This window comes from Leopardus geoffroyi, chromosome D4, assembly GCF_018350155.1.
Source record: "Leopardus geoffroyi isolate Oge1 chromosome D4, O.geoffroyi_Oge1_pat1.0, whole genome shotgun sequence".
Classification (NCBI taxonomy): domain Eukaryota; kingdom Metazoa; phylum Chordata; class Mammalia; order Carnivora; family Felidae; genus Leopardus; species Leopardus geoffroyi.
In genome coordinates, this window is record NC_059342.1 from 92,170,787 (window position 1) to 92,238,887 (window position 68,101).

The 68,101-nt window shown below is 63.2% G+C and overlaps 1 protein-coding gene and 2 long non-coding RNA genes across 5 annotated transcripts; 2 read left to right on the forward strand and 1 right to left on the reverse strand.

Annotated features, from left to right (window-relative positions):
- Nucleotides 1-465: 465 nt before the first annotated feature.
- On the forward strand, nt 466-37,512 carry OLFM1 (olfactomedin 1). 3 transcript variants are annotated; one of them, XM_045467781.1, is made up of 6 exons: nt 466-862; nt 14,463-14,612; nt 19,317-19,472; nt 21,444-21,663; nt 28,822-28,928; nt 35,829-37,512. In XM_045467781.1, exons 1-6 carry the CDS (start codon nt 767-769, stop codon nt 36,501-36,503), a joined length of 1,404 nt encoding a protein of 467 aa, XP_045323737.1. In that variant the 5' UTR covers nt 466-766; the 3' UTR covers nt 36,504-37,512. The 3 variants fall into 3 exon arrangements, with proteins under 3 accessions (XP_045323737.1, XP_045323736.1, XP_045323739.1); XM_045467780.1 differs by lacking the exon at nt 466-862 and adding an exon at nt 12,272-12,547; XM_045467783.1 differs by lacking the exons at nt 466-862; nt 14,463-14,612 and adding an exon at nt 15,068-15,186.
- A 9,140-nt stretch (nt 37,513-46,652) lies between these two features.
- LOC123592971 lies at nt 46,653-53,863 on the reverse strand. The gene is made up of 2 exons (XR_006710028.1): nt 53,756-53,863; nt 46,653-49,089 (listed from the first exon to the last, which is right to left on the reverse strand). It is a non-coding gene; the product is annotated as an uncharacterized LOC123592971 (long non-coding RNA).
- An 897-nt stretch (nt 53,864-54,760) lies between these two features.
- LOC123592970 lies at nt 54,761-55,818 on the forward strand. Its single transcript, XR_006710027.1, has 3 exons — nt 54,761-54,869; nt 55,164-55,324; nt 55,470-55,818. It is a non-coding gene; the product is annotated as an uncharacterized LOC123592970 (long non-coding RNA).
- Nucleotides 55,819-68,101: the final 12,283 nt, after the last annotated feature.

Genomic DNA, 68,101 nt, shown 5'->3' on the forward strand with positions numbered 1-68,101 from the left:
GAACACAAGGACGTGTCCTCACCCCCACACCCAACGGGACAGGGGCCCCAGCACAGGTTCCTTTCCCTTGCACCCCCACACTGATCACCCCGGGGCCGACAGGCCTGAGCCCCGGTTGCCCTGCTTGCAGGCTCTGTCCCCAACCCACACTCCCACCCCCGGGACATCCTTCCTGGGTCTGAGCGTTGCTCTGTCTCATTAAAAGGTGACCCCCAAGGGCATGTTCAGCTGCCATCTCTGTCCCTCCCAGAGATGTGAAGCCCGCCTGCAGATCCTCCCCCAGCGGCCAGGCCCCCCACCCCCACTCTGCCTTTCCCCATCCCAACCCCAGGGGGTCCGGGTCCTCCCGCAGCTGCCGCCAGCCAGGATGGACTCTTCGGTCCCAGTTAAATTTCCCCCGCCTTTTTGATGTCACATCCTGTCCCAGCCTGCTTCCCCGCCGCCGCCGCCCTCCCCACTCCCGCGCGCGAGCGTGGCGCGCGGGTCCCTCTGCGCCACCCGGCCGCCTTCCTCGCAAACTTTTGGCACCCCCCGCCCAGGCGCGCCCGTGCGGGGGGGGGGGGGGGAGGAGGGTGGGGGGAGCGCGGGAGGAGGGGCCGCGGAGGGCCGCGCCCCGCCCGCCCGGGGACAGCGGGGACAGCGCGCAGGACGCGCTCGCCATGCAGAGCGGAGGCTCCGGGTGCTGAAGGCGCGGGGCCAGCAGAGCCGGGAGCGCGTCCGCGTCCGCGTCCACGCAGCGCCGGCGCCAGCACCGGGGCTCCTGCATATGCCAGGACGGCGGCGGTGGCAGCCAGACATGCAACCGGCCCGGAAGCTCCTCAGCCTCCTCTTCCTCGTCCTGATGGGCACCGAACTCACTCAAGTACGTGCGTCCAACGCCATTTTCCTCCTTGCGAGCGAGGGAGCGCGGCGTCCGCCCAGCGCGGGGCCGGCCAAGTCAGGGAGCGGCTCGCAGCTCCGCGCCCTGGGTGGGGAGGGGGCCGGAGCGCCGCGCACCCGGCTGGGAGGGAGGGGTGCAGGCCGACGGAGACCGCCGCCGTGCGCCCCCACCCCCGGAACCCCCAGCGCCGGCCCAGCGCCGCGGGGGGAGGGGGTGCCCCTCTCTCCTAGGACCCCCAGCCTCCCACCGCCCCCAGAAGTTCAGAGGGCGGCATGGTGGCACCCGGGGCGGGGGAGACAGAGCAGGGTGTCCGAGCTCCTGGCATTTCCAGCCGAAGCTCTGAGTCCCACCCCCCCCCACCCCCCTACTCTGGAGCCTCCTGTGTCTCTGCCTTTGGTTGTAATGCTGCCCTTGGGGCTCCCTGGAGCAGAGGGTGGCAATTGTGCCTCCGAGGCCAGACCGGGAAGGACAGGCGGCGGGAGCAGGGCTGGGCGCATTGTGCACTCAGTGTGGAGGCTTGGGGGGTTGTGGCCACATGCGCGGCATGAAGCGTGAGTGCCAAGCGAGGGCCGTGTGCGCGTGTGGGGACCGCTGGGCGTTTGAAGCGGGCTCGCTTGCCCCCCCCCCCCCGAGCAACGTATCAATAGAAAGCCCGTCTCTGGCTGGTATTCTCCATCTTAAAAATCCGTTTCGGAGCTGGCAGGTCTGGGAGGAGGAGAGGGCTGTCTGGGAGCGCTGGAATGGGGGTGTCTCCTTGGCAGCGGGGTGCTGGGAAGACGCTGCCAGCTTCAGGAGCCGGGCTGCTCGGGGGTGACATTAAAATGCCCTTTCGATGGTGCCGCCGTGCCACGCTCGGAGCTGGAGACACTGGCCCTTTGGAGCTGCGGGTCCAGGGGGTGGACGGGGCTGCCAGCACCTTGCCGCCAGCCCCCAGCGGCCCCTGACCCTCCCTCCCTCCCTCCACCTCCCTCCATCTCAGGAGAAAAGAGGAAACAAAGAGAGAAGAGAGGGCAAGAGGAGGATCACGGAAGAGAAGGCTCTGGAACAGTCTTCCCTTGTTCTGCCTTGAAGCCCTTGCCGGCTCCCTGGCTCTGCCCGGGAGACGCAGCCCCCACCCCGGCGTCGCGAGGGTCCTGTCCCAGCCGCCCTCAGAGACCCCTGCCCCGGTGCCATCGGGCGGTCGGGTCCCCTAGAGAGGTGCCGCGTGGTCTCCGGGAGAGAAGTTTCCTGGGCGGTGGGGAGAGCCTGGCCGAGGCCGGGCTGGTGTAGCGTGGAGGGACAGTTGCACACGCGCACGCACGTGCACACTCACACATTCACACTCCACAGACGGGAGCACACGTGGGCAGCAAGGAGCCAGGCAGGTAGTGAGTAGCGTGTGCCTTATTTAGACGTTTTGGGAGAGAGAATGCTGGTTGTCCGTGGCCCTGGACGTGGCCGCCCCCAGCGCCCTCCGAGCCTTAACGGCCTCCTCACTTCCAGGCACCCCGAGTCTCCATTCCCAGACCACGCAGGCTTTTTCCTCGAGAGGTCTCCTCCTCACGTCTGTGTAAAGATCCCCTGTTCTTGGAAGAAACTTTCGGTCCGACTTCAGCTGCAAGCTCTGTCTCGGTGGCGAAGGCGTCTGCCCGGCTACGCTGCCGGTTCCGGCCCCCGGGGGGTGTCAGCCAAGCCCTGTGCACGCACACGTGCCTCCTCCTCCTCCTGCTTCCGGGTCCTCTTCAGGACCCAGGTCAGCGCCCCACGACCGCGCCCTCCCCTGGGCCAGCCGGAAGGGGGGGGGGCTGATGTTTTCTGAGGCTGAGCTGTGGGATGTCTCAGGGGACTGTGTCCCTCGGTGCAGCCAGGAGGCCCGGCCCCTCCCTCCCTGGGAGGTTAGAGAGTCCTCTGTGGGAGGCCGATCGTCCCGTATCCCAGTGGGATCTTAGAACAAAGGCTCAACCAGGTAAGCTCGCTCCCGGCTGTTCCCAGCCTGTGAAGGGTCAGAGAGTGGCCACCAGTAACCTGTGAGGTGGGGAGTGGAGTGGGGAGCAGGTGTGGGCCAGGGCTGGGCCGAGGTCAGTCTGAGAGCTACTGGCACAACCACGCTCCGAAGTCTTGCTCTCTTGATCCCAAAGTAATCCAGCCCCAGGCAGCCAGGTGTCATGAGCAAAGCCAAGTGCACTCGTCAGTGGCTGAGATAAGCAAACAGAGGGCGGGCCGAGCACCGGCGGCTGAGCCGCGAGGTGTCTGTCTCCCCCCACACCCCCCTCCGTTTCTCTCCCACTTTCTGTAAGTGGCCCCCACGGCCACACACACCCCCCTTCGAGGCCTTTCCAGGGACGTGCCCACAGGGCTCCAGGGCCGCTGCGTTCGCAGGTTAGCCCGCGTTGCAGCGGGAGCGAGTCAGGAACGTGGGGCTGGTACCCACGCTGCTTGAAGGGTGCTCGCGGCCGGGCGGGGGAGAGGAGCGCGTGGCCGAGCCACCTGTTTTCCCGACAGCTCGCGGATGATGAGCCGCGCCGCCGAATGCCAACCAGTGACAGACGGCCTACTATGTGCCAGGCCGGTGGGTCCAGCTGAAGCTTGTCCTCAGACAGACAGGCCTTTCCTGGCCTTATTCCGTGATTTCCAAAGAAAGGCTGGTGCTTCGTGCTTCCTGGGAAGGATTTTGGGAGTGTCCCAGCGGGGCACGGGGGAGCCGCCCCCTCCCTCTTGGGGGAGTCAGGCTGTGGGGCCTCCTGGGCCCCAGGCCTACCTGGTCCACCGATAGAAGCATGCTGCCTGCATATGAAGGTGTGAAATGAGCGGGGGCTCTGTAGCAACGACCTTGACCCCAGCTGCCCGCGCTCGTACCCCAATCCCACCAGGCACCATCGAGGTGACCTTGAGGGAAGCTCTTAACCTCTCAGCCTGCACGTCCGCCTTTTCGTAACCGGATGACTCTGGAAGAGGTGGCCTCACACAGACCCTGTCCTGCTCGGCCGCTAACTCGCCTTCCCCGTCTCGTGCTGTTCTCGGACGCCAGCTGGTCGGGTTTAGCGCAGTCAGACCTGGGCTCAGGGTGCGGACGCGTCCGAGCCCTGTGGTCTGGCGTCTGGGCCGACAGGCTTTGTGGGACCCGAGGCTTTGCAAGGGGCAGGAGACCGTGTGGGCCCAGGGCTCTGGGGTCGGAGCGGGGCTGAGCATCGGGGAAGGTGGCGGCCTCGGTCCTGAGGCTGCTCGAGCGTCCGGCCGTGAGCCGGCGGGGAGGGGGGCGGAGGGGCTACACGGAGGCCGGCCGAGGCAGGAGGGAGGGTGTGTGGAGGAATGGGATTTGTTGCAACAGAGACGCAGAGCTTCTGTTGTTACCGCGAGCCCCAGGCCGGGCTTGGCCTTTCTTAAGGACGTGAGCCCCCCACGCGCACACCCGTGACGGCCTTCCGGCCGTGAACAATGAGCAGAGTGCCCTTGTGGCCTGCTGTCGCTGTGGCTGGCACGGCCGGGCCGGGAGCCGGAGCCCAGATGAGAGCAAACCCCGACCCCCTTTGGGGAGGGGTGGGAGTGCTGTGGACGGACAGGGCGGGTGTCACAGAGCAGCTGGCGTGGGGGTTAGCCCCCAGAATCCCACCGGGACCCATCACTTCAAATCCGTCCTCTCCTCCTGAGATCCTGCCGGTCCCGCGGTGGAAAACCCAGCCCGCTCCCTGAGCTAACGTAACTAGACTGCAACAGCCCCGTTGTGTGGCCTGCTCTAGACTAACCTTGGGCCGATGACCCCACGGGTGCCCTGGACGCTGGAGTGCGAGTGGAGGCAGGGTGGGGGTTCAGGAGCACCGGGGTCTCGTCCCAAACCGGTCAGTTCACGACACACGGCATGTAAGGCGGCCGGCGGGTTGGTAGGCCACCGGGGAGGAGTCCTCTGGATTCCCAAGCGGCCGCCTTCCGGGCAGGAGGGCGCCGTGACACCCGGGGCAGGGGGGGGGGGTGGGCATCAAGCTGTAGATCGTCCTCGCTGATGGCTGCTTCAAGTCCGAAAGCAATGTGCTCCTCCCCGCGCTGACTTCAGCCTTCCCTGATAAAAAGAAAGGTAATTTTCTGCCTTGGGTTGTATTTATTACTAAAGTTATCAGGCCCTGTAATCAGTATTAACATCACCGTGTAAAGTGATACAAAACTAATTACAAGCTAAACTGAATTAGACGCATATGGCAACCGTGAGCCGGGCTGACAGGGACAGGAACCGATTTTCGGCGGTGGAGAAAAGCACCGAGGACGCCCTGCGTGCCCCGAAACCGGCAGCCTGAGGGTCCTTGCCCCGGCAGGGCCACTTCCGCTGGCCAGTGCGGCTCCCACTGGGGCTGAGGGAGGGGGCAGCAGGTGGGACCCGAAAACACCCGTCCCTTCACCTCTCGGGCGACCCCCCCCCACACACACACGAGGAACAGGGGCTGACACCAGCAAGGGGGGTTCCTGCGCCACGCTGCCCGCCAGGAGCGTCGCCTGGAGCAGGAGGCGGCGAGGCCAGCAGCCCCGTGCCGTATCCCCACCCTCAGAGTTAGGGAACCGAGGCTGGGGGAGATGACGCAGCCCGTCTGGCGGCCCAGCGTGTAAGTGACAGACCCCTCGGTGTGCTCCCAGGTCCGTCTGACGCCTGAGACACCTGAGCTCGTGTTTCTGTTAAGACGGAGTGAACGCATGAGCCGTGGAGGGGAGGCTCGGTGCCACTGAGCAGCCAGCAGGGACGCGCCAGACCCCCGAGCTTCGCGGAGCGCCCCGGGGCAGCCCGTCGGCGGTGTCTCCCGTGTCTCCCGCGGCGGGGCCCCGTGCGCTGCCTGCTTCCACCTGCCAGCTCGGCTTTTAGAAGGGGGGGCAGCAGGGCACGGGAGCGTCTGGCATGACCCTGACCTTGCGGAGCCCGTCCCACCGCGAAGGGCGGGTGGCCTCGAACAAGTCCCCGTGTCCACCCGCCGGGCGTTGGAGAGTGCACGCTCTCAGGGACAAAATGGGGGTCCGGGAGGGAGCTCTATGTCTGCTTGACGGCTGAGCCCAGGAAGCGGGCAGGGACACACACACACACACACACACACACACACACACTCAGCTCCGTGCGGCTCTGGGCGTGATTCAGACAGTGCTGGGGAGGAGGGACCAGGCCCCGCTCGGGGTCTTCTGGCAAACGCAGCTCCCCCTTCCTCTGTGCCCAGGTTCCATCCTGGGACACCTGCCAAGTGACTGGGGTGAAGCTGCCGTCTTAGCTCTCGGGCAGTGTTGGAAGACGCGAGCTTTCCAACCCGCTTGCTCTGATCCTGGCCACAGGGGTTTGGCCTGTGTGCTCCTTGTGCGCGGTTTAACGACATCTACAATCTGGCGGCCAGGAGGAGAGTGGGTGGCCGCACCGAGGCGCATCTCCTGGCTCCGTCCCCATTCAGATGCGCGGGGCGTGGCGCTCACAGAGACCGTCTCGCTCCGGTCCTGCGGGTTTAGGGGGCGGGCGCGATGCCCTCCGGGAGCTTGGACTTCACGGCAGTGACTCCTCCGGTGTGCAAAATGGCTCTCATGGGTGGTTCCGGAAGGACACGAAGTTACTCCCTCTGGCTCTCAGTGATGGTTTGGGTGTCTGAGGGTCGGAGAGGAAGCCAAGGTATATTTATAAATATTATCAGTAGCGGACTCAGCACCCCAGGGTGTCGGTGCTAAATCTGACGGCGAACCAGGTCCCGGAGAAGAAACAGAGGCAGGCTTTCAGAAACAATCCGCGGCTCTCAGACGTGAGTCCCCGAGCGCCGGCCCCGCCGGGTGCAGGAAAGTTCCGGTTCCCTGCCTAGGGGCAGAGTCGGACGCGAGCGAGCGGGGACGTGGCACCCAGGTACTCGATTTCTCCAGACACGACGCCTCCCTTTGGTAGAGCTGGCTGGGAAGGTTTCTGAGGCGGAGTCCCCCCCATCAGGCAGAGTCCTAATTTGCTGGAGGCGGGGCTGGGGGCGGAGTGTGTGCTCTGGGAGGGAGGGGCATCGGGCAGCACCCTGGTCCTGCAGACCTGGCCTTCTGAGCCCTGTTGGAATCCGTGAACCCGTGTCCGGATCAATGACTTAAATTCAGCAGAAACCAGACCACTCTCCTCAGTCGGTTATGGTGACTTCCCTTAACGAGCGACAGGAAGCAGTAATGTCTGGGGGGCCCCCAAAACCCACGAGCTCAGCTCAGAGGGCGACCTGCCTGCAGGGCCGTCCCGTCCGGGGCCTCCAAAGCGCCGCTCCCAGAAGCGGACCCCATTTCCGCTGGGCAACTGAGAGGACACACGGCCGTGGCCTCGCGGTCTGGATGCAAGTCCGTCTGAGGCAACGTGTATGAAAACAGCATGGAACTTTCCAGAGGAGGAGCAGAGGGTGTGGGGGGCCGCGGGGAGGGGCCACGGGCGGTCAGCTCTCTGAAGGACAAAGAATGGGGACTGAGGGCGAGAAGGGGGCGTCGTGGCTGAGGGAAGAAGCGGCCCTGGTGACAGCTGCGGGTCACAGAGCACTGTCCCATGGGGAAGTGGCTGCTCTTTCCCGGGGGGTTGGAATAGACACCGTGAGTCCCAGCTCCGCAGGACCTCGAGCCCGCATGCATGGACGGCGGAAGGAAGGGACCCGGGAGGAGGCTTCGCAGCAGGATGGGTCAGCTCTCCGCTCTGCAGCCGGGCTAACAAACGTCCCAAGGTGCCCGGCTCCAGACCAGACCCTCCGCTGTTGCAGAAATGCTCTTCCCCCGCAGGAGAGTGATGGAAAGGGCACACACAGGGTGAGGGAGCAGAGGAGCCCCACCTGGCCCCCCTAACCCTCTCCCATTTCCGTCTGCCCTCCCTCTCTCCTCCACCCCGGCTATGTGCGGATAGCTTCAGAAAAATATGCATGCCTCTTCAAAAGACTTTATCTCCTGGGGCGCCTGGGGGGCTCAGTCGGTTGAGCGTCCGACTTCGGCTCAGGTCATGATCTCACGGTCGGTGAGTTCGAGCCCCGCGTCGGGCTCTGTGCCGACAGCTCCCAGCCCGGAGCCCGCTTCAGATTTGGCGTCTCCCTCTCTCTCTGCCCCTCCCCCGCTCACGCTCTGTCTCTGTTTCTCGAGAAACAGAGGAGGCGCACGCTGGGGAAGGGCAGAGAGAGAGAGAGACAGAGGGAAAGAGAATCCCAAGCAGGCTCCTCGCTGTGCAGAGCCCGACACGGGGGCTCGGTCCCACGAACCTGAGCCAAAACCAGGAGTCCACCACTTAACTGAGCCACGCAGGCGCCCTGGGAAAATGTGCATGCTTTTCCACAGCAAAAGGGCATCCAAACTTTGCTCTTTGGGGCTGTCCCTTTGCCAAGGCCCAGACCTGAGCGAGTCCCTACTCTGGGGACCTGTGCTCTGTCTGTAGAACGGAGATGCTCCGACGTCGTGCCTCCTCGCAGGCCACAAGCCGGGAGGCAGGACCTCCCAGGGCTGGACCACACCAGTGCCTTTGCTCTCGGACTTCCAGCCCCACAACCACGAGCGGCAAATGCCTGCCGTCATAAGCTGCCAGTCGGCAGTGTTTTGTCATAGCGGCCGGAGCAGACAGACCCCGTGACGTCTGACTGACAGGCAGAGGTGTGCCACGTTTTTGAGCTTGGTCCTGGGAACGGCCGGCTCCCCACATGACCTTGAAGGTCTTGCCGTCTTCCCGAGCCTGATGCAGCAAGAGCATCGCCCATGGGCGGCCGTGAGGATCAAGGGACACAATGCCGCTGGCGTGAGGGCGTCTGGGGCACAGCACCTGCTCAGTTAGTGTTACGGTGGCTATTGAGAGTGGTGAGCGTAAGTGAGCCCTTGCTTCAGGGAAGCCGTGTGGAAATTGGGATTTAAATTCCTCCTCAGGAACCTTTGGGGTTGGCCGACGCCAAGGATCCTTTAATCCAAATGCCTCACTCTTCAACAATGCACAGTTTGCTTTCGGAAATACTGTGTGGCCTCCTAAATCAAATTACACTTGCTCAAGGCTTCTCGGATGACCCTTTCAAATGCATTAAAAGCAAGAGTCTCTCCTACTGACTCATGGATTCCAGTCCCCGGAGAGGACTTTGGTTTGGGATTAGAGGAGTCAGAAGTGACTTACCTCCAACCTCCAGCTTGTCAGAGCAGCGGTGCAGGGAAGGGCATAGGGGTGCAGGGCAGGGCGGCAGGGGTGCAGGGCAGGGTGGAAGGGGTGCAGGGCAGGGCATGGGGTGCAGGGCAGGGCAGAGCAGCAGGGGTGCAGGGCAGGGAGGCAGGGGTGCAGGGCAGGGAGGCAGGGGTGCAGGGCAGGGAGGCAGGGGTGCAGGGCAGGGAGGCAGGGGCGCAGGGTAGGGCATAGGGGTGCAGGGAAACAGGGGTGTAGGGCAGGGCGTGGGGTGTAGGGCAGGGCAGGGCAGGGCCTCAATGGTGCAGGACAGGGCAGCAGGGGCGCAGGCTCACTGTGGGTCAGGAGCAGGGCTATACCCACCACACACCCCTTTTCTGTCTACACACGCCCTCTGGGAGGGAGGGATGTGAATGGTGCCTCTGTTTGCTCCTTTATAAACACAGAAAGGGATGCAGAGGTGGTGAGGAGGGACTGACAGGCGTCAGGCTGGGTGCGAGCCAGCTGTCGCCCCAAGTCCCGCTCAAATTCTCTGACCTCCAGGGTCGGCTCGGCTCCCAGGCGGCTGTAGCCCTTCCGAGGCACCGTCCACAGTTGGCAAACCCCGTGGGAGTCACCCAGAGCCCGATGTTTACAAAGACGGCCTCCCAGCCACACCTCAGGGGACGCCACAGACGCTCCCAGCCCCCCAGCATGGCTGCAGGGCTCACGTCCCCAGGCCGGCCCCCAGTGCCCGTGCGCGAGGGTCGAGGAGGGTCGAGGGTCGAGGGTCGGAGGGGGTCCCGGGCGGGTGGAGCCGAAGCAGCTCGTGGGTCCCGGGGTCCTCCCGCCTCCCGAGTTCCCCAGAGCAGCGTCGGCCCTGTCGTCGCAAACTACCTGGTCTTGGGTTTCTCAGTTGAGGAGCCTGACGGACGTGGTGCCCTTCAAACTTCCTTTGTTTCCTTTTTTTAATTCTCTCTATCTGCCCATCTGGACCCTCATCCTCCTCGAATGGGGCTCTGGTCGGGGGGGGATTACTTTCGTGTCCAGCGATATCTTCTGAGCACTTGTGCGTCCGTATCAACAGCAGCAGCTGTCACGAGGGGCGGCAGGGGTCCCCCGGGGCACGAGTCCCAGCCCTGCCATGCACTTGAGCCCTGGTCATTCAGCGGAGGGGCCTCGCGAGTGCGTGCTGTCTCCTGCCAAGCGGGGTGACCGGGAAAGGCACCGTTACCGGGCGCCAAACCCGCTCCCGCACTAACGCGCTCTGTCTTCACGGTACCCCGGAGAGAGAGGTTACTGTTACTGTTAGCGAGCCCGTTTCCCAGATGGGCAAACTGAGGCACAGCAGGCCCAGCCCCTCGGCCGGGGTCTCACAGCCCCCGGTGGCAGAGCCAGGGCTCAAACCCAGGCCGCCTGCCCTGAGTCTGCGTTCTCCGTGCTGAGCGGCTCGTCCGAGACGCCTCTCTCTGGCAGCGGCGTGTTGGCCACTAATAAGAGAGTTTTCATTCACGCTCGGTGCCCGGCCGTGGCGAGTGTCCAGGAATCGGCTCCCGCGTTGGCGTCGCTCCTGTCCCGGGCTGCACGGCAGGCTGTATCCAAGCCCTTGCCGCTTTCCAGATGCACGGCCCGAGAGTTCTGCAGACTGGGTTGGGCTCGACCGGAGATTCTTTCCGCCAAGGAAGCGGCCACTGCCTGCAGTGGGATTTGAGCGTGAGTGATCTGGGCCAGCGTGGCTTGCGGCCCTGAATCTGCTGGTCACGCGCTGGCAGGGGAAGGAGGCTGAGCTCCGGTAGTCGCGTGAATGCTGCCTCTCGCACCGGCCTGCGCGTGTGGCCTGGTGTGACCTGCACGGGCGGGCTGGCCGCGGAGCCTGCAGTACCGGCTCACACTGGGAGGTGGCGCCCTTCCCCAACGGTTGGAACCGGCCACCTGCACTCCCTTGTGCCCCTGGGGAAAACGAATCAGGAAACCCTTCCGCGGGGTCTCACACAGGACCATCCTGGCTGTCATCGTCCCCTCTCCCGAAGGGGATGGAACAGACACAGACGCCCTGGGAAGGTGGTGTCCATCTTCGGGGGCCCCTGGGAAGGCCGGATCCTTCCAATCCCCGTTCAGGAAGGGAGATTTATTTTCACCCAGGCAGAAAAGAGTGTCGTGAGTGATCTGGGGAATGGTTCCCAAACTTCCGGGGGCGCTTAGTGGGAGGGACTGAGGACGGACAGACCCTTCATCCCCTAAAGGCTCCTGCAAATGCTAAAGCCGCGCTCAGGTGTTCGACCCAGTCAGCCCCGTGCCTCGGAGACGTGCGCGGGTCCTGCCGTGATGCCGCGGAGGGCTGGGGACTTAGGCCAGGCTGCCCTGACCCTCCACTTGGGCCCCAGGATTCGGGCTCCTCTCTTGCCCCCAACCACACACCCCAAGGCCCGGCCCAGCTCCACACTCCTCATGGGCCGGGCACCTTCGGCTCTCCTGCCCAGATGCCTGAGCCCAAACCTAAACGCAGCTCCTGCCCTGCCCTCGGACCCCTCCCACCCCAACCCAGGGGCCCACACTGGTGGGTGCTGCACCTGCCAGGAGGCTCCTTTCCTCCCAGAGGCCTTAGAGCACCTGCCCCACCCCCCACCCCCCACCCCCCACCCCCGGGGATTCCAGAAAGCCTTCCGCTTTCCACCTTTTTCCAGCCCCTCCCCTCCCCTCCCGGCGCTGGGGCTGGAGACCCCTTCCCGGCTGGGCTCCAGTGCGGGGGAGGCAGGGTTGGCGGGGAGCGTGGAGCCTCCACCCCCCAAGTTGGTCCAGGACAGCGAGGGCGAGGGCTGAGCGCCCGATGGGGTGGCCAGCGGGGGTCCCAAAGGGGTGCCCAGGCCTCGCTCAGTCCTTCCGGCCGCCGGGAGGGAGCAGCGGCGACACGAGTCTGGACGCTAAGGCCGCCGAGATTTTAGGACTTGGGGGCGGTGGGCGGCTCTCCTCCCTGAACACCCATCTCAATCCCTTGGCGACTGGGGTTTGCAGGCCTCGCTGCCAGCAGCCAGGGGGCGGCGGGGAGCCGGAGCGGAGAGGAAAAATCCACCCATTTCCTGGGCAGATTGCGTCGGCCGCCGCCCGGCCGTGTCCCCGCCTCCCGGCCGCGGCCCCCGCGCGCAGCCCGCGCGGCGCTCAGAGCCCGAGCCGGAGCCGGAGCCCGAGCCGGCGGCGAGGCGCGGAGCGCGGAGGGGCGGCGGCACCGCGGACACCGGGCAGCGGGCAGCGGGCAGCGGCCACCGTCCCCGGCGCCCGGGGCGGCGCAGCCATGGCCGGGGCGCGCGGGGCGGCGGCGGCGGCGGGCGGGCGGCGGCGGCGGGCCGAAGGGGCGCGGGGACTCGGCCGGGCGCCCCTGCCCGCCGCGGTGCCCGCCGCCTGAAGGCTGCCCGGGGGCGCGGAGCCGGCGCCGGCGCGCGCGGGCGCAGGAGGCGACTCGAGGCGCGATGTCGGTGCCGCTGCTCAAGATCGGGGTTGTGCTGAGCACCATGGCCATGATCACCAACTGGATGTCCCAGACGCTGCCCTCGCTGGTGGGCCTCAACACCACCAAGCTCTCGGCGGCCAGCGGCGGGACGCTCGACCGCAGCACCGGCGTAAGTCCCCGCCGCCACCCCGCGGGCCCTCCCGCCCGCTCCCTCCGACCCCGACCCCTGGCTGGGCGGCGCCGAGCGGGGGCGCGGGGCCAAGGGCACGGGTCCCCGGCGGCGGCTCCCCCCCCACGCTACCGCCGGCAGGGGTGACCGTGCCCCCCCGCGCTTGCCCCGCCGGCCGGCACCCCGCCCCGGTCCCCCAGGGGCGCGCCTCCTTCCTTTGCCGGGGTTTCCTCTCGGGGCAGGGGGCCTCAGGGACTCGGAGGCCTGGAGTCCGCATCAACTAATATTAAGTTCTTTGCGGACAAGGTCAGGAAACTGAGGCAGGGGACTTGGGGACTTGTCCAAGGTCACTTAGCAAGTAAGGGGTGGGGACGCCGTGCTCCACCCTGTCAGGGCTGGTCCAGCCAGGGCTCGAGCGGAGCCCGCCCTACTTTGTCAAAGCCAGACGGACTGCCACTGCCGGAGTGGGCCAGCGGCCGTTGGGGGAGCTGGCCGCTGCGAGTCCCCAAGCCAGGTCCCTGACGGTCCCGGCCGTGGTGGCCAGGGAGGGTGCAGTGGCCCTGGGGGGCACTGCCTGTGGAGCTGGCCCCTCCTGTCCCCTCTGCCCCTCTGCCTTGCCTCCCAGGTGGCTTTTCCTCCCTCATCAAGGCCTTGGGGGGGGGGGGGGGAGGGGGCGGGTGGCCAGTGGCCGGGGCGCCTGTGGGCAGGCCTGAGTCGGATGTTGGCTGGAGCCACTGGGAGGCAGGCCGAGCGGGAAGCAGCCCTGAGGGGAGGGGAGGGGAAGGGAGGAAGGAAGGACCCCAGGCCGGTCCCTCCTGGTGGGGAATGAAGGGGGGCGGGCAGGAGGCTCCTCTCCCACCTGGTTTTTGCTGCCCTGGGCACAGGTCTCCGTGTGAGCCCCTCCTGAGACCCTTGTCACGTTCACCTGCCGTTTCAAGTGCTTCCTTCCAGTGCTCTCACAATGACTTTGCTCCCGGGTCTGGGTCCTAAGCCTCTGGGGTTGGCAATGAATGAAACAAATGTATCGACTACTATAGGTTCTCCTCCGGGCCGGGCTAAAAATAGCAGGGAGGTGACCTGAGGCGCCGGGCAGGCCGGGGAGGGTCTGTGCTCAGGGAGTGTTTTCCCACAGCAGCGTCCACCCTGTGTCCCTGGCGCTCGGGACCCGAGCCGGGCGGCAAGGTGACACCGGCCACACACGGCTCCGGTTCCTTGGGTCCTTGGGCATACCCCGGGACCGAGGCTGGGTGTGAACGCCATGCCGCCAGAAACTTGGTGACATCCACCGAAGGACCGCGCGTGGCAGCCGGGTCGGAAGCCTGGCGCTTCCTCCGGCGGCTTCTGCCGGGGTGCCGGGGACGGTCGGGGCTCAGGGCGTTGCGGCTCTGGGCTGACGGGCGGCTGGATCCCGGGTTCTGCCGCGGGTGCCACATCCCTTCGCGTCAGGGACGGCGGAGCGAGGCTGCGCCAGCCACCCCTGCGTGCCTTGTGGGGAGGAGATCTTCTTTCTGAATTACGTGCTGCGAGTGAACCAGCCACTTGCTTTCCTCCCTGGCTCCTCGCCGGCTTGCGGCCTCTTCCCTCCCGTCCTCCTAACCTATCAATTTGGTCAGATGCCAGAACTCCAAACATCCCTGGAATTTAAAAATCCCCGGGATTTGAAAAAAAGAATTAAAAGAGTCGTGTCGGTTTCACTTCCTTCTGGCCCGGGGGACCCTGATAGGAGATCGCCCCTTTGTTCTCGGGGGCCCCTTTCCCTCCCCGTGGTCAGAACCAACGCGTCTTTGGACCGATTCTGCCCTTTTTTCCCGGAGGCTGGACTCTGACAGTCCTCCCCGGGTGTCTTTCCTGCTGCACTGCCTTACGGTCTGACCTCTCTCTCCCTCTCGCTCCCTCACCACCCCCCCACCTCCAGGTGTTGCCCACCAACCCCGAGGAGAGCTGGCAGGTTTATAGTTCTGCCCAAGACAGCGAGGGCAGGTGTATCTGCACAGTGGTCGCCCCCCAGCAGACCATGTGTTCACGGGACGCCCGCACGAAACAGCTCAGGCAGCTGCTGGAGAAGGTGAGTCCGTGTGGGGCGTGTGTGTGTGTGTGTGTGTGTGTGTGTGTGCGTGCCCACACCAGCACCAAGGCTCGGCCAGCCTGCAGGGTCTGTCCTGCTTCAAGACCTCCCTCTTTCGTGGCACGTCCACACTCAGAATGTTTGTGAACGAGTGACTGAGTGAATGGATGGGTGCAGAACCCCCAAGGATGGCCCAGGAGGAGACGAGTAGACCCCGCTGGTCGCTGCAGGCTCCCCTGAGGAGCCACGTGGGAGCGGGGTGCGGGGACGCGGGGTGCTTTCTTTCGCTGCCACCATCTCTCCGTCCCTCCTGGCGATGCCCTAAACCCGCAGTCCAGGGGGCTGGGGGCTGTCTCGGAGCAGCTCCGCGGGGGGGGGGGGGCGTCCTTGCAGCCCTTTGGATTTTGCCCCTGGGGCTCTCCCCCTGCCCCCCCCCCCCACCACAGCAGGCCTTCGGGAGCAAAATCACACTGGGTCCTCACCTTTGCACCCACTGCGAACGGCACCGTGTGGCTCAAATACACACTCAGAAGCCATCGTTGCAAATAATCTCCACGAGGATCATGTAAACTTGGTGAGATTTTTCACCCCGTTTCAAGAGTGGAAGTCAGAGGGTGGACCACCTGTCCCGAGCCAAGCAGCTGGCTCTGGGGGGGAGGGGGGGCCGGCACTCAAACCGCCGAGCGGTGCCCCGCCTGGCGTCCTCCGCCCCCCTCCCAGAGCTGTGCACGCACACACACCACCCACGGACACACATGGACACAACACGCACAGGCACACGCACACGCCATGCACAGGGCCACCTACACACCCCCCCACACACCACACATACCCTGTGGACATCCCACGTACACATCCCACACGCCAGTAAAACTGTACGTTGGCCGTTGTTGAGGACACGAGGGGAGGCGCCGGCCGGCCGAGCCGAGCCGTCAGGGCGCTGGCAGGGGGACCGCCTTGTTGGTGCTAGGTCAGGACCTTTTCGTTTGGGCCCCGCCCAACCACCACCCCTCACAGGACCGCAGGCCGGGCAGGTCCCAGTTTTTGGCCTCCGTTTCCCGAAGTGTGGAGGGAAGGGGGCGGTGAGCGATTCGGGCGGGGGGTGGGGGCGCTCCCAGCTCTGCTCGTGGGGAGGAAGAAGGGAGGCGAGGCTCTGGGCAGCCCCGGGCTGTGGCTCCCGCTCCCCTTTGAGGACAGTGTGGTCTCTGTTCTCATCTCTAGCCCACCCAGTACATCACTTGCAGAGAATTAATGTGAAACGCATTTAGCAGATTCCACAAACGTTCATTAACACCAAACTAGACCAAAGCCTAATTGGGCCTTTAATTATTCAGAATTGCAGAGGCAGGAGGTGGAGCTTGAAGGGGCCTCTGGGACAGCTGAGGCCTGGCTGGGGGGCGGGGATGGGGGCGGGGCCAAGATGGGCCGAGGGGGGCGGGGCAGGGGGGGGTCGGGCGGAGGGCTGGGCTGGGGTGGGGGGGCCCTGTCTGGGGGCAGGGCTGGGGGGGCCGGGCTTGGGGGCCTGTCTGGCGTCGGGGCTGGGGGGTCCGGGCTGAGGGGCGGGGCTGGGGGGGCGGTGCTCGGGCTGGGGGGCGGGGCTGGGGGCCCGTGAGGAAGAACTCCCAGCTCTTGGGGGAGGTGCTTTCTGGATTCCAGAAAGCTCTCAGAGCCGGTGGAGCGCCGGCCTGGGAGCCCTCTTTTCTGCCTACAGACGCCACCGCGCCACGGCTTAACGATTTAAGGCCCTATTTTATACCCCGGTGGGCACCGTGTTTTCAGAGGGCAGCAGCTTTTGTTGTAAACGAGGGGGCTTCAGCGTTCTCGTCGTGGGGCCTCCCTCCGGTCGCCGCCCCCCCTTCTCTTGCCGTGGGGAGCGTGCACCGAGCTGTGCAGGTCTGATCGTGCGTGCCGTCGGTGGGGCCGGGGTCCCAGCCGGCCACCTCGCGTCTAGTTCTGTGTCTCCCCGGCCTGGCTTCACGTGAACCCACCCGGGGGGCTTCCCGCGGTGGAGTCGTGGGCCGCACGCCCGGGGCTCTGACTGTCACTGGCCCGGAGCCCTTGGGAGGGGCCCTGGCGGCAGCCCGGTTCTGACGCGGGGCCGGGGCCGGGGGCGGGGGGGGGGGGGGTGGTGAGGGCCCCTGGAAACCCACAGAGTGGAAAAGGCCTGCGGGGGGGCCAGGGGCTCTGTTTCTGTTCCCCTCGAGGAAGCCACCTGCCCTGAATTTGGCAGCGTGGGTTTTGGAGTCGGCCCAGGCCTTGAATCGTGGCTGGCCGCCGTTTGGCGGCAGTCAGTCTGCTCGACCTCTCTGAGCCTGGCTCTCCTTATGCAGAAAGTGGAACCGGAAATGGTGTTCGCCAACCGGGGTTTCATCGAGCTTGAACGGAGTAGTGACGTGATGGGCTTAGCCCACTGCCTGGAACACTGAAGACATTCAGTAAATAATTAGCGGTTCGCTAATCCCTGGAGGCCGGGTGTGTCTGTTGCTTGTCGCTGCCCCTCCCCCGCTTTCCCAGCTCCTGCTCCCACGCTGGGCAGAGCGTGGGGGAGGGGGGGGGTCGGTGTCATTTAGCAGCTGCGTGACCTTGAGCTCGTAGGTCTGCTTCTCAGGGGCACATCCAGCGGCAGAGAGGGCGGGTGGCCCCGGGCCGGGTCTTCTGGCTCACCTGGGAGTGGTTGTGCCCTCCTGCTTTGTGACCCGCCCGAGAGGAGGGTCCACCCTCCCTCGAGGTGGGAGAGGCAGAGGGAGAGTCGCGTTTTCTGTTAAGGCAGCTGGGTAGCTTGGCATCCTTAAATTTTGTTTTCTAAATCTTAAATTTGCTCTTATTTAAAACTGGTTACAAGCCTTCCTTCCCTGGCAAATGAAAAGCCCATTGTGCAGCGTGTGGCCCCCCTGTTGGCGGTTGGAGACTGGAGCCGGCGGACCCAGTGGCTTCTGCTCTGCCCACGGAGGCCCTTGCTCCTGGGGAATCGGATGTCCCAGGAGAGGAGGGGAGAGGGGTCTGGACCGGAGGCGCCATTTGCGTTCCTGCTCCCAGCATTGTGGCTGCTGGGGGGACACTCCCCATGTTATGATGTGTGGGCCTCATGCTGTGGTTACAGGAGTGAGTGAGGCCCAGCCCCCTCCCACCCATCTGTTGAAGCAGATGAGTGGGTTGCTGCCCTGCAGGCATGGTGCCAACAAGGTAGTGCTGTTTCCAAGCAGTGTGCAGCCACTCCTGGCTTGGCGCATCCTGGAAGCCTCCCCGGAGGAGGTGGTGTTCGGGCTGGGCTTTAAGGTAACCAAAACTCACGACTCTTCTCAAAGGGAGTGCTGTAGTTATTCGGTGTGAGGAGGGCAGGGAGAGAGAAGGTGAGAGAGCAAATATATTCCGGGTCCCCGTGAAACGTCTAAAGAGAAAGGATCAGAGAGAGTCAGAGTCACCCACGTATTGTATTTTACAAACGTGAATTTTTAAACTGAGTTTGTGTGTTACTGTTAAATAACTAACCGTAAAATTCCAGGCGTTTCAAAGTGCTGCAATGAGTAATATCAGTTTTTCTCCCACTGAGAAGTCTTTTAGATGTGCTATTTTATTTTACTTTATTTTATTTTATTTTATTTGTGGGGGTGGAGGATATGCACAGGAGGCACAGAAACCGAACCACTATCAGCTTTTCACTGGCCAAGTCCGGCCACGTGCCATACCCCAATGATTCTGTTTCTAAAAGGGAGAGCGTTTTCAAAGGCAGCGGAATGTCAGAGCTGAAAGTTCGCGGTTGTAAAGGTGTCGTCCTCCCTCGTAATTGGATTGGACTCTGGGGAAAATGACCCAAACACCGCTGCAGCAACCCTGAGCTCCGTTCTGCCTCCCCACCGCCCCAAATGCCTGTGCCCAGGAGCACGAGCCACTTTCCCGAAAATAAAACGCTCTGGCAGGTGGCTGCCCTGAAACTGTTTTCTTTTAAGCTCCCTGGAATCCTGTTGAATATTAAAGTTCCATCTTGAGGCTAGACTCAATTCTGATCTGCCTGCAAAGATGTAAAACAGTGATTATTCATTTGCTGGGTGATCGATTCCTGACTCTATGTTCGGAATGTACATGTTTGCAGAGCAGTCATCTACCTGTGATATCGCGGGGCGTGATGGATGGTGTGCAGGATGGGGAAAGGGGTTGATAGAGAGTCAGGGAGAACAGTTCTCTTGTTCCTTGGTTCCACGCTCCTGCCATCAGCCTTGGCAACAGGACGGCTGGGAGATTTAGGAGGAGAGAGAGGCTCTCCCTGGGGTGGGGGCAGCCCAAAGGCACTATTCGTCTTTCTTGGTATGCGTGCCTGCCTAACTGGTTTCATCCTGCAGAGTAGAGAGACTTAAACACGATCCCTGACACAGGGAAGAAAAAGAGCCACCCAGAGCCATGTGCCTGGAGCCATGACCAGGGAGGACCTGACGCTCCTGAACCCCTGATTGGCAGCCCCGGCTGCAAGGAGAAGCATTCCGGAACGTGGCAGGCGAAATGTTTACCAAAGCAATTTGCTCTGTTTGGGGAGTCCTTGGTCATAACACTCCCCGGTGTTGGTGATTAACTAGTAAATGATGTGTGGGCCGCTTCTGGTTCCCTGTGTGTTGGCCGTGTGGAAAAGGTCGCGGTCGTGTATTAGAAGGCAAACACGATGGGCGGGCGCCTGCTACGGCTCCTTCCTTGAACCTGTTGCCTTTTTGACAGGTGCAGAACATGTCTCAGTCCATAGAGGTCCTGGACAGGCGGACTCAGAGAGACTTACAGTACGTGGAAAAGATGGAGAACCAGATGAAGGGGCTGGAGTCCAAATTCAGACAGGTGGAGGAGAGCCACAGGCAGCACCTGGCCAGGCAGTTCAAGGTAAGTGTGTCCCTCCTCCTCCGAGACCGGGCTTGGTTTCCCTTCAGGCTTCGCCCCTTCCCTCTGGAAATAGAAACCGGGGGCCCGGGGAGGAGCCCAGCGAGAATCGCCCTTTGCAAGGGGGCCGCTGTCCTTAGAAATAGACAGGCAGCCTGTCCCCGCCCTGGTTTGGCGAATGACACCCTGAAAGGGGCGGGTTGAGGAATGGCTTTCAGACCCCCGTGAGCTTCCGAGGCGGGGGGGGGGGGTGGTGCGGGGGGATCCCCAGACCTGGCTTCTCGAGCCAGGTCACAGATTAGCCGGGAAGGGACATGATTGGTCGTTGTCATTCTCAAGCTGCTGCAGGTAAATCACATTAGCCGAGGATTAGCTTCATTGATTAGAGCCGTTTCTGAGCAGGGATCACTCAGGGCAATTTTTCACATCTGACCTAATTTAGCTATGACAAGGCACACTGTAGATTTGCAGGGAAGAAGGAGAGAGACACCAACATCTTTCTCACTTCCTGGTAAGTGTTTCTCCCCCCCCTCCACCCCCCCCCCCGGGTAACTCTGGACATTAAAGCCAGAGTTGGCCCTAAAATTATATATACATATGTAGAAATATGTATATATATACATTTCTACTTTAGTCAGCTTCACAATGTTCAAATTGAAAAATGATCCGCACCTCAATTAAGGTATACATGCATGTTAATTAGCAATCTAGCCCAGATATAAACGAACAGGTCAAATTACACAACCCTGCTTGACTAGAAATTGCTGATGCTCTGTCTTCCTGTCCTTTTTATGCTAATGTTTTCCTTTGATGTGCTCCCTGCATGAAGCAAGAACTAATCCGCTTTTAAGAGCGATACATTATATAGGCAAAATGGCAGGCTAACGAAGTCATAAATCTATATTGTAAATAAAACGATAGCAGGCCTGAGCCTGTTGAGGAGAAATGAAGCGATTGCTCACGTCGGAGGCAGGTGAACACGTTGTCCTTGCTCCTGACACGTCACTGCGAATTACCTCAGAGAGAGATTTTGACCTGCTTGACCAAAAAGAGTTTGTGTCTCTCCCTGAAAGGGCAGCATTCATTCCCATCTCCGTGGTAGACTCAGATTCCCCTAAAGACAAGGGTGCCTTTAGCCGCCGAGGGCTAGCCGCACGGTGCTGGTACTGTGCACGCAGGCATCCCCCTCCCGGTTCCAAAACTGGGGGCAGTGTGGCCCCGGGGGAGGAGAAGCAGCCCCTTGCCTTTGACCATGCTTTAATTGCACTGAGAATTTCAACAGGAATTGCGAGGGAAGCTCTGTAACTGTGAAAGCAGTTGGTTTGGACGGAATCTAGCATTGCAGTGTGATTTTTTTTTTTTTTTAAGTGACCATGAAAATATTTGTCTATTAATGGCTGTCTGTTTAAGGCAAGCTAGTGAGGCAGCTCTTCAACAGTATTTCATTTTCTTGCTTGCAGGGCTAACTTAAAAGCGTTTTTTCAATGCTGCACTGACTGAAGAGGCAGTCCACTCCCATGTAACCATGAAAGAGGGTCAGAGAGCTTGGGCAACCATGCATTTTTGCTATTATTTTCCAATACTTAGCACCATATCACTAAGGAACCTTGAATACAACCAGGATCCTCTTTTGCATGTGACTGTAGATGCATTTCATGGATAGTTTGAACCCTTGTCAATGCATTTTTTGAAAAAGAAAAAAAAAAAAAAAAGAAACTCTGTGTGTGTGACTAAAAGCATGTAACCTTAAGATGTTGCATTCTAAACTGACAATAAAGACTTTCCCAAATATGTTGGTGTTCCGGAGACTGTTTAATATGCTTTTCTACCCCGTTTGGACCAGAATACATAAACCTATAAAGAAAGCAGGAAGGTGCACACCCTCCCTCACCCAGGGAGAGAAGCCAGGCCAAGGCAGGGTGTGGCAAGTTTTTGCACGCAGAGCACTGAACCCAGCTTATTTTAACCTTGCAGGCGATAAAAGCGAAAATGGATGAACTTAGGCCTTTGATACCTGTGTTGGAGGAGTACAAGGCCGATGCCAAATTGGTATTGCAGTTTAAAGAGGAGGTCCAGAACCTGACGTCAGTGCTTAACGAGCTGCAAGAGGAGATTGGCGCCTATGACTACGATGAACTGCAGAGCAGAGTGTCCAATCTTGAAGAAAGGCTCCGTGCATGCATGCAAAAACTAGGTAGGACCAGAACCCTGCGGGGGCGCGGCTCTGCTCCGCCCACCTCCGCTCCCACACAGGCTTAGGGAGTGGTGCTGAAGCGGACAGCGCCCGCCTGGCTGCAGAGAGGCCCCGGGCAGGGCTCCCGCCTAGGCTCCCCGGTAGGCGGCACTCAGGCTAGGGCACTGTCCCACCCTGTGCAGAGAAGGCCAGCTCACAGACCCCGTGGAGTCGCACATCTGGAGAAGGCATCAGATGCCACACACCATCTGAAGGATGTGTATGAGCGTGTGCGTGTGTGTGTGTGCGCGCGCGTGTGTCCCGGGTGAGTTTAGGACACAAGTTCCATAGGGCTGGAAACGTACATCTCAGATTCTCTCCGGGTTGGGGACAGGGGCTGAGGAAACTCCCAAGAGAACGCATCAGGCGTAGTTTGAATAAAAGAGAAGAGAAACTCCAGTCACACCGCGGTAGAGGACTTGCCGTTGACGGGGAGTAAAGGCACGAGTCCCTCCTAACAGCCTGGATAGAGCAGCTCCTCTGAGCCCACCGGCCCCTCCACCCCGTTGTCCTATTCCGGGAAGGACCCCCGCCGCTGGGGGAACCCCTTCAGGTTCTTGGGATCGAATACCCGCTCGCCTTGTCAACTCTCCCGTGGATTGCTTCCACAAGTCGTGGCTCGTTAGCGTCTGGGTCCGCTCGTCTAGCACGTTTCAGTTTTTCCAATTAATTCTTGGGTTTTCTTACCGAGACTCGCTGGCCCTTCTCACCTACTGTTTTTTGACACCAAGGTGGTTCGTGTCCCTGCCGTGTACTTCTTAGCGTGATGGAGGGTCATTTTGATTTATGAAGAAGCTTCCCTTAGGTTTTTATCTGATATTCTAACTTGATTCCCTTTTTGTTCCCTCTCCCCCCACACACAAAAACACACCCCAAATGCCTCTTTATAAACTTACAACGTCCCAAAGGTCACAAATACTTTTTAAAGTCCCTAGTGCTGTGAGGTGAAAGGGAATGTCCAGAGAGCGAGGAAGGAGTCGGCAGGGCCCCCTCCCCCCCCCCCCCCGCACCCGTTTGAGCCGGTCCGAACATCCAGATTATCTCAAATGCCGTTCTAGGCACCTCAGCAAAGGCAGACGCTTGTTACATACCTCAGCCCCGGAGGGGACAGCGAGAGGCGTCGGGAGTTTAATCTGGTTTACCGTGGGCACTTACGCCATGTCATATGAGGGATCGTCTGCTGCATTTTTCCAGTGACGTGGTTCACCGCACCCCAGTGTCGGGGGCTGGGGGACCCGGGACCTGTTCTGACATTGCAGGGGTCCGTGTGGATGTTCGAATGTTCACAGTGATGGGGCTGTGTTTAAGACGATGGGCTGTGTGGTTCTTACCATTGGGCACAGGTTTGGGTTTCTAGCCACAATTACCCCACGCTGACCATCGCCTCTCTCTGGCCACACCCTGCCAACACCCCCACCGAGAGGTCTGTCCCAGCCTCTGAGGACTCTGGGGGTGGGGGAAGGCTCATTCACTATGTTTTCCCCTCGCTGGGATATAGACTGTGTATACAGTGAGAAATGGCGATGAAACCTCCATGCTTTCCGAGTCAGGGGTCAGGGAGCAAAACGGAAATTCAGAGTGGAAAGTTACCAAGGCAGAGAAGCCGCAGGCCTCTCCGAGGGGGATGCCACCCCCTAAAAACACTTGGCCTATTTTTAGAAGCTGCGTGAATTTTCCTTGCAACTGTGAACCTTGGGGCTTTCACGTGGTTCCCCTGGGGCTGCCAAAATGGTTGATTTGGGAGCGAAGAGAGAGGACCAGTCCCGGGGACCGCATTCTCTACGTGTCGGGAGCGCAGCCGTGTGGTCTCGCCTCTGCGTTTCTTTGTTCAGAAACACCTTGACTTGTAGATAGACCCACTGAATCGGAGTCTGCAGGTGGGGCCCCGGGATCTGCATTTAACCAGCACCCGGGCGATTCAGGTAAACCACGCCAAAGCGGGAGAACCCCCCGGTCTGGGGCCGGCAGTGCGGTAAAGTAGTTAAGTGCTGCTCTGTGGCCGTGTGACTCTCCCAAGGCACTGCCACCTGCGTTATGTGTACGGTGAGGGTGTAGGAGTCCCCGCGCCCCGGGGTCGCGGTGGAAGTCCAGGGACACCGTTCCCATCATGGCTGCACACCGCATGGGGCAGAGTAGGGGGTGACAGGTAGGCAAGCAGGCAGGGAGGCGGGGAGGGAGGTCGTAGGTGATAGGTAGGCAGCCAGTTAGGAAGTAGGCGATAACTAGGTAGACAGGCAGCTAGCAGAGGGTAGGTAAGCAGGTAGGGAGGTAGGCGGGCAGACAGACAGTCAGTCGATAGATGAACGGACAGGTGGGTGAGCAGGTGTGGGGGTAGATAAACAGTGGACGGTACAGTGAGCAGTAGCTGTCCCGTCTCCCTGGGCTGTCACTTAGGCTCAGTAACGTAAGGACCACACTCCCGTCCTGCGGCTGCTGATTTGGTCTTTATTTCCGCCTTGCAAATGGGCCCCATCTTAGCGGCCCGTTTGCTTGCTTGGACGTTCCGGCCAGCACGAAGCACAGAGCCCGCCTCCCGCTCCGTGGGGGCTGGTGGCTCCGTGGGGGTTGGTGGCTGGGGCTCCCGCAGCTCCCCGGCCGCCCCCCCCCCCCCCCGCCCTGCCCTGCCCGGCGCCTTGGTGCCTTGGTCTCCAGTCTGTCTCTTGGTCCTTGGCTTGCCAAACGGCACCTCCTTACCTTCCCGGTGTAACGGTGCAGCGCCTCTAATCAGGGTTCTCCTTGTGGCCGCCTTCTCTTTAAGTCCACGATGCTGGTGATCCCTGACCCCAAAACATACACAGGGAAGAACAAACAAACAAGGTTCCATTTGTTTTGTTTCTGTTGGTAAAGATTTCTCTCTCAAGGGGATTGTATGTTTTTCCCGATGGCCCAGCCAGAAAAAAAAACGACTCTGAAACTCCTTTTCTAAAACTGGAGGGGGGCTCAGCGTCTCTGGGCATTCCTCTGCGGGGGCGGGGGGGGGGGCACTTCCGGCCACACCCCTGCAGCTCCCCTCGTTCCCAGATAAGCGAGCACCACGGTGGCCCAGTGGCCCTGTCCCCCGAGCTGGGGCGTGAAACTTCACTGCCTCCCTGGGGGGAGCCTGCGGAGTCAGGTGACCCAGCAGCTACACCAGCCGAGCCAGAGACTCGGGATCCAGTGCAAAATGTTGTTCGTACATCAACACATCCTGAGCGTGTCGTGTGCCTGCTAGCTTCAGGCCTCAGTTTTCCTGTCTTTAAGAATGGGGGGAGGGATAGCAGATTTTAGGGCTTCCCGCATTATACCATCCTGGGTGGGAAAGGAGTGCCCAGACCCCCAGGGCACTACAGTCTGGGGTGGCGGGGTGGGGGGGATTTTCTTGTCCCGTGGAGAACACATCTGAGTGAAGCCCCGGGGCATCACCGACCCCACCAGCCCAGCGTGCACGTTGCTAGCCATCAGACTGTAGACGTTTTTGCCAGTTTTGGGTGTCGGGCACGGCGCTTTGCCTCGGCACTGTTTCCTGGGCTCGCTCTCCTGGAGGAGGCAAGCCTGAAGCCTCCCTCCTGTGCTCTGGCCCTGGAGGTGTGGCGGGTTCAGGGAGGCAGAGGGGTCGGCCTGACCTGCTCCCTGGGGCCTGCAGAGGCCGGTGAGCAAGCTGCTGGCCCAAGGGTGCTGTGTCCCGTCGACGCTTGAGAGCTGAGTGTGGGTGCCTCTGCCTGCAGGAGACCCCGAGGGGGTGGTGGGGAGGAAGCAGACCCACATCCGAGGCCCTCCTCACGTCTTGGCCTGGGTGGGATCCTGGCAGGGCTGGTGTCACCTTCTGGAGTCCTCCCAGGAAGCGCTCAGGATTATGCCTGGTGAGAGGTCTCCTGACGCCTGCCCTGCCCTGCCCTGCCCTGCCCCGCCCGTGAGCGGAGGCTGGGTGAGCGGCCCTCTCCGGGTGCCCCTCCCAGGCTCCAGGGCTGTGTGCCGCCTGAGCTCTGTCCTCAGGCTGCTCTCCCTGCAAGGACACGGGTCTGCCCAAGCTCCCCGCTTTGCGCACTGTTCCCAGTCCTTGAGGGATGAAAGCCGGGAGCAAGGGAGACCAAAAGCCTGGGGGGCCCGGCCTGCCTGCCGCGGGGCCATCGACCCCACGGTCTGGTCTCTGGCCTGGTTCTTTGGCGGGCGTGTCGCCCGGGACCCGCTCAAGGCTCCTCGTGGAGACCGTCCAGGCTGTTGTCAGAAGCGAGTTCCTTCTAGGAATGTGGCAAGAGGCAAATGACTTCGTCTGCAGGACACTGCCTCGTCCGGGCTCCCGGCTCTGCGGGCATCCTCCCTCCTGAGACCCATCCTGGGCTCTCGAGGGCGGCCGTGCGGGCCCAGCAACTCCGCCCCCTCCAAGCTGCACCTGCGCAGGGGCGCTTCCCGAGCCTCCTCCCCGCCTTACGCACATCCTGAGCCCTCGTGACAGAAAGGGACACCTTCCTGAACTGAATGTGCCAAGACTCTTCCGTGAGGCCCTGCCACGGGGCTCTCTGAGATCATGTCAGCTCCCGAGGTCATGGCAGAACCCGTCTGGACACAGAACCAAAAATAACTCCCTGACTCAAGCAGGGCTGGCAGCCTCCAGCCCCGTAGGCCCTGCTCCCCTGCTCCGCAGCCCAGGCCAGGAGGCTCACGGTGGGCAGCCGTGACCCCGACTCTGCTGGGGACGAACCCCGTCTTCTCCACAGCCGTAGTCTGAGTTCACAGCCATGATCGTGGCTGCTGCCCCCACTGAGCACTGATTCACATCAGCTGCCCCCCTGGACTCTCCCCCCTGGTCAACCCCTTCAGTCTCCACTGCTCCCCTCTGAGTTCGCGGAAAAGGAAGAAGGTCTGTGCCTCACTCGGGGGAGGGTGACCCTCGCTCCCTTGCTGTCCCCTGTGCTGGGCACAGAGCAAAGCAGTAGACTCCTGAGGATTTTCCGAGAGGAGTAATTTCACCTCTAAGTACCTGAGCGATCACTCACTCACCCACTCGTTCACGGACAGCTCCCCGGGCTGGGCCTTGAGGAAATAGCGTGAGTGCAACGGGCTTATTGCCTGGGGCGGTAAGACCAGGCCGCTTGGGTCCACGGCCCCAGGAAATTGTGTGGTCGTGAGCATGAGTCAGTGGGGACAAAGTGGGCAGAGTTCAGAAGGCAGAGGTCTCGGGAAGAGGCGAGGGTTTGGGCCAAGCCACAGAGGACTGGTGGGAGGGCGGGGGGAGCCGGGGTGGGGGGGTGCATTCCAGGTGGAGGGAACAGCCCCAGCAAAGGTGTGGAGGCAGGAAGGGCCCGGCATCTGGGCCGAGCTGCGGCGTTGGCCCACTCTTTGCCTTCTGAGTATGGTGTGGGGGACAGACATCTGTTCTCCTTCGGGCAGTCATTGTCCAGCACGGCGGGGGGGGGGGGGGGGGGGGGGGGGTATGGCTGCACAGACTTGGCCGGAACCTCGGTGTGCGATTGGATAGAAACCCGCAGGCCCGCTGGGTTCCCCAAGCCATGACATCCTTGGGGGTGATGGCCCCTTTGGACTCCTCCTTCCAGGCAGGACCGCTGTCCCCTGGTTCAGCGGTGGGGAGGCTGGAGGGGTCCCTGGTCAGCATCTCCAGATTCCCACCCAGTTCAGAGAAGCTGCTGTCTCCTGGCAGCCCAGAGCCCCCAGGTCACAGGAACCCTACCGGGCAGGGGGACACCAGCCTTGGGTCCTGCTTCTCCCACGTTCCCCCTCCTCCAGACCAAACACTTAGGGAACCCCACCCCGAATCCTCAAGAGGCGCGTCAGGTGAAAAGTTGGTACGGGCTCTCCTGAGATTTCCGAGAACCCACCCACTTTTTCTTACTTCTAGTCCCTGTAGACGCTGGCTAACCTTGGACGGCCGTCCGGTCCCCTCGTCCACCCTCTCTCCTCCCACAGAGGGGGGACAGGGCCTGGCAAGCTTGCTGTGATTCTCGGAGACGTGGCCCGCCTGCAGCCTGCGAGCCATGACTGCTGCCCAGAAGCTCGGTCTGTGAGGGGACAGTACTTACGTGGGAGAGCACACGATTGCTCCTGAAGGCGGAACAGACAGGAAATCTGGAGACGGGGAAGGGATAGGCGGGTAAAAATAGGTGTGGACTCAAGGCAGCAGCCGGGAGCAGGGCGGCACCACCGATAGGAATTCGGAGGCGAAGTCAGCCCCGCTCCTGCCCGCTGGTGGCTCTCCCCTACGCCGCCACGGCCTCCGTGCTCCCGCCAGGCGCTGGGCCGCGATGTCAGGGGTCTGTCTCGGCAGTCTTGTGCGATGATGCTAATGTATATACTCACCCCGCTTTAAGTTTGTAGCGAGAGCCTCGTCTCTCAGGCCTGGCCTGCCGTCCGCTTTGCCGGATTATCCTGGCTAAACTGTGTCCCCGGGTTAAGTCACTGACAATCTTCCGAAAACTCCCCGATCTTCTTGGGACCTTGCGGACCGCATGGCCGCGTGCTGATAGGCTCCTATGGGTCAGGAGCGCCCTGTGGCCAGGATTCTGGAAGGCCTGAGTGGCTGTGCACACAGGCTGGTGTTCGCCCGAGAGTAGAGTCTTTGCTGGGCTGACAGGTGCAGCCCGGGAGGCCCATGGGACTGTGGGAAGGGTGCTGGGTCCCAGCCTCAGCGGTGCCGAGTGGCTGTGTGGCCCTGAGTCCGTCCCGGCCCTCAGGCCACATCCGAGGGCCCCTCTGTCCCTCTGCCCTGCCCCATCAATGCCTCCCGGGTCCCTGCTCTCAGGCTGCAGGGCTCCCCCCAGGCAGAAGGGAGCTTCTCCCTCTGCGGGAGAGGCTCGCAGGCTGTCCGGCAGAGGAGGAGCTGGCCACTCCCCTAGTCTGGTTCTGACTGACGGAGGGGCACAGAGCAGCGGGCTCCTCCCAGAGAGGCACCTCGGGGCCCAGGCGGCACCTGGCAGGGAGCCCTGGGGTGACCCCGCAGCACGGGGCCTTCGGATGCACCCTGCCATCTCTCTGGCCGCATTATGGGCTGGAGCTGTGGCTGAGCCCATTGCCCAGGAAAACAAGGGCAGCCGTTAGACCGAGGGGGGCGGAGGGGACCCGCGTCCTCCTGCGGTGGGAGGCTGGGGTCGGGCCGGGGGACTCACCCTTCTGCACTGTGTCTTCCAGCTTGTGGGAAGCTGACGGGCATCAGTGACCCCGTGACTGTCAAGACCTCTGGCTCGAGGTTCGGGTCCTGGATGACAGACCCTCTGGCCCCAGAAGGGGATAACAGGGTAAGTGCCCCCCCCCCCCCCGCCATCGGGCCTGGGTGTGAGGTTGTTTGGACGAGAGTGCCCTCGTGGGCCAGGCAAGCCTGTCTCCGTCCCCCATGTGTCTGGCCCTCGCTCCGATGCCTGGGTGCCCACCTACCCAGAAAACCACTCCAGCGGTTGTGGCTTGAGCACAGCTTGGGGCCCCTGGGGGTGTGTTCCCGGGCCCAGGCGGCTTTGCAGAGGGGCCAGGTCCCTCGCTGAGGTCCCTGTGCTAACCCAGAGCCCCAGACCACAGGGATGGGTCACCGTATGAGACCCTGAGATGGATTGCGGTGACCGTCAGAGCGGGTGGATCCGTGCATAGCCTCCGAGGCTCGACTCTGTCTCTCTGGCTGGGGAGGGGGGTGATGGGCAGGGAGGAAGGGGCAGAGGAAGGGGACGGGGGAGGGGCGGGGCAGGAGAGGGAGGGGGCAGGGGTGCTTGGAGTCCTTCTCTATGGCTGCAGCCGCCCCAGACATTTCCAGCCCCATCTCTGCTCCAGGAGAAGTGTTTGGCCTTCCTTACTTTAATGACATCTCATTTGTATTTCATTTGTTATTCCTTTCAAGGCTGATGGAAACTCGTGTTCCTTTTTGATTTAGGGAAGAGGCTGTGTTCTTTTTTTCCTAGACTTTTCCCCTGGGTAAAAACGCAGAAAAGGAGAGAAACGCAGGGCCTAGGTTGTGGTGTTTGAGCCCCTTGGGGTGTGGGTGCGAGGGCTGGCTGGCTGAGCGCAGGGACGCCCGCACAGAGCGGTGACGGTGGCACTTAGAGCCTCCACCGGGGGAAGACTCGCCCGGGGTTCCCAGGGGAAGAAGGACAGAGGCCACGCTGTCGCTGTCCCGCGGCCATGCGCCCCGGCCCCGCGTGAACAGACCAGACTCTGGGGCGGTTCCTGCCCTCCCTCCCCCTTGTTTTCAGGGCGTTGCGGGACATTTGGAAACTGATCGCTTTCGTAAAAAGTCTCACCTCCTCCTTCAGGCAGGATTGGGGGGGGGGCAGGGGGGTTAGAAATCCGAGACCTTCTAAGGGCCTTGTCTGGGCGACTCTAATGGGAAGGGGTGGGTGGCTTTCTCTCCCCGAGATTCCTGACCCCCTCAGCTCCCCTCCCCCACTCGCACGCCTGCCGGGAAGCATGAGGCGTCATCTCTTGTATTTGGGACAAGGGGTGGCTCTATGCTTCTGGCACACTTCCTCCTGGGGAAGGTGGGTGGGGGACAGTGACTGTGGGCTCTCTGGGAGCCTGAGACTTGTCTGCCCACCCTCCCGCCCCCGCCTGGGGCGCCTTCCTGCCTTCCTGGCGTTCTCCAGCCCCTGCTGCGGAGGACTCTGGGGGGGCCGGCCAGGGACTGACTGCACACCCGGGATATGCGTGCAGACGGGTCTGTGGGGCGTTTCCGTTCTGTTTCCAGAGTCTGGACGGTCAGCTGGCGTTGGCAAGTTTTCTGACGGTTTGATTGGCTAGTTGTTATCCGGATCGGTTTTCTGGTCCTCATCCCTCGTGGCGAACCCCAGCTCTGCTCTGGGGCGGCACTCGGGAAACAAAAGCGAGGCGCACAGGCAGGGCCCCGAGGGAGCACCGCTCTCCGTGCCGGCACCGCTCACGCACTCAGGTGTGCGCGCAGGTCCGTCAACACAAGGGAAGGTAGCGGCTGGGCCTCGACATGCGTGCCTGCCCCGGTCGGGCCTCCTGCGACCCTCCAGCCACCCGCCAGTGTGGAGACCACCCTTACGTCTGCCGTTTGATGAGAAAACCGGGTCCAGTCTCTTGCCTAAGGTCTCAGGAAAGGCCGGTCCGTGGGTTTATTAACGAAAATGTGCAGCAGGCTGAGTCTCCCCAGACCACGCTCTCCCCACCTCCTGCCTGCAGCCCGCCTCCCCGCCCCCTACACACACACACACACACCCAGACAGGCCCTTGGGGAGCCTGGAGCCAGAACCAGTGACCTCGGTCGCTGCGGAGAATGAACCTGAGTCGGGGGCACTGAGCCCGCGTCTGACGCTGCAGACGTGCCTCTGGCCCCCGTTTTGACGTCGCTTTTCTTTGTTGTAAACAGCGCCGGGCAGAGGATCTCTCTTCCCAGAGATACCATGTGTCGGGGCTCCTGGAGGCCCAGCTGTTTGCCCGCCCCGAACAGGGAGGATGGAGGTGTGCGGGGCTGTTGAGGGCTGATGCATGCTCTTGATAATTAGACATCTATTTTCTGCTCAATGACTCAATCGCCCTCCAGGAGAGGAGGCCCTGGTGACGGACAGAGCGTGCCAGAGAGGGACGGCGGGAGGAGGCTTCGCGGGGAGCCGCCAGCAAGGGGAAGGGAGGAGCCGGGGCTGGCTGGTGGGGGCCGCTGGGCGCCGGGCATTCAGCAGCTCAGAGCCCGGCCCCCGTGTGGTTGGGGCTGTTCGGAGCCGCACGCTTAGCACGGCCACCGCCAGCTCCCAGCCGGCTGCGCGACGCGTCCCCGGGCCCTGCCGTTGATGTGGAAGAGTGCTGTTTCGTGTGATCTGTTTCGTGTTCCCGTCCGGGGTGTCCCACGCACACGGGAGACCAGTAACCTGCTCCAAAGGGAAACAGGAATCCGTGTCAGTGTCGGGGGCAGGCGCAGCGAGAGGCGCGCGGCCAGAGGCCGGGGGCGGGGAAGTTGCGCGGGGGTCCTTGGCGGTGGTGGGGGGGACCCACGGGGGGGCCGCAGAGTAGAAGCCACAGCTTGCTGCTTCCCGATGCCCTTGCGCTGAGCTGTTAGAACAAGGTTAGCTCAGGGCGCCTTTGTGTCCTTCCTTGACTCCTTTATTAAGCACCAGCTGTGTGCCAGGCGCTATGCTGGCCTCTGGTGTCCTTCCACTGTGTCCAGACGCTGCCTTCTCTCGGCCGTGACGGGCCCACACACTAGTGGTGGCACCGGGACTCCAGAAGCTCTTAACCCTGATGCCGGGCTGTGTCCCCTCCACCCCCCCCCCAGGAGACCCCTTGCCCTGATTCTGAGACCTGTTGCCCACTCTGTGGACCAACCTTCTAGAGTCCAGAACACCTTCCTTCCTGTTGGCTGGCTTCTGCCGTGGATGTCCCAGGCGTCAGTCCCTCTGTGTCTACGTCTCTTTTCTTAGGACAGCAGTCATGGGACTTAGGGCCCACCCTAACCCAGAGGCCCTCACCTGGAGATCCTTAACGATGTCTGCAAAACTCTCTTTTCCAAATAAGGTCACATTTAGAGGTTCCTGAATGTGGACATATCTTTGGGGGGGCCACCATTCACCCCACTACAAAATTGAGAGCTCCCTGCCCCGGGGGGTTCCGGGGGAGCGTAGGAAACGGCCTCTGGGTGGTGAGCTTGATCAGTGGGGGGGGAGGGCATCGCGGTGGGAGCATCTCTCAGTCCCCGGGAGCCAGGGACTTGGCCTGGCAGGTGCAGAGGCAGCCGGAAGCTGGGGAGAGTGATGGTCTAGGGGTTCACTCGGCATCAGGCCCCGGAGCCAGCAGGGAGCTGATGGCATAACTGAGGGCACGGGGCACAGGCCACTGGTTCCATCGTGAGGTGCGCTCTGAAGCAGCCTGCTGTGGCCACGGCCGCCTCTGAGCCTCTGACGTAGGAGGCCAGTGGAGAGCACTCGGGGTCACGTCATCCGTGCCGCGTTCTGTGAAGGGGAAACTGAGGCCAGGCAGAGACCGAGGGTCCGCGCCTGTATCTGCGACGATCTCTCCAGGAGGACTGGTCATCCACAGGGCCCTTCCTCAAGATCACTGGCGCCTACGAAGGTCAAGGTGGGTGTGTTTCTGAATCCGGCCTCGCCCGGGGAAAGACGTGTCTGCTCGGGCTCCTAAGCGGGAACAAAAGAAACCTCGGGCCTGGGTGTCGCTCACACCCGCTTGCCATGCACCACACAGGTGTGCGGCCCTCTTCCTAGGAGGGGAAGGGAGGGTTTCGGTGGTCTTCAGCCAGGGGCATTTCCGGGCTCCAGGGCAAGACCTTGCGCCCTGCGGGCATAATGCCCAGTTCCGGGCCGGGCCAGCACCCCCGTGGGTCGTCGGCCCCGCCGGCTGATGCTGGGGACAGCATCACTCTGTACGGAGGAGGGTGGTCCACGGCCCCCTGGCCTCTACCCCCTGGATGTCAGGGGCACCCCCATCCCCGGGGCAGAGCCCCTCCTGGCTGGGAGCCCGGGGCCTGGCCGCTTGGTGTGGGCATAGCTTCTGCCCACTGGCAGACCCACCAGACCCCTCTGGCCTCAGCTTTCTGTCTGAATGGGGGTAACAGCCCTCTCGGCACTCGGGTGGGCGTGAGAACCAGAAGCGGCAGGGGGCCAGTCCCGTGTGTGTGAAGACAGACCTGTGCCCAGCTTCTAGACACGGCGGTGCTGACCTGGGCCTTTACCTGGGTGGCCGACCTTGGGTCTCAGACGGAAGAGGAGTCCTTCCGGGAAGCACGAGTGCCCAGAGATGAAAAAGGTCTCCCGCCCCCACCCGGCTGTGAATGCCAAGTGCCCAAACATCTGGTAGGGTCTGGCCTCCAGCCGGGAGCTGGGGCCTGGGCCACCCTTTCGCGGCCGCCCCACACGTTCCAGAAGCTCAGCCTTGTGGGAGCCTTGGCCTTGGACCTGGGCTGGGAGCAGTAACTCGAACAGTCGGTTTGTCAAGGGGACCCCCCCTGCTTATCTGCTCTGGGCCGGGCCCTGGGCTGCCCGGGAGGGGACACGGGGTGACGGTCTGGCCCCACACTCGCCCTGTGTAGCTGGGGTAATGGTTTTCCACTTGGTTTGTCTAATCCAGAGATGGGTCTTAAAAATCTTGGTGCTGGGACCACGGCAGAAACCAGTCACGTGGGAGTGGTGGGGCCGGGAGGCGAGGAGCCCAGGCTGAGAGTCCCGGGAGGAGCCAGGCAGGGTCAGGTCCACGGCAAAGCAGCGGGGGCTCCAAGCCGGAGGGTCCCACCTCACCCGGAAGCTTTAAGCAACACGCGTGCCTGGCTGCATCCCTGGAGTCCGGTGTGATCTTTCTGGGGAGTGGGCGTGCCCCGGGGCTCAGAGGGCAGCCGGGTTCCAGGCTCTAGGGGCTCAGCTGTGGGGGTTCAGGACGAGGCCGGAGAGTCAGGATTCCGTGTGAGCCTGGGGACGTGGAAAGGAGGGAAAAGGCATTCCGGTCGGGAGAGGAGAATGAGGAGAGGTGCCCTCTGTGAAGGCAGGGACCCCTCCTCTCGGGGCCCGTGGGGCTGTGATCATGTGCCTCTTTCTGCATAGAGTGTCTTGTCTCTTTGTGGTTAAACATTTAGCCCCTTGTGCTGATGTTCCCTCCCAGCCTAAATTGCATTTTCCAAAAGCATGGTGCCCTGCATCCAATTTGCTAATTTCCGGAAAGAAAAGGCAGTTTACAAATCCTGAGCAATTCAATGCCGTTTCACCATCTCTGCCCACGGCAAGGAGGCACCGGACCCTGGGGGTCTCTAGGGTCACAGGCCCACTCGTGGGGGAGGAGATGTCTGTGCTCATTCAGAGAGGGAGAGAGGCAGTTCCTGCAGGCACGGGTCAGGAGAGGGTTTGGGGGGGTGTCATTGGAGCCTGACCTTGGAATCAGTAGTGAGCTCCCCGTCTCAGGAGAGAGCCAGGCGGAGGCAGGAGGGCCACCCCTCGGCCGCGCGGTCACGGCCTCCGAAACCCCTTGATTCACGGCACTTGCCCGTTCTGATCCCAGACCCACATCACCGTGGGCTGGCCTGGGGGGGGGGGGGGGGGCTAAGGGTAATAAAAGCCTCCAGACGAGACCCGGGTGTTTCAGTGTGTGTGTGTGTGCGTGTGTGTGTGTGTGTTTTATCTCATTAAAAACAGAAAGCACACCTGCCTCTAAGCATCCGAATGGATGCCTCAGGAGCGAGGTTATGATTTTTTGTAAATTTTTTAACGCGTGTAATGCCGTGTCTGAAAGCCCCACACCCTTAATCTCTCCTGTAGCCGGCAGAGCCCTTGATGGATAAAGCAGCTGTCTCATTGCCAGACAGATGCACTGGGGACGGCGTTAGCCCGCCAGATTTTCCTCTGACTGCACTGCTTTCTAATTTGCTCCCGTGTTGGTGGAGAATGACTAAAGCATTTTGTACGAAGTCTAGACCGGTTTCGAGTCAACTGGCATTTAAGCGATAATCGGAAATCTCTTCCCCTGTGGCCCCAAGTGGGGGCCACGACTGGGTTTGTTATCGTGGTGGCTTGTGACACCGGGGGCCCTGCGCGAAGCCCACATTCTTCCTGGAGAAAAATCCCCCGCATCGGGTGTGACAGAGAGATCCCACGCGCGGCGCCCCAAACGCCAAATCGGCGCCTTCCTGCCCGGCAGGCAGGGCAGCCGCGACGGCCTGGAGGGGCGAGAGGTCCGGTGTTCGGCGGCCCCTGGCTCGCGGGGGCTGGCCCTCCCTGGCGCCCGTGGCGATGGGCCCCCACGCCACAGGAGCCGCTGGCGGCTGCGGGCGTTCTCATCCAGCACCGTCTCGCTGGCTCGGGGGTTGGTACCCTGATGGAGTCCCTTCCTTCCCCCCAGGAGTGTGAGCACCTGCTGTGTACCCGGCTGGGGAGGGAGCAGTGGACACAGCCCGAGCAGAGGGCTCCGTTTCGGGGCCGGCGGCCCCCAAGCCCCCTCTGCAGGGTGTGCTCCCCCAGCCCTTCTCTGAAGCGGACCCTTGTCTCCAGGCGGGGAGCAGCCCTGGGCCCTTGGACACGCGCCCTGCGGGCTCGGAGGGGGGACCTGACGGGACCCCGTGTGGCCTCCCTGGTTCTCTCGGTGCCGGCCCGATGCCCGGGAGATTGAGCCCGGAGTCTGGGGGGGCGGGGGGGAGGGGGTTGGCCCGAGGGAGGAGCCCTCCCCCGCCCCACCGCCAGCGGCTGACGGGTGTGCCCTCTCCGCAGGTTTGGTACATGGACGGCTACCACAACAACCGCTTCGTCCGCGAGTACAAGTCCATGGCCGACTTCATGACCACGGACAATTTCACGTCGCACCGCCTCCCGCACCCCTGGTCCGGCACGGGGCAGGTGGTCTACAACGGCTCCATCTACTTCAACAAGTTCCAAAGCCACATCGTCATCAGGTTCGACCTGAAGACAGAGGCCATCCTCAAGACGCGCAGCCTGGACTACGCCGGGTACAACAACATGTACCACTACGCCTGGGGCGGCCACTCGGACATCGACCTCATGGTGGACGAGAACGGGCTGTGGGCCGTCTACGCCACCAACCAGAACGCCGGCAACATCGTGATCAGCAAGCTGGACCCCGTGTCCCTGCAGGTGCTGCAGACCTGGAACACGAGCTACCCCAAGCGCAGCGCCGGCGAGGCCTTCATCATCTGCGGGACCCTCTACGTCACCAACGGCTACTCGGGGGGCACCAAGGTCCACTACGCGTACCAGACCAACGCCTCCACCTACGAGTACATCGACATCCCCTTCCAGAACAAGTACTCCCACATCTCCATGTTGGATTACAACCCCAAGGACCGCGCCCTGTACGCCTGGAACAACGGCCACCAGATCCTCTACAACGTCACCCTGTTCCACGTCATCCGGTCCGATGAGTTGTAGTCGCGCCCGCCCGGAGGCCGAGGGCCCGCGTCCTCACCCGCGTGGAAGTCTCCGCGAAGCAGCTGCCAAGATAAGCTCACGATGCTAATAATACACTGACTTCGAAACCATCAGCAGCAGCGTTCTCTCCGTGCACTTCTGGTCCGAGCAAGAGGGCGACACCCTTGGGAAGAGACCCCCCGTCTTTGCAGCTGGAACTGCAGTCCAGGGCTCCCTGACCCCCTCCCCCCGCCCCACCCCCAAGCGCCGCCCCCACCCGGCCCCCTTTCCGGTCAAACAATCTCATACAGAAGCAAGGCAATGACTGTTGGCCGGCTCTCGGCCGAGAACAACCACTGTCAGGTCGCATGGATACCCCCCCCTAGATCGTGCCCGGCTCCGGTGGACGTGACCGCCGTGTCCCGACCAGGGCCCCCCCCCCACCCCCGCCCCGGGCCGCGCTGGGCGTCCGCAGGGGCCGACGTAGGCCAGTGTAACTCATCCGTGACGGCTGCCGTCTCTCCACCGAGTGTCCTGTCTTAGCTGAGCTGAGGCTCGGCGTCCCCACGGACCCGCGTGGAGCGGATGGCCGCAGCGCCCACTTGTTTGAGCTCGTGTCCCCCGTAGATATATCGTGCCGCGTCCGTCTGTCCTTTCCTTGAGGCGGTAGCTCTGTGTGTTCAGTTGATGCTGTGAACGTTGTAAATGCCGTGCCGTAGTTTGGGTTAATAAGTGGATGGTTTTTGTTTCCAAAAAGAAAAAAAAAAAAAAAATACTCAGTGTTCACCCTTAGAAAGAGGTAATCAAGTTCATGTTGATAGTAATCGAAGGAATTCTACTCCTCTTGTTAAATTATCTCAGTAATGTAACCATGGGTGGCAAGGGCTTGTCTGGGGAAACTCCGTTTCCAGTGGGAAAGGAACGTTCCTGAGGGTAACAGAACGCGGGACGTACAGGTTTTAAGTAGAAATGAGGGGAACTTTGTACTGTCCAGTTATCTAAGGAACAATAAAGATAGTAGGAGATATTGTTCCCTTTGTCATTCCTGAGGCTTTGGAAGGGACGGAGACTCCGGCCCCTTGTGACGTATTCCAGAGTCTGGGCGGTCCTCTCCCCGGAGGACACACGCTCTCCACGGGTCTCTAACCCCCATCCCCCCCCCCACCGCCACCGAAAGCCTGAGAGCCAGCCTGGGGCTCCACGCCCCCTGGGGTGAATCTGAATGCGGGGCTGCACCACGGGACCCCACCTCACCCCGCCCTGGGGTCTCCTCCAGGGGGACATCTCTGGACGCAGTGAGGGACAGAGAGCCTTGCGCATCCGAGGAGCCCAGGCCAACTCACAGGTGCCTGTCGATGCGGAGGGGGGCCCGGCCACACCCCCCACCCCAAATCCTTTCCTGCTTTCTTGTTGCTGCCGGAACCCCAGCGTCCTTCTGCCAGGGAGCTCAGAGAGGCCCTGGCCGGTGACATCAGGAGAGGAGGGGCGGGCAGAGGGATGCCAGCTCCTTAATTAGATCCTCGTCCCCATGAGCAAGACAGCTGTCACACCACTGCAGGACGCAGGACGAGCTTGCAGGGAAGGCTGGTCAAAGGGGGAGGCAGGGTCACACTTTCACGTTTTCACAGGTCTTCTGGGAGTGAGGCATCCAAACTCGTCCCCGTGACGGGTGGGAGCCGGTCATTCACGTAAGAGCCCCAAGTTGCGGTCAAGCGGTAACTCAGCCTCCAAGGCCCCTGCCCGTTCCTGGTGTGACAGGAGCCCGTCCAAGCCCATCGGGCAGGGGCTGTTCCGTAATTACAGCTGTAATTATGGGCCAGCTTCTTGGGACTGTCCCCTAATGACAGAGGGGACAGCAAGTGTACAAATACCTGTTCTGAGTTCCAGGAACAAAATAATGACCCAAGAGGTCCAGAATGGATTTGCTGTCTCCGACTGAGTATTTGCTAGGGAAAATATTCCTCCAGGATACTAAATACGCAAGAAAAATGGTTCCATCCAGAGAGCAAATAAAACAACCGGCCAGCCACTAAATCTCCCAGATTCCAATAACTGAATATATTGGCTGATGGCAGGACATCTGTGGATGAATTTTCTTTATTAAAAGTCTGGCATGGAATCAAAACCCACGGCTCTTTGGGGGAACTCGAGGCCACGGCACGAGACACCCAGCTCTGAGTGCGGCTGGGCCCGGGGCTTTCCCATTTCCGAAGTCCGTGACGGTTGACCCCACGCGCCTGTCCGTGGAATCTTCTGTGGCTCCCGTAGACCCACGGGGTCCTGTAGACCAGGTGGGGGGAGGACGCCCACTCTCTCGCAAGCCAGCTGGAAGGGGGTCGCGGCTGCGGGGGCGGAGGTCATCTCTGGCTCTTGGGAAGCAGGGGGGCGCCATGCAGACGCCGGGTCACATCCGTGAGCAGGGTCAGAAATGAAGGGCAGTGGTGATTGCAGATCACTGAGCACACGAGACGGGGGTGGATGGTGGTCCTTTACTGGAACGTTCAACCGCGTTCTGTTTGGAGGTTCCAAGGGGAACTCGAGCACAGACCACATTGGAAGCTGATGTTGGCACCCGCCCCGCCCCCATGTGCCCCTCTGACCTCACACGCACCCTGGAGATGAGGTGACGCTCCCTGTCTCCAGATCGGGGGCCTCGGGCTCCAAGAGGCCCAGTCGTCTCTCGGGGCAGCTGACCTTCCAACCACGATGGTGAGGACCTACACGAAGGGAGGCATCTGAATGTTCCAGACTCTTAGAGGTCCCTGGAGAGGCTGAGTGGACGCTGGGGCGGGGCTGAGCCGAGGTTTGGACGCCGAGCGGTTCCTCGGGGCGAAGTGAACCCCCCCCCCCAGAGGCCGGAGGGGGATTTGGGTCGGATCCTTGCTCAGCCCCCTAGCTGGCGTGGCTCCGAGAGACGTGGCAACTTTCACTGAAAGAATCAAGGCCGGGAGGAAGTGGCCGTGGGAACTTGGGCGCCACAGGGCGGGAGGCTGGATTCCCCGGGTGCATCGGAGGGGGCTCTCCGGGGCCTGAGGAGCCGGGAGCCCGACGGTCCATCGGATGCTGAGCGCGTTGGGCCTGGCGGAGCAGAGCTTTGTCAGTGTGAAAGGGCCACGGCAGATCCGCTCACCATCGGGTAAGGTGTCCCTCCCCTGGTGGCCCAGACCGGCGGTACTGAGGAGACCGTCTGGAGAGAACAATCTCCATTTCCTGAATAAATTGTTTCCAGAAGGGTCTCCTGTAATTTCATTTTAATAAATCTACTGTTAGAGATTGTTTTCACAGGCTGTGAGGACAGGGAGTCCTTCGGAGCCAATAACAAGGAGAGGCCTCACCCACACCCACTCTTCTTATACGAAAGGCGCCCCGCCTCTACACTCCCCTGCCCCCTTGCTGTCCTCGTGTAGCAACTTCTCCTTGAAGGCGACATTGGGAGCACGGAACCGTGCCCTGCTGCTTTGCACGCCGCGTGGCGTCCCATCGCGCAGAGGTGACACAAAGTGCTTAAGTGCAGACATTTTGCCACGACTCTAAGAGCGCGGCGAGGTCCTGCCTTCTGAGGGATCCTCGGGAACCCCCCGTCCCGCGTGGTGCCGCGCCACGTGCGTTTTGCAGACGCCGACCCCGGAGGGCAAGGAGCGGCCGGAACCCGCTGCCGAGTGGCAGGCTGGCCCTGAACCCGGGGCCGCCGGGCCCTGCGCGCCACGCTCCCCGCCCTCGGCTTGCCCGTTGGCACGCACAGCATGTGTGAGTCACCGGAAGCTTGTTCATCACCCAGCAGGCGGCGGAAGGTGCCAGAACGGTGTGCCTGGTCCTCCGGCCCGGGGGCTGTTGAGTCACTTTGCTGCAGGGTGGCAGCGGGAGGGAAGGGACAGGGGTCTGTCGGGGGGGGAGGGGGGCGGCCGGCAAGTAGGGGAGCAGGACCTCCCTCTGGGTGCCCGTCGTCCTGCCGCCCCAGCACACGCGCCTCGACACACGTGTGCACGTATGGGTGTGCAAAGCACGCGTATGCACACACACGCACACACGCGCGCGCGCACTGGTTAATTCCAAGCCCCTGCAGGCTAGCGCCCGGGACCGTCTCCGCCATGACGAAACGGGGGTGGTCACTCGCCCGGCCCCCTTCCAAGGGAGACTCCGCCCAAAGGACTTCGCCCACCGGCCCCGCCTTCCCAGCCTCCCGGCCCGCCCCAGCCCTGCGCCATCGCATCCACGCATCCACGGAGGGCCTCCACCTTGCCCCCACCACCCTTCGGGGCCTGGGCTCCGTGGCCTGACGCGGGCCGCGTGGGAGGGGTGCTGGAGAGCGCCCCACGTGACGCTGGCACCCGGTCCCCGTTCTCAGGAGGCGGCCACGGCCCCACGGTACCCCTGCCCAGCTGGCCGGGGCACCAGGCGTCGGCAACGACTTCAGGGCGCGATCCCTCGCTCTCCGCTTCCCGGGAGGGGGTGCGCTGCAGCCAGGCCCCAGGTGACCTCCAGGCCAGGGGCCCTCCGGCCCTCCGGCCTCCCTTTCCTGCTCTGGGAAGCTTGTGTCCTGGCAGGGGATCCCTTGCCTCGCCTCCAAGGCACCGCTGTCCTCACGAAGCAGGTGAAGACAGTGAGCCCCGGAGAGCCCAGCTGACGCCTGAACCTGTCAGCACCGCTGGTCGAGGCTGACCCGGGATGCGCCTCTGCTGAAGGCACAGCCGTGCCTGGAGACGTTGGTGCCGTGTCATATAGCCGTCCCCTAACGGCCAGAGTTTCGGCTGCCGGTGCCCCGATCCCGGCCCCGACCCCGGGGCCACCTTCCTCCCCCAGTCAGGCCTGGCAGGGGGCTGACGCCGTGAAAAAAAAAAACCCCAGTAGTTTCCTGATTGATCTGCCCCCGCTACCGGCTTGAAACTCAGGTCTCCGAGAGCGATGTCGCTCCCCCACACTCTCATTGTTTCATTTCTGCTTATCGGATTCTGTGTCGTCCCGGGGGGACGTCCCCTCTGCCTCCCTCCAACAGCTTCTGCTACAAGGACATCGCTGGCCCTCGGCACGGGCGAGGAGGAGGTGCCCCTGCCCTCCCCCCCCCCACCCCCCACCCCCAGCGCTCCCAGGCCCGGCCCTGCCGCCTCCTTTAATTAGCGGGACAGTCTCGGCTGTCAGCTCCCGGCTGCCTGTCTGGCTTAGGCCGGCGCCCGTTGTCCTGTTAAATCGGTTGTGGCAGGCCATAATAAAGAAGAAAAACAGCGGCTGCACCAGGTGAGCGGAGGGGCCGATGCTTGCCCAGGAAGGGCCCAGAAAGGAGACATTCAATTAAAGTTTTACTCCGGCTCCAGGCCCGGCCCTCGCAACCAGGGGCTTCAGACATGACTGAGGATGGGGGCGCCTGGGGGGCTCAGTCAGTTACGCGTCCGACTTCGGCTCAGGTCATGATCTCGTGGTTTGTGAGTTCGAGCCCCACGTCGGGCTCTGTGCGGACGGCTCGGAGCCTGGAGCCTGCTTCGGATTCTGTGTCTCCCTCTCTCTCTGCCCCTCCCCCGTTCATGCTCTGTCTCTGTCTCTCAAAAATAAATAAACATATTTTAAAAGTTTTTAAAAAGAGGAAAGAGAGAAATGACTGAGGACGGACAGGATGTGCTTCCTTGAGTCCGGCCTCCGGAAGGCTGTCTGTGCACGCGTGACCCCCGGGTGCCGAGGGGCTCTCCTCCTGGCCAAGGAGATGAGACAGTTCCAGAAGGCGTTCGCCAGCCCCCGGTTCTCTGTTGCAAAACCAGCAGCTAATTTTGCCCGTAGAAGGGCAATGAAGTAACAGAAAAATTCAGGCAGCCTCTTCGAGCCAGGCATGATTCCGTAGGTACAGGCTTAATGTAATCTGAGAGATTTTCTGGTAAGAAACACCCTGTTCTGAGACCCTCGCCTTCTCTGGCCCCCAGCACGGGCTGTCAGGGCGTTTTGCAAAGGAAGCCACAGGGACACGTAGGCACCTAGCACTGGGAGGGGTTGCTGCCCGCTGGAAGCCAGCGTCACCTGGTCAGACCCCTGCTCCAGGGCTGGCCGGCGGGGCCCTCAACTGACCCTCCAGGGCTGTGGCTTCCAAAGGCACCGCGGTGAGGACCCCCCGAGCCCACCCTTGCACAGCATGGAGGCTGGGCCTTCGGGATGGCGATGCTGGGGCCCGGCTAGTGGTCGGTCGGTGCCCCTGACTCCGGAGCACAGCGTGCTGGGTGCCAGGAGAGCCCCTCGAGTTCATCCCTCATTTCGTCTGGGCGGCCATCCCATCGCAGGGGCCGGGAAGCCCAGGCCGGAGCAGTCGGTGACCTCCAGCGGCCTTGGGGACGGGTTGGCCCTGCCCACCACCTTGCTGCACTCAGGGAGCAGCCTCTCCGACCACGGACGGATCGCCCCAGTGACAAGCCCCCTCTTGGAGCCACGGGGCCACATGGTCTCGGGGAGACCGCAAACGTCGGGTCTGCTCGTCTCCGGCATGGCATGGCAGGACCTTTGTGCCCTCTGCCCGGCACGTTTGCCCCAGAGGCTCACAGAGCAGACTTTCTCTCCACCTGAAGGTGAACCCCACCTGCAGGGGCACGTCCATCACCTGCGTGCGAGTCTCTGGGTGTCCCCAGGGCCCAGCTCTGCCCCTGCATGACGTGGACACATAGTCCCACCAGAGCATCGAGGAGGAAGGCTGGTTCAAGCTGGGCACGGGCCTTCGAAAGGCAAAGGAAACTCCAGCCGCGGTCAGTTCTCCGTTCCAGTGGAGCAAACCTTTCCAGACGTCCTCGGAGGCGCCCGCTGTGCGCGGAGACGAGGTTGTTCGCGCCCTCCGGCACGCCGTCCCCAGGGGGCACAGGACCTGGCCTGGCTCTGGTTCTTGTCCCCCCCCCCCCCCGCCCCGTTCTGGCCTCTGCACACTTCCTCCCTGCTGCTCAAACCCGAGTCGGGTGCGACGCAAGAAGGACGAGAAGGGCCCGAGAGCCCCAGTGCCTTTGGGGCCGTGGAGGTCACACCGACGGTGCCCCTGCTGTAGCTCGAAATCGCCCAGGCCCCACATCAGGGGAGGCTGCCCGCCTGACAGCGCAGCCTCCCCCTCCGATGTCTCGGCGGAAGGAGCTAGAAGCAGTTTGCTGTGTGTGAATTATTCAGAGCAGCCGAAATGAAATGAGGAAATGAGGCGACGGGTACAGATACAGAGAGTCAGAAAATAGATCCTACCCCAAAGAATGCGTAAGGTTGACGGTGAAAACCAATTAGCTCTGAGTTACAGAAACATTATTTGGTGAGGGGCAGCCCGTCGTTTCGAGAACGGTGCCCGTAAATCGCGTTTCTGCAGACAGGCTCACTCGCGCTGTTCCGCGGCCTCTTCCGTGATGTTTGCCGCACGGGCCTGCGGCAGATTTCCAGGGAAGGGCAATCTGTCGCGTCTCCATCTCGTGGACTCGTCTCCACGTGCGCCCCTCGCACGCGTCCCACCCTGGCCCCAGACAGCGTCCCTGAGCCGCGGCCTCCACCCACCTGGACTGGCCCCAACCACGGGTGTCACGGACGTGCCTCAAGGCGATCGCTCAAGCCAGCGGGACAGACGCCTCCGCGGAGCCGTGCGATCCCCCTCATGGTGAAATTATCCCAATCTGGGCTCCGCTGGCTCTGGGTCTGGGGCTCGCTCAGACCATCTCCAAACACGCTGCTCGTTTAAGCTTCTCTGTGAGACTCGTTTGGCCCGAGACGGGGCATCCCCTGTGGGAAAGTGGGAGCAGAGCTGCTGTGTGGACGTTAAGACCATCGGATAACAAATAAACCAGGCAAAAGCTTCAGGGCTCTAGAATTTTCCCTGACGGCGGGACATGGCCCTGGGGCTACTTGGTCTGGTCTAGAATTTTCCCTGACAGCAGGGGCACTGGGGCCGGCAGCCCTGGGGACATGGACCATGACCTTGCTCGTCAAGGTCACCTGTGACATCGTGCCCAGGAGCCTCTCTCCGGGATTCCTGGTGGACGCACAGCATGAGAAGCGAGAGGCAGGTGTGTCCCCGGTGCTGCAGCCACGGGTCAGGCTGGCCTGCCGGGCTGGCTGGGCGAGGCCATGGCTCTCCCTACTCACCTCCCCCTCTGAGCTACCCGACCTCGATGCCCAAGGAGCTAAGGCTCTTCAAGCCTGATGTTCTGGGGTTCCCCGCACAGGCGCCTGCTGTATGGAGGGCCCTGCAGCCGTGGGGAACACAGAGACCCATAAACCCGGGTGTCTGCACAGAGGGGGGTGAGCTCAGGGCCTTGTAAATGGCCAGAGGGACCCTCCGTTTCTGGGGCTGCTTTGACGCATTGGTCGGTGTGGGACGTAGCCATCTGCTTCTGAGCTCGGTTAACCAAACAACCGTTCATCGGTTCACCCATCCAGAATCTCCGGAGCACCTACCTACGGTGCCGGGTGGCGCTTTGGGCACCGGGGATGTGGTGGTGAAGGCAGGCTCTCCTCAGCAGGCCTACCATGTTGGGGGTGGAGGCGGAGGGGGCGGCTAGAAATCAGAAAGCCCACGGCCGCTGGCAGCAGGGGTGGAGAGGGATGGGAGAGAAGGTGCCTCTCCCGGGAGGCACCGTCCACGGGGATCCGAGTCCCCGGGACGGACGCACGCCTGGCGTATGGGAGGAAGAGCCAGCCAGCAGGTGTGGCTGGAGCCAGAGGGAGGAAGGACAGGGGCGCAGACGGGAGGAGGGGAGGGTCGCCGGAGAAGTTGGGGTGCCCGGTGCCGTAGCCCTTTTGAGAAGCTGGGAAGGAGGGGGGCAGCCGGGGAGGGGCCCGGGGCCGAGGGCAGGTCTGCGCAGGTGGGGATGCCGGGCCGCAGGGGGGCCGTCAGGGGGCCGGGCGGGCAGTTGCAGGACACAAATCCCCAGGGGTAAAAAGGGACTCACGGAAACAGGGGCCTGTGGTGGGTCCGGACGCCCCACTCCTGGGAGCAGTAGAGCTTCGGCAGACGGGCGGGGGGGGTCCTGGGGGGACGGCGGCCCCTTTCCGTTTGCCCCTGTGTTCTCAGTGCAGAGAGGGGAGGTCAGCGTCAGGTGAGGGGGGACTTGGGAGAGGGGGCGTAGGGTCTCGGGTTTCAAGGCAGTGCTGGGAGTCAAAGGTCCCTGGGCGGCCACAAGCACACAGAGCAACAGATCGATGGGTTAACCGCTCGGGGGCCGGGCCTGTCGACCGCAGTGAGAAGGTCACTTCTCACGGCACAGGGAGCGAGTGGGAGCGAGTGGGAGCGGGGTGACCGGGAGGGGTCATAGACGCCGTGCAGGTCAGGCAGGGTGGCCATCTGTCGTGAGAGCACGGCCCCGTCTGAGGATTTACAATCCTGGAGGCTGGAGGGAGGGAGGCTGGAGCCAGGATTTGGGAGGAGGAGATACCCCGGGGTGACCCACCGCCAGGGTGGCCCCGGTGGGGGGGCCAGCAGGCCAATGGAGCCGAGGGGCTGAGCGGCCGCCGGGGCAGGACCGTGCACAGAATGCTGCCGGCAGTTTCCGCAGGAGACGGGCTGGGGCTTCACAGAGCGGGGAGACGATGGGGTGGGACCACTTGGAGAAAGAGCCCCCCACCGGGGGGCTGCGGGGGGCCAGGTCCCAGCCCCGGGGGGACCAGCCGTCCGAGCAGGAGGGAGGAGGGAGGCGTGGGGCTGAGGCCAGGAGCAATTCGAGGGCACCCAGGTCTCAGAGCTTAAGGAGGCAGCTGGGAGCAATGGCCTGCCAAGCCGGGCTCTCTGGGGCTGGCCACCTCCCTTCTGGATGAGAAGGGTCCAATCTTAACAGGTGGAGCCTCCAAGGGGGCGGGTCCAGGGAGGGGTTTTCAGCAGATGCAGAAAGAACTTTCCCTGGGTGGTGAGCTCCCCACCACTGGCGATATGCAAGCGGAGGGGAAGAAAATCACCGGCGGGGCGCCTGCTGCGTGAAGGCAGGGCCGGATCTAGCGACCTCTGTTCTGTCCCCAGCCCCCATGGGGTGCGAGCCTGAGTCTCCCTGCAGCCTCTGCCCGCTGGGCCTCGTTGACGGGCCCTGGGCCATCCACCCGGCACCTCCAGGGCACCGCCCGCCCTCCCGGGGCCATCTGCTTGTGCAGCGGGCCAGATGGGTTTTCCGCACACCAGCATCCGGCTCCACACGCCCCCCTCCCCCCCGGCTCCCGCAGCCCGAGCGCACCCCCGGGGATGACATCTCAAAGTCAGCAAGATGTGATTTTATTGATTGGAGATGCTGGGCGTGTCGATTTCCTGCGCAGGGAAAAGCATGCGCTGCCCGGTCGCTTTCTTAAGTCGTAAAAGGCGTTGTGCGCGTAAAAGGGCCTCGTAAAACACCGGCCACCGCGCGCTGCTGGAACCGCTGACTTTCCGAATCAGGGAGATGAGTCTCAGACGAGCCTCGGTCTCCCTTTCTGCTGTAACACGGTCTCCCTTGAAACTGGGACGGGACTCGGCCAACATGTCCCTGAGGCTGCCAGAGGGCACAGGACACGGCCCTGGGGGGGCCGGGTTCCCAAAAGGCGCCTGCCAAGGCGCAGGGTGGCGGCCACGTGTCGCCCTGAGCCTCCCCTCCCCTCCAGGGAGGACCCTCGCTTCTCCGGGGGGAGAAGCTTCAGGGCCTGGTGCTGGCCCTCCCGAGCTCAGTCCCGGATGCTTCCACTCGCGGGCACGCTGGGTGCTCCGCACAGATTAAGAGAGAGACCCTCCCGATACCCACAGGGTCTCTGGCCCGCGGTCTCATGGACGGGCTGTGTTGTCTCTGACACGTTGGACGAGCAGCAGTGAGCGAGCATCAGGTTCCCTCCTCTCCTTCCAGGCGGTGCACGGGGACCCAGGGGCTTCGGGGGGCATCCGCGAGGATCCGGAGGGCTCGATCCACCCTGAGCCCCGAGCTCTTTGCCGAAAGGAGTGTTGAGCGGGTGCCACGCGTGGCTCACGCCGCTTCTGCATTCCCAAGGCCAGAGTCGGTCTGTGACCCCCATCTGCGCGCAGGGGAGGCTGGGGGAGGTCGTTTCCCGGAGGCCGGGGAGCCAGGAAGCCGGTGAAGGGGACCAGATCTTGCCAAAGCGGTGAGGATAAAAAGCATACCTCCGGGGACCTCTCGGGCCACAGCTTCACGGAGGCTGGAGGTGCAGCGCTGGGTGATCCCGGGGAGGGGACTCAACCTCCCTGAGCTCATGGCCTTGGTCCCCAGAGGAGAGGCTCACCCAGGTTGGCAGGGCTGCGGGCACCGGACGCAACGTCAACACAGGGCGAGGCCGTGCCGCGTTCATGCTGCGGGTACCTCTCACCCTGATCCTGCAGCCTCGTGGGCTGTCCCTTTCACCCCTTCATCCATCCCTCAAGGACGGGGCCAGCCGGGTGACTGGCTCCAATCGTGTACACAACGTGGGTGGATCGGTAAGTGAGGTCCTTCCAGAAGGCACGTGGGCCCTTTTCAGGACAAAGCCAGCTCACAGAGGGGCCAGATCCGTGACGGACGCCGCCTGCCGGCGGGACAGGACCTCCTCGGGCGCTGGCTGTGCCCCTCCCATGGCCACCATGCCGCGGCCGGGGACTCCGGTCACCCGTTGGCAGGAGAGCCATCGGGGGGCGATTCAGGCCCCCATCCCGGGCCTGAGGCGGCAGGACCCGGAGTGGCAGCAGGCAGCCACGGAGGGCTCTGAGCGGGGAGCAGGCCACGCTGGCGGTGCTGGAGAAGACGGAGGCAGAGCGGAGGAGGCCCGGCTGCGAAGGCAGCTGCCTGAGGTCACCACGTCAGTTTCCACCCAGAGAATGGAAACTATGTGGCTCCTGAAGGTCACACGAGGGAAGGTGAAGGCAGAGCCAGAACTAGGGTCTCCCCGCTGGGCCCGGCTGGACCAACAGGGCGGGAGGGGGCTCAGCCAGGCGCCCCGCGGCAGCGAGCGGCCCAAGCGAGCGGGGCCCCACTTCCGTTTCTCCAGAAAACAGCCAACGTGTTTTCTCGGGCGGTCACACCGGGCCACAGGAGGCGTGCCGCGGCTCAGACCCGGGTGACAAGTCAGGGCCCCCGGCCGAAGATCCCGGGGACGGGGCAGGCGGCGGCTGATCCCGCTCGTGCCGTGGGAAGAGCCCGAGAACCCGCAGGAGGGGCCCCCGGTCCGGGCAGGAAGCGAGGGACCCTCTGCTCGTCCGTCACCGGCCGACTGCTTGCTTCAGCGGCCTCTGGCGGGGCTGGCGCTGACACCGGCAGCCCGTTTCCGAGCATCTGGCCACATTATTTAGCTGCTTAATGACGGCAGGAGAAGCGGGGAGCAATCACGCACGTTAGCATGCGACGCATTCCACATCCCTAATTGCGTGTCGCAGCCACTCGTGGAAGAGCGCCGTGCACCCCGCCTGCGTGGCCGCGGCTTCCCGAGGACCAGGCCCCCTTGCAGCCGCAGCCGGCCGGTTTGGCCGGGGCCCCAGGGCTGCTGCTCTCTCAGGCCGAGCCGGAGCCGGGGTGACGGGGACAGACGCACACAGGAAAGGAGGGAAAGGGGCCGGGGACCCTGCGGAAGACGGAGTAGCAGCCCCCACGACGTCCACGTCCTGACCCCAGAGCCTGTGAACCGTGACCTCACACGTCAGGAGGGGTTGGCAGATGCTGAAGACCGACATGAGCCATCGATGGTTCTGGAGGAGGAGGGGTGACCCGGTGGCCTTTAGGGGTCCTTACCTGAGGGAGGCGGGGGTCAGGGCGGGGAAGACGCTGCTTTAAAGAAGCAAGAGGGGCCTGAAGCAGGGCGTGGGGACCCCGGGAAGGGCAGGGGAGGGAGGGATTGGCCAAGAGCTTCCTCGTGCACCCCCCACCCCTGCGCCTCGCTGCCCGGACTCACGGTGTGCCAGCAGGCCTGTGTGGCTTCTTAGAGCAGGAGCCCCAGGAAGCACCACGGGGGCCCTCCCCCTGCCCCTTGGGTCTCGGGGTCTCAGGGAGCTTGCAGGGGGGCGGACTGTGTGGGTGACAGGGGGTTCTGTCCACGTGCACAGAAATGCGGCCAGCTCCGAAACACATAGGTGGGCCCCCAGGAAGGGGCTCTCTCCTGCCGGGACCCCTACAAGTGGGAGGGGAGCAGGTGTGCTGGGGAGGGCACTGGGCTGGGGTCTGGCTGCTGGGGTGTCCCTGACCATCCCGAAAAACCTCGGCACATCGCCCTAAAAGACCAAGTGGGGGAAGGAGGGAGTTCACTGATGTGTCCCAGGGGGAGGGGGAGGGGCAGGGGGTGGGTAGACACAGCTCCTCCCCGCCCCCACCAGGTCACCGCCTCCTGCTAATATCTGAGGAGGGGAGGGCCACGACTAACCCCTAACCACCGTGCCCCCCATCCCCCAGCACAAGCAAAGCCTGGCACTGAGGGAGGCAGAGGGGGAGGGGGAGGGCAGAGAGAGGGGGGTGGGAAGGGGAGAGGGGGGCAGAGGGGGGGTGCGAAAGGGAGAGGGGAGAAGAAGGGGAGGGGAAGGAGGGAGGGGGAGGGCAGGGTGGGGAAGGCAAGGGAGGATTGAGGAGAAGGGGAAGGGAGTTGGAGAGGGGCAGAGAGTTGGGGGGGGGGGTTCCCTGGCCTGGGTCCCTTGGCCGCTCTTTGGTGAAGCCCTACCCCCCTCTACCGTGCCCTTCACCCCAAGCAGCTGGAGCAAAGGTCTGCACGCTTTCCGGAAACGCCTGCAGAGCAAGAGTGGATGGTGACCTTGTGTTTTAACTTCCAGCAACTCCGAGGGATCGAGCCCCCTCCCCCCAGGAGGAAGGACAAACCCCGGGAAGGAGCCTGGGCCATCTGTGGCTGTGGCCCGCCCCTCTGCAGGGGGGCGGGCGGTCAGGAGAAGGGCTGTGTGGCGGGACCCCACCTGGTCCTCCCAGGAAGCTGCTGGAAATCACCCTCCGCCGTGGGCTCTAACCCTGTGACGGAACTTGACGGAAGGACTGAGCTAAGAGACACCTGGGGGTTAGGGACAAATTTAGACCGTGCGTGTGAAAGTGCTGAGTCACGTCGCCTGTTTGGAAAACAGAGAGCTAATTAAGTTCGTGTCAGGGAACAGAGGAGGCAGTGGAAAAAACCTGCTCAGCTCACAGAGGGCCCAGGTCCCCCCTCCTGCGGCACGGGGACGGCAGGGCACGGGACGAGGACCCCGGGGAGCAGCTGGCCTCGCCCCCCCAGAGGGAGAGCAGGATCCGGAGAAAAGTCGGGTGTCTGCACCTCGAGGCCTGCCGGGTGGGCTGCTGGAGGGAGGGACGGGACTTCCGGCACCCTCCTCCCATATGCACCCCACCTTCTTTTCTCACCCCAGCACTGGCTCCCCTGCTGGGGCAGAGCCCGAGCGAGCTCTGCCCTCACAACTTACGGTCTGGCAGCCAAGACACGTGCGGGGGACGGCAGGGCCCAGCATCCGGTGGCCAGCGGCCGGCTGCTAAAGGTGCCGAGGGAGCGAATTCATGGGGGAGGCCGGTTGCGCGGGGGGCAGGTGGGGACGATTGGAGCCCGGGTCTGAGCAAATTTCGAGTGGCTCGCTTTGCAGACATTTGCAGGCGCCCATCCTGGGACACGCTGGTACGGGGGGTGGGCCCGGCCATGCCGGCCCCCAAGGAGCCCACGTCCAGGGGGACGTGCGCCCCATTCAAACGTTCACACGGAGGATGGGGCCGTGAAGCTGGGTCCTCTGTTCCCCGCACCGGCCCGTCTTCCAGGCTTCACCCCTCGGCCTTCCTCATCCGCACGGTGTCGGGGGCACACAGAGGGAGCGAGCCCGGGGCCGGAGGTCCTCCCTCCCTCTCCGCCGCCCCTCCTCTGGGAGGAGATGCCCGTGTGCCTGGGGGGAGGGGCCCTGGGGGGGCCCGTGTGCCTGGAAGGTGCTCCCTGAGCCACCACCCTCAGCAAAAGCAGGTGTAGAGGCTGACTGTAAGCCACGGGGACTCCTCCACACCGTCCGGGCGGGGGGTGTCGGGAGGGGCTGACTCCCTCTGAGTCTCTGAGAGGCTGTGGACTCGGGACCCCCCGGGCCTGGCCAGCAATGAGGTTCAGGGGAGGTCCTCGCCAGGGGACAGAGGCCCTCATTCAGTTTGGGGAGGGGGGATTGGTCCCAGGACCCCTGCTGACATCACAGACACGTGCAGAGGACCGGTCCGGAACCCTTTCCCGAGGACGGGTGGGCAGGGAGCCGGCAGGTGGGACCACCAGGATGGGACGCTGACTCCCAGCCCCTGCCGTCTGCCCCTGACAAGCTCCCAGCCTCATGGCCCCCTAAGTGCGTCCCAACCACTGTGGGCCCCGACGTCCTGCCCTCACAAACAGGCCTTGGCGAGGGCCGTTCCTTCTGCTGGGAGTGGCCTCCTCATCCCAGGTCTCAGATGAGTGTCACATTCACAGTGACACTCTCTCTGTTCCGTTAGACTTGGCCAAGCCACGGGTGGTTTGCCGAGCAGGGACGGTTTGCCAGTTCAGCTTCCTGGACCCAGACTTTTTTGGCCTCCATTCTGCCTCCCCTTTGTCTTCATGGCCCAAGATGGCAGCCCGAGCTCAAGCCCTCACATCTCTGTCCCAGGCATCAGGAGGAAGGAGAGGACAAAGGAGAAGCAGGTCGCAGGGTGATCACCCAACTGCCATTTGGGGACCGTCCCCAGAGCTGTCACATGACACTTCTGCTTGTCCCATTGGTCACACAACTACTGTCACGCAAGGGATGCTGGGAAATATTTTCTCCCCTGAAAACTGGAGCACCTGGGCCATCTGGTGTGCCTCAGATGCCCCTCGGGAATCTTCCAGCATGTGTGGTGCGCGTCTCCTGCTCCACGGAAGCCGTGCCCAAGCCCCTGCAAAAGCCCCGTCGTGCGGCCCAGGGCAGGGGTCCTGTCTGGGTGATGGGGAAGGATCCCAGCCGGGGAACATGACCACGGGAGACGGCTGACCCTGGACCGCGTCCCTCAGGATCCCCACCAGCCCCGCCCGGAGCCAGGAGCCCCGAGGCGAGTGCCACGTGTTGCTTCGGAAGCGAAACCTCTTGTTTCTCGAGCACAAGGCTGTCAGAGGCCGCGTCTCCTCACCGCCCTCCTGGCTTCCCAAGGTCAGAACACGAGAGGCCCCAGTCCTCCTAGCTCCCAAGGTTTGGGGAGCAGGGCGGGGGGCAGTCAGCACCAGCAGGGGACAGCCGCACTGGGGCCTCCGGCCGAGCGGCGCGGGTGAGTTTGGCCACAGGCTGATGTCACTCCCTGTCTCTGGGGGAGGGGGGTTGCCAAGGCCCGGACGGGTGGCGGCGTGGTTCTTCCACACCAGGTTCCCAGACTCCGAGCGGGGCCCAGAGGGGCTGAGTGAGGACGGCGGGCAGGGGAGGCCTCTGCTCCTGAGCCTTCCGTCCTGCGTCCTCTGGGGAGCCTCCCTGGAGAAGGCCCCCCTCTTCCGCCCCAGGGCTGCCCCGGCCCCCTCCGGCCCTTCCTGCAGCCCCGCTGGCTGGGCAGAGAGTCCGGAGGCACGCTGGCCGGCATCCGCTGAGCACCCGCTCCGAGCCGGGCCCTTCCAGGCAGGGGCGTGCCAAGCGCTCAGAGGCCCGCCCGGCCCCGGCCTCTCCTCCTTACTCTAGACTCGCCCACCGGCATCTGCACGCGGACGTCTGGCGGACATGTCCGCCCAGCGTGTCCCCGTCACCTTCAAAGCCCCCGCGCCGTCCCGTTCACCACACGTCACCACACTCCCCCCGCGGCTCAGACGGGAGCCCCAGGACGAGCCGTAGGCCCTGCGGTCCCTCCCCTGATATCCGGCCAACGGTAAGAGGTGTCCGTTCACTCAGCCCGCGACAGCTCGAAGGTCCTTCCGCCTTCACGGGAACCACCTCCGCCTTCTGGGCCTGAGCAGATGCCCCCAGGTCCCCACCCCACCCTGCCGCCCCACCACCCAGCCTCGGTGGCCCGTCAGCGGACGGAGGCTGTAGGCTCTGGCTCCCGCCGAGGTTGGCTCCGAGCTCCCCCAGGGTCTGGCGCTGCTCCGGGGGAGGGTCCCTCCCGCCCGTCCCAGCTCCCAGGGACAGTGACCCTCGGCTTGAGGCAGCGTCCCTGAGTGTCACTCTGGTCTCACTTGGCCTCCTCTGTCCTTCTCTGCTAAGGACGTTTGCCCTTGGATTTTGTTCCCACCTAAACTAGGATGATCTCATCTCATGATCCTTAACTTAATTACGTCTACAAAGACTCTTCCCAAGGAAGGTCATGGTGACAGACTCTGAGCAGGCATATCTTTTGGGGGCCACCGTCCACTCCACTAGCGTGTGTCCCTTGTCCTTCCCATCTTCCAGCATCTCCGCACCTGCAAAAGCTTCACCTCACCTTCCTCCTTCCCAAGGCAGCGCCCTGTCTGTCTATCTCGTCATCCTCTGTGCCCGGAGTGGGTGGACACTGTAAATGCCTGTCTTCTGCTCCGAGGAATCCCAGGCAGGGTGTAGGCGGCCAGCAGGAGTCCCTGCCGGGCCCCCTGGCCCCAGACAATAGAAACCCAGGGTGGAGACTGGACCGAGCCGCCCCCACCGGCCGCGTCCACAGGCCCCTCGGTCCGCGTGAGAGCGCGAAGCTCAGGCTCCCCGAGGGGCCTGCACGACGGTGCGTGGCAGGTGCCCAGGCCTCCGCGGCCGGTCTGGGAGCACAGAGGCACGTTGGCACCAGATGTGACTTGTGGGTGGGCACCAGCCCCTCGTCAGGCTGGCAGCTCGTTAAGGCAGCTCAGGAAGCAGCCGAGGGGGCGAGTTCACAGCGGCGGGCGGGGCGCACGCTTGGGTCTGAGTCATCATTATTTTACAGAAGTTCAAACACGAGGAGGAGGTGAACGTGTGACCCACTTCTGCCGGCTGATGGGCACCGACACGGGCAGGAGTGCCATGGCAACCAGACGCACGGGTTTCATTACAGCAGCCCATGGTGCTTTCTCACCAAGATTAATGGGGAACAGACACCGTCCCCTCTCGCAGCCGGGGGGGGGGGGCGGGGAAGGAGCAGCGGGCTCTGTTTACGAGCGGAGCCCCTGTGCACCCCGCCCTCCGCGGCCAGCTGCGCCCACGTACCTGCTGGGAGCCCAGGACACCCGGGGCCGCGAGGCAGGGCTGTGCCCGACCCCCTCCTCTGGTTCCCAAGGCCCCCAGTCCCAGAGGACGGGCCGGGCCTGTCACCCAGAGCAGGCCAGGGGCCCGGCCCGAGCCCCTGACGCCAGACCTGCTCCCCCGCCCCCCTCCCCCACTGCCCCCCTTCACTGAACCGAGGCTGACTACTAACTTACGCGTCTCTTCCTCCAGGGAGGCCTCCTTGACTCCCAGACCTCCGATGGCCAGATGTGGCCCAAAGACACAGCCTCAGTGCAGAAACAGGAGCATCTTGTTCCAAGTAGGATTGACACTGGTGAGCTCGATGGGGCATCCATTGTGTCCTCCGCCCCAGAGTGAGGGCTGCCCAGGTGGGTGTCCTCCTGCCCCGTCTCACCCCTGTGTTGCCCACTCGCTCCTGGTTGCCCACCCTCGGGGTGCCATCTAGGGAAGGTTCGCCAGTCTCCCGAACCGCGGGTGTTCAGAACGAACACGCTCCCCTTTCTGGCCGCTTGGACTTTGCCCTTTAGTTTCATCCCTGTGTCCCCGACTTGGAGCTCTTGTCGAGAGGCCCCATCACAGCCCCTCACTGGCCCCACCCTCCCCTGGGAGGAAGAGCCCCTGCCTCCACCAGCACCCCCGGCCCCTTCTCATCCTTCCCGCAGGCGACAGGTCTCGGATCCCCGAAACGGATTCCCAGAGATGTGCTCGGGGAGATACACATCTCGATCTGCAGTCTCATTTGGAATTACAGGTTACACGGTCTCAGGGCCCCGGTCAGTCAGGACGGGTCTGCGAGGTCGCAGGGGCTTAAAACAACAAAGGGGTAGGTGTCGCTTACACACAGGGACCCCACGGGTCGGCCCACTCATGGTGCAGGCCGCTGGGAAGCCCCGTGGGCAGTGCTGGTCCTGGAGGCGGAAGCCCCGCACCTGCCCCAGAGATCGAACGTCACACCCCCTTCGGCTCAGAGCTCATTGGTCGGAAGCGGTCACGTGGGGGCGGGGGGACCCCGGAAGTGCTTTCCCGCCAGCAGCTGAGAGGTGGAGAGCCACAGCCACGTGGCGAACCACACTCATGACATCAAGCCAGGTGGCACCGGCGTTCAAGGCCTCCTCCAGCGACCAAGGTGTCCTCCCTAGAGCACGCCCCGACACCACCTGTGCCCCCCTCCCAGGACTAAGCGCAGGGACTGACTGAGTGCTGGCCCAGCGCTCGGTGTTCGTTAAATTAATAAATCAGGCCATGTAGGGGCTCCTGGGGGGCTCGGTCGGTGAGGCGTCCGACTTCGGCTCAGGCCACGATCTCGCAGTTCGTGGGTTCGAGCCCCGCGTCGGGCTCTGTGCTGACGGCTCGGAGCCTGGAGCCGGCTTCGGATTCTGTGTCCCCCTCTCTCTCTGCCCCTCCCCCGCTCATACTCTGTCTCTTTCTCTCAAAAAATGAATAAACATTACAAAAATTTTTAAAAATAAATAAACCAGGCCATGCATAAAACTTAGACGCTTCATGTGTTTAGAAGGCAGAGCCCCCCAAATGCTCTCCATCTGCGTGGGGCGGCGTGTCTTGACCTGGGACCACACCCACACCAGCAGCCCCCAGCATGGCTCAGACGACACCCTCCCGGGGTTGCAGCTCAGAGCAGAATCCCAGGGCCTGGGCTCCTCCCTCCCCTCTTCCCTCCTCCTCCACGATGGACTCTATTCGTCAGGACTTGCCTCTCCAAGTCCTTGGTGCTGCCCCACGGTCCCCCATCGCCTCTCCTGCCACACCAGCCCTCCTCCACTTCCCCCTCCAGACTCGGATCTGGGCACGTCAGGCCCCTGCTCCTGTCCGTGGCTCAGAGAAGCTGGCCTTGGAAGTAACAGAGCGGCCCAGGCACAGCCTGGGGGCGGGGGTCCAGGCTCCAGCCCACAGGGGTAGCTATTCTGTAAACTAGATGCGTTTGCACGGGGTGTGTGCCCCCGGAGCTGGATGTTGTGGCTGTGGCACGAGCAATGCTATGATCAGGGAGACCCCTCAGAGTCTGGGGCCACCCAGCCCGCGGGCCCCTCACCCTCCCGCACCCCTGCCCGACTTCTTCAGCTCCCCTCCCCTTCCACCAAAATCCCGCTCGTCACAGCTGCGTTTGCCATCCAGCGTTGGAATCACTGTCTCCTCTGGCCCTCCCCACTTCTGCATGACATTTGCCACAGTGGCTCCGACCTCACAGTACTGTGCCCGCTGAGCGCCTAGTGCTAGGTGGGGCCAGCCAGAGTGCGGGGAGGGATTCACGCGGGAGAAACCCAGGACTCCCTCTGGGCTCTGTGGTGCCATCCTTAACAGAGCGACTATTGAAAGTAGAAGATTTGCAGACGTCAAGTTCAGACAGTGGAGAGCTTGAGCCCGCCATGCAGGACGGTGTCAGCACCACGGCCAGCACCCCTACCGTAGGGATGTAGGGAAGGGAAGACATCTTGGGGTCACATCACCCCTTCACCTACCGGCTGGGATGCAGACAAGCCTCAGCAGCAGCCTGAGCCTCATCCCCTCCGCAAGGTGAGGACCCTGCCCACGGGGCTGTTGCGTGGCTCCCAGGAGACGAGGGATGGAAGAGATTCCAGCTCAAGGACGACACTGTTAACTGCTCAATAAAACATGACCTGGGTCCAGCTCACCTTCCGCAGCCTGCGTGTACGCAGAGGGCCGGGGGAAGGGCTGGCGTGCCGTCTGGCGCGTGCACACGCACACGCACACACCCCCAGGCACATGGGGGCGGACGGGAGGGGCTTCCCCCGAGGCCAAGGGGCCAGCGACGCTTGCCCCGGGAGAGAAGATGGACAGAATGCACACGAGGCTCGTCTCTGGCTGCGAACTTCTTGTCTTGTCCAGCCAGTTCTGAGCTGGGCTGTGTACCCTCGGTGCGGAAGACGAGCGGTCGAGCGGCCCCTTTCCTGCAAAGGTCAGAGAAGCCCCCAAGCAGGGAATGCCCTGGGCTGAGCGCTGGCTGTGTTACCCACCCGGGAGAGTCCTGGGGGAACTGGACCTCCTTTTCCCAAGCGTGAAGGGAGATTGGACCAGGTCATGGGCTCTCAGGCCGCAGAGGGTGTAGGACTCACCTGGGGCAGGGGGAGATGATTAAAACCGCAGAGTCCCCTGCACCCCCAGGAGCTCTGATTAGGAGAGTCTGGCCAGGCCCAGGGACCCCTTTCAACGGCCTCCCCAGGGGACCCCGATGCAGGCGGTTCCCCTGATTTTTTAGGAACTTCCAGGTCAGAAATGGAGCCTACTGTTTTTTGAGAAGGGGATTCATTTATTATTTTCTTTAATTTTTTAAATGTTTTTATTTATTTTTGAGACAGACACAGAGCACGAGCAGGGGAGGGGCAGAGAGAGAGGGAGACACAGAATCCGAAGCGGGCTCCAGGCTCCGAGCTGTCGGCACAGAGCCCAAAGCAGGGCTCGAACTCACGGACTGCGAGATCATGACCTGAGCTGAAGTCGGGCGCTCAACCGACGGAGCCACCCAGGCGCCCATTCATTTAAACATTGCTGGTTCCTCTGCGCTTTGACTCCAGGTTTGAAGGACGCGGTTTCCTCCTCTCCTCTCTCTCTGCGGCCGCCTGTAACTCACAGCCATCTGGCAAAGTGAGTCGTCGGCAGAGGTCGAAACATTTATCTTCCTCTCCCTACCTGATCCCTCCAGAATTCAGAAACTCTTAGTGCTGTCATTCCTCATGACAATTTATGTATTTGCCTGAGACTGGGAAGAATCTGTCTTCCTGGAACAGGACACAACTGGACGGATCCTTGACCTGGCTTCCCGGCCCCTGGAGGCTTTTCGAAGTGCAATCTGAGATTCCTCGTGGAAAGTTCCGGCAAAGCAGGTGTAAAACAGCCTGTACGTTCAGTCACTCTTCTCGCTTAAGTAACACTGTCCTTACATCCATCATCAGGCCCAGTTTATTGAAAACCAGACTCGGTGCGCAAACAAATGAACCTCAACCGTGTTCAGCTTTGCTGGAGAGGAAAACCGTGTTTGCGCGATAACCTTTGCGGACGTCAGAGACCAGGACTGCCAGCCGCCTGGGCTTTTGTCTTCTGCCCGTCACCCGGACCGGATCCGGAGTTCTCCCCCTTTCCTCCAACACGTGGCTAGAACCCCCCAAAAGCTGACGTTTCCAAGTTCTTCCCGCCCGTTTGCCTTGGACTCAGATGGAAATCAAACTGCTCCTCTGCTGAAGCCACATCAGCTCCCGCAGGGGACAGGGCGACTGAACGTCCGGGCAGCCACCACTGCCCTGTGGCCGAGCAGCCACCACTGCTCCTATGTGGACGGCCTTCCCGCCGGTGGCCCTGTGGCAATCTTCTCAGCTGGACGCTCTCTCCGCTCCGAGAACGAGTGCGGGCCTTGCTGGGACTACTTACCCTTTGTTTTTCTTTTGTTTCCATGGAAATGGCTCTCGGTAAACTACCTGATTGCTCAGATCACTTAGAGACCTAGCTGAAGCGGAAGCAACACCACCCAGGAAGACACGCTTCTATCGTCCTGCCCGAGTCGCGTGAGGGAGGGGGCGTGATTGCTAACGTGTCCTGGTGCGCCCGTGTAAACAGCTTTTACAAAATTGGAACCCTTTTGAGTCATCTGATGGTTAAATAGTGGCTCTTGGGGATGTCCGCTCCCAGAGGCATGTGAGTCCTTGGCTCTGGTCCTGCCCGCAGCCTCCGCCCTGGCCTGGGGGCAGCCACTCCCAGGCTGCAGGGCCCCATCGAGATCAGGCCCCGGGGTGACATCCACAGTAACCACGGAACAAGGAAGGCCGGGACCAAGGCGGGACCACACGGTGCTGTCACCGGCCGGCTGCGCTGGAGGAAAGCCCCGAATTCGGTCCCCCAGGCCAGACGGAGGGTAGGTGGTGACAGGGTGGCGCTTGGGGCCAGCCATCTTTCCAGTCCGTGGAGCCAATGACCAAGGGTGGGGACAACCGTTAACCTAAAAAACAGAGAGGGCGCCTGGGCGGCTCAGTCGGCCGAGCATCCGACTCTTGACTTCAGCTCAGGTCGTGATCTCACGGTGCGTGAGTTCGAGCCCCGCATCGGGCTCCGCTTTCTGCCTTGTCTAGCCGACAGCGTCCTCGGAGATCGCCGTAGGGCTCGGCATGCGGGGCGGAGAGGCGAGACTGAAGCCGGGGGCCCTGGGGAGGTGAGAAGGGGCCCAGTGGGCGGCCGAGGCCTGGGTTCCTGCCGGCAACCTGGGGTGCTCTTCACCTCCCCAGGATCTGCGTCCGGGCAGTGTCTTGGGGCCTCCTGAGGGAACGACGGATCGAAAGTGCTTTGCAAACACACACCAGGATCTGGCCGGGCTGGGTGTGGGTGGATTTCGGCCAGCCTGGAGCCTTCCCGCTGCTCCACAGTTAGGGAGGCGTGGGGAGGCCAGGCGCGTGCCGCGGGGGCGCGCGAGCGGCTCAGGGGCGGCGACACCAGGGTGGCAGGGCCGGTGGGAAGCTGTGTGGAAATCTGGCCCTGACTCTGCCCTGCCCCCCCGGCTCAGGGCAGCCTGGGTGAGGTGGCTTTTCTTCTCTGCGCAGGGGTCTCCCCGTCTGACGGAGGTCACTGTTTCCCAGAGCCCTAACCCCTTGGCAAACCAGAGCGCTGACCAGTCCACGGACCCCGCCCCAGCGCACTGAGCGAGCGGGGCGGGAAGGAGCGGAGGGCCCCTCCCCACATGAACCGGGAACACGGCCTTTTGTCCACGGAGCCTCTGCTGGGCGTATTTCCAGTGGCGCTCCGGTCGGTGAGGGTGCCGGGTCCCCTGGCGGGCTCGTTTGTCTCCTAGCCCCAGGCACCTGGCCAGAGAGCTGAGGCCGTGGCTCCCATCCGCGGACACAGGGAGGGCTCTCCCGCCCTCAGACGGCGACACTCACCCTTCCTCCCCCGCTTCCTCAGCTCCCCCCGCCCCGTCCTCTGAGGTCTGGACTGGGCTGGGCCACGTCGTCCCTGCTGACGGGGCCACAGAGGCCCCGGAAGCCGGGCCGGGGAAGCCGCGCAGGGACTCGGGCCGGCTCTGTCTCTGCAGAGCGTGCCCGTGATTCCACCGCCACGGCTTTAAACTCCACGCTTGGGGCGTTTGTTTCCGAGGCCGGAGCCTGTGTTTATCGTTGCTAACGTGTGTCTTCTCGGGAGGGACGCGCCGCCTATAAATTTAGGAGGAGGGGGTGGCCCCGCGCAGGTAGTTGACGGTGGATGCGTGTGCTGGGAGCGCGGCGGCCCCACAGCTCAGAGGGAGACGGATCTCCCGCAGACCTCCGAGAGGCAGCTCATCTGTTCGGGGGCGAAGGAGGGAGGGGTGGGGGACCGAGCCTCCCATTTGTCTGACGACGCATCAGAGGCTCGCCCGTCTCCGCACCCGGTCTGCATGGCCCTGCTGCCCGGGCTCCCAGACCCGCTCGGCCGAGGCTACTCGGGGCGGGGGGCGCGCGGTGGGATTGGGCAGGGGGGCACCCCAGGAAGGCCGCGGCGGAGAGGGCCGGCATTCGGGGCACCGGTTCGCGTCTCCGGGGCTCCGCGTCTGACCGATCGCACGGTCTTGCGGTTAAAGACCCCCAGAGCCGTGGGATGCCAGAGACGGGTGGGGTGGGAGTGGGTTAGGATCCAGCAGACGGTCCCTCCTGCCGGCACCTCACCTCTGTGGGAGGAGCCGTGTCCCCTGGGCACTCGGGTGAGCTTGTGGGCCCCAGGGACAGCCAGCGGGGCCGGCACAAGCCTCTGCCGGGGCCTGGCGCGTTTCCGTCCGAACGTCGGGGCGTCGTGCCTCACGCCCAGGCTAGCACAGTCCCTCTCGCCCGGCCCCGAGTGAGGCCCGTGGAGCCCGCCCATGGAGGCCAGAGGCAGAGGCCGAGGTCATGACGCCCACCGTGGTTACGTGGCAGAATCTGGCGGAAGGAGAGGGGCACCCGGCCCGCACCCCTCTCCTCAGGACAGGCCAGCCACGCGGACAGAGGAAGCCCTTTCCCTTTGGCCACAGGAGCTCGGGCACAGCTGGGAGGGCGGGTTGTTCCCAGTGCTCACCCCCCAAGACGCACTGACCTGCTCGTTTCCACGCGACTTCTGTGGCGCCCCCCGTGCTCCAGGCGCTGGGCTGCGTGCAGGGCCCTGGAGAGAGCCAGGCGGCAGGATCCCTGCTCCCGGGAGCACGTGGGCACGGGGCCTAGCGATCAAACCCCTGGTCCTCAAGGAGACCCCCGGGGCAGCCCTTGCGTCTTTCCGGGAAACCCACTCCGGAGTCGGCTGGAGCCCGCGTGTTTCCCTGGCGCTCTGCCCTTCTTCCCTTTTCCTCACACCTGTCCTGCCGGCCTCCACCTCAGGGCCTTTGCGCGTGCTGCCCCTCTGCGCACAGCACGGGCAGCCAGAACCCGCGTGGCTAGATCCACTCCTCGGGGAGGACCCATCCTTCTCCCACCCGGTCCAGGTTGTCCTCGAGCCACTCTGGGTCACGCTGGCCGCTTGGTGACAGGCTGTCTCTTCTGACAAGAACAGGGGCGGGGGTCTCACCAGTTCTATCACAGCTGACCGCAGTCTCCTGCTGCCGGGCTGACCCTCGGGACACCGGTGGAAGCATACCGAATGCATGAATGCACGACGGTCCACCCAAGAGGTGGCTCGATAAGGGATCCGGCTCAGAGGCGCCCCCTGAGCCAGGGGGGCCTCACGGTGCCTCCGTCAGGGGCCCCAGGGCTTTTCTTGTTCCAAGTAGAACCTACTTATCCAGACAAAGCCACCCCACCCGCCTCCAGCCTCACGGGATCCGACCACACCGGACACTCGATGTCCCCAGACAAATCCGCACCTTCCTGGGGAGCGAGGGCCCCTTCCCGGGGTGCGGAAGCGCTCGGGATGGAGAGGCCGGGCAGCAAGAGGACGCAGGCCCCGCCCAAGGCCCCGAGTCTCGGTGTGCGCAGCCCGAGAGGGGCGTGATGCCCTCTTGCTGGGGAAGAAAGCGAGGCACTGTGCCCGGGGCAGAGCGGCCCCAGAGGGGCTGGGTTCCCGTGTGGCTGTTCACGGTCGGCCCCTCGTCCTCCAGCCCGGCCTGCCAGGACCCGGTTCCTTCTTACTGTTACCGCGGAGGCGCGGGGGCGGGAGGGCTTTTACCTGCATTCTTGTCGTGAATGGGTGTGACGGGAACGTCACCATTTTCCAGATGAGGCCCTGCATCCCTGCTGCTTGGCGGGCGGCCCGCAGGCCAGCGGAAGGGCAACGGGGGAATTTGCGTGCGCCCGAAAGTTCGGAAAGATTGGCTCTGGGTGACGGCCTGGCTTCGGCCGCCGGATTTTCCGAAGGTGATAACCCTGTCCTCCGTCCCGCGGTGCCCCTGAGCCCCCTGCCGTCTGGGTCTGGGCCGGCCAGGTGGCTCTTAGACCCCCCGCCTCACACAGGTGTGATTTGCCGACTGGGAGCCCCTCCACCGCCCCCACCCGTCCACCCGCGCAAGGACTACAGATCAGATTGATCGGGGCGACAGGGCCCCTCCCTGTTCATCGTGGGCAAAGAGAGGTGCAAGAATGCTCCTATTGCTTTGGGGAGAAGCCGTCTTGGCTGCCAAGGAGAAAAGTCGCCGGGAGCCTGCTCTCTGGGGAAGGCTGTGGCCCTTGGTCCGAGGGGAGGCTCCCAGCCCCACCCCGGGTTTGGGCCACGTGCTCGCCTCCTCGGCCGCGGGCTGGAAAGAGGAGAGGACGGAGAGCCAGGGTCATGAAGGTGGCCCAGGAATCAAGCCCGGATCATCGGTGGGACGTGGCGTGGCCAAGAACAACAGAGGGCCGGAGAGGAGCTCGAGAGGAAGGAACCTCTCCCTGTTCCTCCCGCCCCCTCCACGCAGCGTGCGGCCCCCACGCGAGGACTGGGGTGGCCCAAGGGCTTGAGCTGGCGCGACCCCCTCCTCCTGATACAGACCTGGCCCATCAGGATGACCTTCAGAACTCACGTTTGGCCATTGTAGGACGTCACGTGCTTCCCAGAAGGAGGGGGCATGAGGACAAGGGGTGGCTCCTGGCAGCCATACTGCGACCATGAGGCAGCCAGCCCAGGGACAGAGCCAACACATGGAAAAGCAGAGCCGAGAGAACCCCGAGCTCCTCTCCTGGGCTCAGATGCACCCCAAGTTCTGAAAGGGCCTCCCACACACGATCCCACTCATCAGCACGATGGTCCTGCGACCTGGGAGCTATTTTGTTTTGCATTTTGTAGACCAGGGGGCTGGACCGTGAGAAGCTAGGCGTGCCGGCGATCACACGCTCAGGACACCGGACGCGGGTTCCCACCACACGCGTTACCCTGTCTGGTGCCTGGGGACCGGAGCAGTGCTCTCGGAGAAGAGGCAGCTGAGAGCGGCTGGCGGGCCGTCGTGAGCCCAGGCGGCTCCCCGGCGGGGGGCCTGGGGGCCGGAGAGCCTGACCGGAAGTCGTCTGGTCCCTGACCTCCAAGGGCACCCTGGCCGCGAGGGGTGTCTGTGTGGCGTGAGCATGCCGGGGAACAGGGGCGCTCCGGCGCCTTCCGCTGATGGAGAGGTAAGGAGACAGCTCGTCCAGATGAAGAATGTACCTGTCCTCGTTATTCCCGCAGAAATGCATGAAAATGTTCTGGGAGAGGAGCCAGCTTCCACCGGGGAGTGTCAGGGAGGTGGGCGAGGGAAGATCTCAGCTTGTGTGTCTGCTCCTTGGTGGCAGGAGCCCTTGGAAGAAACAGGTGGCATTTAGAAGCGGCTTGGGAGGGAGTTCCAGAAATAAGCTGTTCCGAGTTCAACTCCCCCCAGTCTCTTCCCGGGTCTCAGCGTGTGAGTGCGGTGTCACCGTGACCCCAGAAGCCCCCTTCCTGCGCCCGGAGGCCGAGAGCAGCTGTCCCCACCCTTGGCGAGCAGAAGGGGCTGCTACGCCCCGGGCCGGCGAGACCCCTCGTGGGGTTGGGGGTTGGGGTCTCCACGTGGGGGCCTTGGGGACCGGCTGCCATCCCTGCGGGTCACAGGGACGCGCGGCAGAACCTGGGCTCTGCGCCACCAAGGCCAGCAGGTCAAGGGGAGGCCAGCAGGGAGCACTGCTCAGGTGGCCCCGTCCTGGGGCCAAAGGTGTCAGCAGACGGGTGCCCCCGCCAGAAAGGGTCCGGGGCGTCATCTCTCCCCAAAGGCAGCGTCGGCGGAAGCCTCTGCACGTGGCAAGTCTTACTTCTTACCGTCCCGTGCTCCCCACTCCCTGTGTGACCGTGGACCTGGGTTTATCGGGCGGGAAGTGAGCCCCCCAGGGAGGGGTTGCGGGGGGGGGGTCTCCCGGCCCAGTTTCAGAGCCGAATTAGCTGGAGGGCCCTAAGCAGGAGCCCCCCGGAACTGGCACGCCAGCCGTGAGCGAAACAGGAAGGAGAAGGTGGTGGGTCCGAGTCCGCGTGACAGGGAACTAGGACGCACTCTCCGTTCTCGCGGGTCTCAGACCGAGCCCTGACGCGCAGGCAGTGCGGCCATGCTGAAGCCATGGCAAGGGCGCGTCCTAATTCACGGTCAACACGGCTTGAAACGCTTCTGAGACTCCGCTCCAGGGAGGCCTGGGCTGAGACTTGGTCGTTGCGGGGTCTGCGTTGCTCCCGGTAATGGCCAGCGGGCACGTGCTTCAGGGGAGGGGTTTCCGAGCAGCGGGTGGCTTGGCGTGACAGTGCGGCAAGACATCAGAGAGTTGATGGTGTTTCCGTGTCCAAAGTGGCAGCGGGGGGAGAGAGGAAAGAGGCCAGGGACCCCCGGCCCCCGCTTGGCAGAGGCCGACGTCGGCCTCCAGCCGGAAGAGGCCCTGGTCACCACCCCTGGGCAAAGGCACCTGAGTCTGGGGCCCGAGAAACACAGGCTTGGGTCTGGGTGTGTCCCTCCCGACTTGTGACATGGGGACAGTCGGGCACGGACGGAGCCTGAGCCGCTGCCCTGGTCTCCCACGCTGGGGACCTCGATGAGCCGTCCCAGTCTGTGTGTGCCCGACGCACCGTGTGGCCGCAGGACCGTTGATGACCCTTTGCTCTGCCTGCAGAGGGGCGTGAGCGGCCCCACGTGCACGTGAGGGGTCACTGGGTCACCCTCTGGCTCACGCGGCCTCTCGTCTCGTGGAGGGGACCCGCCTGATGTGTCCCGGCCCCCGGGGTCGGCCCAAAGGGCCGAGTGGGGGACAGATCAGCAATTCCATTTTACGCCAGAAACTCATTTCCAACTTCTTTTCATACAGGATTGCTTCTGTGGGTGGAAATTCACCGGGTTCCTGAAGCCACAGTTGACTTTTAATATTATGGAAGCTCTCCATTTTTCACTAATTTAATTTCTAGGGCTATTAAAGGTAGCCCGAAGAAACACCATCTGTTGAGTCGATGATAGAGAAGGAATTTTAGCAGTGAGACTGTAAATTTCCACTTTATCAGGGATCTTGGTATCTGAAATCAATTTGGGGACGCATTGAAATGCTTATTGGGAGAATTTCTCAGTCGGGGCCCTCTTCTTGGGCGGTTTTTCATTTCGATCGGTCGGCTCCTGACGTTCTCGGCCCCGGGAAGGGCCCCGGTGCTCCTGTCCAAGCGCATTTCAAAACTGCCAGGAGAGCGGCCGTCGGAACACGAGATAGTTAAGGGATTTTGTTATTTTGGCCGAAACTCGGACAGTCAACGCTGGGCGTATTCCCGTTGGAAGAGTTCCCCCTGCCCCCGGCGACGGGGGGAGACCCCGTATGAGCTAATGCCCCCCGACGCCTCACGTCCTCCGGTGGGTTCCCACCTCTCCCAGGGACAGGCTGTGAGACTCAGGCTGTGGGGCCCCAGGAAGCCCCTTTCCCTGCACTTCTGGCCTCGGGGGCTCCCCGCTGCCTCATCACGGACTATTTAGGAGACGCCAGCTGCGTGCCAGGCACTGAGCAACAGAGCAAGACAGACCCCGTCCGTCCCCGCGGAGCGCACAGCAAGGGGACGCCGAGATAAGCCCAGCTCCACGGAGGGGGTGACGGAGGCGGAACATCAGCCACCGGCTTCCTGGGATGGGGAGGAAGGGACCAGCCTCAGGGAGGGTGAGCGTCCGGGAAGGGCGTGCCCTCCAGCGGGAAGGCTGCAACGGGGACAGGCTTAGTGTGCACGAGGGACAGAAGCAAAGCGTCCTGGGGTGGGGGCAGATCCTCGAGGGACAGGGAGCGATGCGGACAAAGGCCAGGGTGCAGGCCAAGCGGGCCAGCAGGTGGGCCAGAGGGCCGGCGGGGCTCCCGGGGTGGGGGTGACACGGGAAGGAGTCTGGGTCCCAGGCGGCCTGGATGGAAGGAATGTTGGAGAACTTCAGGCCGTGTTTGGAAGGGCCCAACCAGGATGGGAGGGAAGACTCACGTCCGGGCAACAAACACGGCCAGGGTCCCAAGGAAGGGGACACAGCTGGTGGCACATAGGTTTCGTGTGTGAAATGTCGTCTCGACCCAGATTTGGGGTCCTGCCTGGAGATGGAACACTCCCTTCCTGAGCGGATGGTCTCGTCCGCAGCCCCACACCTCCCCTCTCCGAGGGCCGCTCTATACGCACCTGCCAGCCCCGGGCCAGGCCGTTGTTCAAATTCGCCAGTCCCCGGGGACGGTGCAACCCGGCCGCCCCCTGCTCTCCACACACACTCAGCGGTCCCACGGGGCCTGCTGGACGTGGCTGCTGATGGGGAAGTGGGCGCAGGCCGTCCGCTGGGCCCGGCCGGGTCCCTGAGTGGGACTCCTGGGCTCCAGCTCTCTTCCTTGCCCCCTCCTTCCCCGTGGCCGGGTTTCCCGCGCCACACCCAGGAGCCCCTGAAGCTCTGGGACTCCACGAGAAACTCGGTCCCTGTGCCTGGTGTGCGAGCCTGTCCTCTATCCCCACGTGAAGGCCCAGCCCCCCATCACCCGCTCCCCACCGGCCCCCTGCCCTGGCCCACCTCGCCCCCGCATCCTGCCCGCCTTCCCAGACAAGCTCAACCCCCCCCTCCGGGAAGCCCCCCATCCTCAAAGCTTCTCTGGCTGTGGGTTCTCGGCGAGGGCAGGTAGACCGGAAGAGTGGGTCCTTCAGCGGCCGCATCCTCGGATGCCCTGAGCTGCCTGTCCTCTGGGGCTCCCCGGATGGTCCCCGAGGAACAGGTTGGGGGGGGGGGGCTCAGCTGAGGGGCCCCCAGCCTCTCGAGGTCAAATGCTGCAGACCGCCATCCTTGACTCCCTCACCGCTACGGTCCCCGTCTGCTTTCTGGAAGAGCCGTGCGCGAGCCGGCAGGTGGACCGTCCCCACCCGTGAGCCTCTGCCCCCACCTCGCCACCTTCCCGCTGCCTCGTCCCTCCACCGTCTCCGCTCCCTCGCTCTGAATTCTGGAGGGTTTTCTACCTTTCAAGCCCCTTCTGAAAGGTTAATCCGTTAGACAGCTCGTCCCTTTAGCCCTCATTAGCCAGCCCTTCATTAGCAGCAAAATCTTTCATTAGCAGCGAACACCTCTGCCAGGCGCCTGTCAGCGGCAGCAGCAACGGCGGGGGGGCCTGGGCGTCAGCAAGAGGCAGGCGGGGGCGCCGGGGGGGGGCGGGCGGCACCCGACCTTGGCCCACGGACAGCCCCACCACGTGCACGACCTTGGGCGGCC

Coding starts and splice junctions, on each gene's coding strand:
- OLFM1 (XM_045467780.1), top strand. CDS start 12,398: ATGTCGGTGCCGCTGCTCAAGATCGGGGTTGTGCTGAGCACCATGGCC. Junction 12,548..14,462: donor CGCTCGACCGCAGCACCGGC/GTAAGTCCCCGC, acceptor CCCCACCTCCAG/GTGTTGCCCACCAACCCCGA. Junction 14,613..19,316: donor TCAGGCAGCTGCTGGAGAAG/GTGAGTCCGTGT, acceptor CCTTTTTGACAG/GTGCAGAACATGTCTCAGTC.